Source organism: Orcinus orca, chromosome X (assembly GCF_937001465.1).
Source record: "Orcinus orca chromosome X, mOrcOrc1.1, whole genome shotgun sequence".
In the NCBI taxonomy this organism is placed as follows: Eukaryota; Metazoa; Chordata; class Mammalia; order Artiodactyla; family Delphinidae; genus Orcinus; species Orcinus orca.
The window spans coordinates 33,511,983-33,584,071 of record NC_064580.1 but is presented as its reverse complement, the minus strand read 5'-3'; positions in this window follow the sequence as shown (position 1 = coordinate 33,584,071).

Genomic DNA, 72,089 nt, shown 5'->3' with positions numbered 1-72,089 from the left:
TGTGCGCGGGCTTTCTCTAGTTGTGGCCAGCAGGGCCTACTCTTCGTTGCGGTGCGCGGGCTTCTCCTTGCAGTGGCTTCTCTTGTTGCAGAGCACAGGCTCTAGGCGTGCGGGCTTCAGTAGTTATGGTGCATGGGCTCAGTAGTTGTGGCTCACGGGCTCTGAAGCTCAGGCTCAGTAGTTGTGGCACACGGGGTTAGTTGCTCCGCGGCATGTGGGATCTTCCCGGACCAGGGATCAAACCCGTGTCCCCTGCATCGGCAGGCGGATTCATATCCACTGTGCCACCAGGGAAGTCCCTAGAGTCCCTTATTTGTAAATTATTTTATGATATTTTACCACACTTTAGTCTAAAGCAACCTCTGAAATACATTTTAAAAATTGAGATACAAAGAGGTTGAGAAGACTCACCTAAGGTTATATGCTAGTGTGTGGCAAAACCAGGACTAAGATTTGTATTGAAGCTTCCTTCCTGGTGGAAAAGAAGAGATAAAACTTGGGAGAGATTGAGAGCCTTGAATTGTTTTTACCTCTAATGCTTTCTAATTAACTTAATATTATAGCATAACTGGTTCAGTGAAGAGGGAGGGTTTCAGCCACCAGGTACTTTCAGAAATCTCATTCTGCGACACATGAAATGTTGGATAAATTCTTATTTAGCCCCAGTGGAAGTTTCATCTGTCAATGGAGAGTGAGGGTAACAAGGGAACTGTTACTTTTAATTCTAATCACAAGGAAGAATTGGCTGGTGATGGTGGTGCTATAGAAGTGTTAGAAATCTGAAGAATATTGCCTTGTTGTTTTAGAAATTGTCTGACTTAGATGACCCTGGATATATCTGTCTAGATATTTGGTGAGCAGAGATTTCAAAATTTTAACAGAAGAAAAACAGGAATAAACTCTTTTGACAGTTGTGTTCTATGTGTGGGGGTGAAAGACTAAGAGATTGGGATGGATTTTTTGGCCTGGCATCCCTCTTCCTTTGCTGTGGCATCAACAAACACCCTATCATATATATATATACACACACATAAATACATATTATTTGGTCATACATATGACCAAAGTGTGGACAATCAGATTTGTTCTGGAATGTGACCCAAATCAGGCCAAAACCTTGAGAGAAGCACTTCTTTTTTTGGCTGAGCCACACGGCTTGTGGGATCTTAGTTCCCTGACCAGGGATTGAACCTGGGCCCCCTGCAGTGGAAGCATGGAGTCCTAACCACTGGACTGCCAGGGAAGTCCCCAGGAAGCACGTTTATTAGGGCGTTAATTTGGAGCACTTAAGCCTGTCTCCACCATCTGATGGTGGCTATTTTGTCAGTATAAGAAAAGAGCCTGCTTAAGAAGGGATCCAACATGGGGAGTGGAGAGGGTGAGAGAGGGGGAGGGAGGGGGAGGGAGGGGGAGGGAGGGGGAGGGAGGGGGAGGGAGGGGGAGGGAGGGGGAGGGAGGGGCAGAGAGAGAGGAGATATCTTAACATCATTATTTTAGCACTTGGTTCCAGCCATGCCAGGATATTTTGGTTGTGAGCCTTTTGGCAAGGCCCAGGTAGAAAGGTTGAGCTGAGTTCTGCCTAATTCAGAGGCATCTAAAGAATCCAATGGAGTTGCACAGTGCATTTGCTGAGCAACAAATATTTTAGAAAGACAAAGACACGATGGAGCAACTAACCAAACATGAATACGGAGGAGTAGCCTGAAGGTCTAAGGGAGGCATCAGGAAGACACAGAGAGAGTTTAGGTCATTAAGTAAGTGTGCAAAAATAAGATACAATCCTTTTTTAAAAATTCTTTTCTCAGCAAGAAGATATAGGAAACTACAGGAGTATGTGTTGGGTCATAACAGATGATAGAAGGAAAGTTAAAACTATTCCACTTCTGTTTCTATTGTTTTTCCATTGAGGACAATTATTCTCAAATTGAAAATGTCAGAACAACAAAGATCAGGAGAAAGTGGAAACCAGGAACAGTTACAGAGACTGGAGGTTATTTCAGTCGAAAACAACTTTGGCTGATTTGAACAGAAAAGTGATTTATTAACAGGAAATTGGGTAGCTCATAGAAACTCTGGAAGGGGTGGAAAGCTAGGCTCAGAGACTAAAGGCAGGGACACTCACCTAAATGACCCGACAGAACAGCCTACTGAGGACTCAGCTGTCACAATCTCTGGGCAGTGGATACTACAGTTTGTGCCACAGCTACCACAGTATCGGACATTACATGCTGCCACTAGGATCCTGTCTCTGCTGCCCCGAGAACGCTATCTTGACACAACCATACTTTCCACCCAAGATGAATCTCCACAGCTATGGATTTTGTGCATGGCTGACTTCAATCCAAAGTCTGAATGGACTGACAAATGTATCTGAGTAACAGAATGTAGTTATGTACTTACATCCTAGCTGCAAGGGATGCTGGGAAAAATCTGAGTGTGGTATTGTTTTATTCTTATAAGAGGAGGTAGATTCTGCCTCTCACTAAAGCTCACAAAATGTGAATTCCTCAAGCTTTTCATATATAGCTGTTAATGTGTTGAGGTAAATTCCTTGTATACTTACCTTGTTCAGAGTTTTTAATCACGAAAGGGTGTTGTATTCGGTAAAATGCTTTTTCGGCATATGTTGAGGTAACCATGTGATTTCTATCCTTAAGTCTGTTAATGCTGTATCACATTTACGGATTTGGGTATGTTGAACCATCCTTACATCCCAGGGGTAAATACCACCTGATCAGAGTGTGTGATCCTTTTAATGTGCTGTTGAATTCAGTTTGCTAGTATTTTGTTGAGAATTTTTGAATCTATGTTCATCACGGATATTGACCTGTAGTTTTCTTGAACTGTCTTTTTCCGGTTTTGTTAGCAGGGTAATGCTGGTCTCATAAAAAGAGTTTGGAAGTCTCCCCTCCTCTTCAATTTTCTGGAGGCGTTGGAGAAGGATTGGCATTATTTGTTCTTTAAATTGTTTGGCAGAATTCACTCATGAAGCCGTCTGATCCTGGGCTTTTCTTTATTAGGAAGTTTTTGATTACTCATTTAATCTTCTTATAGATGTAGGTTTATTCAGATTTTTTATTTCTTCATAATTCAGTTTTTTGTAAGTTATATGTTTCTAGGAATTTATCCATTTCTTCCAGGTTATCCAATTTCTTGGTGTATACTTGTTCTCAGTAGTCTCATAACCCATTTTATTTCTGTGGCATTGGTTCTAAGGTCTTCTCTTGAATTTCTGATTTTGAGTCCTCTCTGTTTCTTAGTTTAGCTAAAGGTTTGTCAATTTTGTTGTTCTTTTCAAAAGACCAAACCTTATTTTGTTTTTTCTATTCGTTTTCTATTCTCTGTTTGATTTATTTTTGCTCTAACCTTTATAATTTCCTTCCTTCTGGTATTTTTGGGCTTAGTTTCATAACTAAGCAGGACTCCATGGGGCATTCCTGGGAAAGAACTCCCCATGTCCTCTGCCTGCCTCTTGTTTGTAGAAAAACTTTACCCCCTAGGCCTTCCCCGAATTCCAACAGATAAATTTAATCAGCGGAATAAGAAAGTACAGAAACAAAGGAAAACAAACAAGACAAAATAATAATTTAGCCATTAGACTAAGTCAAGGACCTTTAGTTCCTCCTCAAGGGCTATAGATAATATTCTGAGCCAAATCCTTTGAGCTGTTTTGTTTTTTGTTTTGGGGTTTTTTTTTTTTTGAGGATACGTGGGCCTCTCACTGTTGTGGCCTCTCACTGTGGCACAGACTCCGGACACGCAGGCTCAGCGGCCATGGCTCACGGGCCCAGCCGCTCCGCGGCATGTGGGATCCTCCCGGACCGGGGCACAAACCCGCGTCCCCTGCATCGGCAGGCGGACTCTCAACAACTGTGCCACCACGGAAGCCCTGAGCTGTTTTGAAGATACTGAAACCCCCACCAGGTGGAAGAAGTTTACTATGTGCTGACCACAAGCACATAGACTTTAGACAAGTTGGAACCAGAAGGTTGATGATGTTGACTCCTGATTACCTCACCAACAACCAATCAGAAAAATGTCCACAAACTGATTATACACCCTGAAACTCTCCCCCTTCCTCTTTTTTTAAAACATTATTTCTTTTCGGCTGCATTGGGTCTTCCTTGCTGCACGTGGGCTTTCTGTAGTTGCCGCGAGCAGGGGCTACTCTTTGTTGCGGTGTACGGGCTACTCATTGCAGTGGCTTCTCTTGTTGCAGAGCATGGGCTCTAGGTGTGTGGGCTTCAGTAGTTGTGGCACGTGGGTTCAGTAGTTGTGGCTGGCTGGCTCTAGAGCGCAGGCTCAGTAGTTGTGGCACACAGGCTTAGCTGCTCCGTGGCATGTGGGATCTTCCCCGACCAGGGTTCGAACCCATGTCCCCTACAATTGGCAAGTGGATTCTTAAGCACTGCGCCACCAGGGAAGCCCCTCCACCGTCTTTTAAAACCCCTCCCTGAAGGACTTCAGGGAGTTCAGGCCTTTAAGCATTAGTCACCTTTACTCCTTGCTTGGTGCCCCATAGTAAATGTTGCACTTTCCTTCACCACAACCCGGTGTTAGTAAATTGACTTTACTGCATGTAGGCAAACTGACATTTGTTATTTGTAGACCTTTTGGATGATAGCCATTCTGACAGGTATGAGGTGATACCTCATTGTAGTTTTGATTTGCATTTCTCTAATAATTAGTGATGTTGGGCATCTTTTCAAGTGCCTGTTAGCTGTCTGTATGTCTATTTTGGAAAAATGTTTTTTCTCGTCTTCTGCCCATTTTTTGATTGGGTTGTTTGGTTTTTGATATTGATTTGTATGAGCTATTTATATATTTTGGATATTAACTCCTTGTCAGTTATATCATTTGCAAATATTTTCTCCCATTCCGTGGGTTGTCTTTTCGTTCTGTCAATAGTTCACTGTACAAAAGCTTTGAAGTTTAATTAGGTCCCATTTGTTTATTTTTGCTTTTATTTCTTTTGCCTTAGGAGACAGATCCGAAAAAAAAACTGCTGTGATTTATGTCAAAGAGTGTTCTGCCTATCTTCTCTTCTAGGAGTTTTACAGTTTCAAGTCTTACATTTAGAACTTTAATCCATTTTGAGTTTATTTTTGTATATGATGTGTGGAAATATTCTAATCTCATTATTTTACAGGTAGCTGTCGTTTTTCCCAGCACCACTTGTTGAAAAGACTGTCTTTTCTACATTGTATACTCCTGCCTCCTTTGTCATAGATTAATTGACCATAATGCGCATTTCTGGGCTCTGAATTCTGTTCCATTGATCTATGTGTCTGTTTTTGTGCTAGTACCATAATGTCTTAATTACTGTAGTTTTGTAGTATAGTCTGAAGTCTGGGAGGGACAAATCTAGCTTTGTCCTTTTCTCTCAAGACCGCTTTGGAAATTTGGGGATTTTTGTGGTTCCATATAAATTTGGATTATTTGTTCCAGTTCTGTGAAAAATGTCATCGGTATTTTGATAGGAATTGGATTAAATTCCTATCAAAATAGATTAGATTGCTTTGGGTGGTAATGCCAGTTTAATAATATTAATTCCTCCAATTCAAGAGCTAGAGGTATCTTTCCATTTCTTTTTATCATTGTTAATTTCCTTCAGTAATTTTTTTTTTTTTTTTTTTTGCCATATGCGGGCCTCTCACTGTTGTGGCCTCTCCCGTTGTGGAGCACAGGCTCCAGACGCGCAGGCTCAGCGGCCATGGGTCAAGGGCCCAGCCGCTCCGTGGCATGTGGGATCTTCCCGGACCGGGGCACGAACCCGTGTCCCCTGCATCGGCAGGCAGACTCTCAACCACTGTGCCACCAGGGAAGCCCCTCCTTCAGTAATGTTTTATAGTTTTCAGAGTATAGGTCTTTCACCACTTTGGTTAAGTTTATTCCTAGGGGTTTTTTTTGTTTTTTTGGGGGGGGGCCATGCCACATGGCTTGGGGGATCTTAGTTCCCCAACCAGGGATTGAACCCATGCCCCCTACAGTGGTAGTGCGAGTCCTATCCACTGAACTGCCAGGAAATTCCCCCTAGGTATTTTTCCCCCCTGGGTATTTTAGTTTTACTTTTTGATGTGATTTCAAACAGAATTTTTTTTTTTACTTTCTAATAGTTCATTGTTAGTATACAGAAAAATAACATATTTCTGCATATTAATCTTGTATCCTGCAGCTTTGCTGAATTCATTTATTGATTCTAATAGTTTTTGTGTAAAGACTTTAGGGTTTTCTATGTAATGTATCATGTCATTTGCAAATACTGACAGTTTTACCTCTTCCTTTCCAATTTGGATGCCTTTCATTTCTTTTTCTTGTCTGACTATACAGGGAAGTATAACCATCATTTCTTTAAATTAGCTTTCTGCCTCTTTCTCTCTCCTCCTTCTGGGACTCTCATAATGCATATATTGGTCCTCTTTTTGATGTCCCATAATTTCCTTGGGCTTTTGTCACTATTTTTCCATCTTTTGTCTTTTTGTTCCTTTGAGTAGATAAACTCAAATGGCCTTTTCTTCAACTTTGCTGATTCTTTCTTATGCTTGTTCATGTCTGGTTCCTCTAAGGAATTTTTGAATTCAGTTACTGCATTCTCCAGCACCAAAATTTGTTTTTTTCTTTTTTATATTTTCTCTTTGTTGAAATTCTCATTTTGTTCATGAATATTTTTCCTGAGATCCTTGAGCATCTTTATGATAGTTATCTTGAATTCTTTGCCAGGTAATTCATATACCCCTGCTTCTTCAAGGTTGATTTCTGGAGATTTATTTGTTCCTATGACTGGGCCATTTTCCCTTGTTTGTGTTCTTTGCAATGTTGTGTTGGTATCTGCACAACTGAAAAAACAGTCAACTCTCCCAGGCTTTACGGACCGACATCATACAGGGAAAAACTTTCACCAATCAGCCCAGTTAGAGATTCTGGGGGCCTCTCAAACCTTTTCTGTGGATGTCTCTTCTCTAAACTTGGGCATGTAAACCGCTAATTAGAGGGATTTGCTGGTTTCTTTTTTCAGTAGTTTGTAATCTCTTGCTCCCTCTGTTGTCTGTCTGCTGTACTGCGGGCTCTTTGAAGCAGCAGCATGCTGGCCAGCTCTTTTTTTGTTCTCAGTGGGCCCCCAAGCAGTACAGAATGTCAGTTCCTGTTTATGCTCTGAGACAGGTGAGACAGAAGCTAGTCCTTGCATAGCCCCCTGAAAAGCCAGAATGCTGGATGCACACTCCACTCCTGTCCCCTGAGGGAGAGGCCACCAAGCTGTATCAGTCTTTGTCTACTGTGGTTCCCCTGGAGCTCTAGCATGCCATCCAGCTCAGCAACGCCAGGCATCTAGAGTGTGCTAGTTCACATAAGTGTTCCAAGACAGGTGAAACAGAAACCAGTACTTTGGGCAGCCCCCTAAAAGTCAGAACATCGAAAGTAAGGTCTAGTCTTCTCGTTCACTCCCCAGGGAAAAGCCAGGAGCTAGAAGTTTGATCCAAGATTGCATAGCACCATAGCAGGGAAAGAGACTACAGCAAGAGATTGCCACAAATTTTTCTATGGACTTCAGTGTGACCAGCTGCATGCTTGAATCAGTATTTCCTTGGGAGGAAGGAAGCTCTGGGCCTTCTATTCTGCCATATTGCTGACATTACTCTCTATACCTTTGACTTTTTTTTTTCAACAGGAGAGAGAAATAAACTTCTACTATACTTAGAATTTTCTCAAATATATTTTTTCTTTATAAGCAGCTAAATATTATTTGAATGGATGCAGATAGATGCCTGCTTTGGATGGTAGATAAAACTAGATGAAGTCTTAAAACTTTACAAATCTAGGATGATCCAAATGTAAGATTCAAATTATTCTTCTTCTCCCAAATATTTTATGAAAAAGAGGAAATTTTAAGAAATGATGAAAATGAGAACAAACAAAACCTAAAGTCAACAGAAGGAAGGAAATAGCAAAGATCAGCGAGGAAATCAATAAAAAAAGAGATTAAAAAACAATAGAAAATGTTAATAAAACTAAGATCTGGTTCTTTGAAAAAATAAATAAGATTGACAAGCCTCTGGCCAGGCTCACCAAGAAGAAAAGAGAGAGAACCCAAATAAACAAAATAAGAAATGAAAAAGGAGACATAACAACTGATACTACAGAAATACAAAAAACCATAAGGGAATACTATGAACAATTATATGCCAACAAATTTGACAACCTAGAAGAAATGGACAAGTTTCTAGAAACATACCGCCCACCAAAATTGAATCAAAAAGAAACAGAAAGTTTGAACAGACCAATCGCTAGAACTGAAATAGAATTTGTAATTTAAAAACTCCCTACAAAAAAAAGTCCTGGACCAGATGGCTTCACGGGTGAATTCTACTACACATAACTTATACCAATTCTTCTCAAACTCATCCAAACAACTGAAGAGGAGGGAACACTCTCATGGACATTCTATGAAGCCACCATCACCCTGATACCAAAACCAGACAGACACCACCAAAAAAGAAAATTACAGGCCAATATATTTGATGAATATAGATGTGAAAATTCTCAACAAAATATTAGCAAACTGGATCCAACAACCCATAAGAAAGATCACACACCAAGACCAATGGGATTCATCCCAAGTTCACAAGGATGGTTCAACATATGCAAATCGATCAATGTGATACACCACATAAACAAAAGAAAGGACAAAAACCACATGATCATCTCAATAGACCCAGAAAAAGCATTTGAAAAAATTCAATATCCATTCATGATAAACTCTTACCAGAGTGGGTATAGAGGGAACATATATCAAAATAGTAAAAGCTATTTATGACAAATCCACAGCCAATATAATACTCAATGGTGAAAAGTTGAAAGCCTTCCCGCTAAAATCTGGAACAAGACAAGGATTCCCACTCTCACAACTTCTCTTCAACATGGAATTGGAAGTCCTAGCCACAGCAATCAGACAAGGAAAAGAAATAAAAGGTAACCAAATTGGAAGGGAAGAGGTAAAACTGTCATTATATGCAGATGATAAGATACTATACATAGAAAACCCTAAAGACTCCACACAAAAACTACTAGAACTGATAAACAAATTCTGCATGGCAGAAGGATACAAGGTTTACAGAAATTGGCTGCATTTCTTTACACCAACAATGAAATATCAGAAAGGGAATGTAAAAAAACAATACCTTTTAAAATCGCCATCCCAAAAATAAAATACTTAAGAATAAACCTCACCAAGGAGGTGAAAGACTTATATGCTGAGAACTATAAGATATTAATAAAGGAAACTGAAGGTGATTCAAAGAAATGGAAAGATACCCCATGCTCTTGGATTGGGAAAATTAATATTGTTAAAATGGACATACTACCCAAAGCAGTCTACAGATTTAATGTGATCCCTATCGAATTACCCATGACCTTTTTCACAGAACTAAAACAAATAATCCTCAAATTTATATGGAACCAGAAAAGACCCAGAATTGACAAAGCAATCCTGAAGAAAAAGAACAAAGGAGGAGGCATAACCATCCCAGACTTCAGACAATACTACAAAGCTACAGTAATCAAAGCAGCATGATATTGGCACAAAAACAGACATATGGATCAATGGAACAGAATAGAGAGCCCACAAATAAACCCACACACCCATGGTCAATTAATCTTCAACAAAGGAGACAAGAATATACAATGGGTAAAAGACAGTCTCTTCAGCAAGCGGTGTTGGGAAAATTGGACAGCTGCATGTAAATCAATGAAGTTAGAACACGACCTCTTACCATATAGAAAAATAAACTCAAAATGGCTTAAAGACTTAAACTAAGACATGGCACCATAAAACTCCTAGAAGAGAACATAGGCAAAACATTCTCTGACATAAATCATACCAATATTTTCTTTGGTCAGTCTCCCAAGGCAATAGAAATAAAAACAAAAATAAACAAATTAGACTTAACCAAACTTACAAGATTTGCACAGCAAAGCAAACCATAAAAAACACCAAAAGACTACCTATGAAACGGGAGAAAATATTTGCAAACGATGTGACCGACAAGGGCTTAAGTTCCAAAATGCACAAACAGCTCACACAACTCAACAACAACAAAACAAACAACCCAATCAAAAAATGGGCAGAATACCTAAATAGACATTTCTCCAAAGAAGAAATACAGATGGCTAATAGGCACATGAAAAGATGCTCAACATCACTAACTATTAGAGAAATGCAAATCAAAACTACAATGAGGTACCACCTCACACCAGTCAGAATGGCCATCATTTAAAAATCTACAAACAACAAATGCTAGAGAGGGAGTGGAGAAAAGGGAACCCTCCTACACTGTTGGTGGGAATGTAAGTTAGTGCAGCCACTGTGGAAAACAGTATGGAGGTTCCTCGGAAAACTGAAAAATAGAATTACTATATGTTCCAGCAATCCCATTCTTGGACATATATCCAGAGAAAACTATAAGTCAAAAAGATACATGCACCCCTATGTTCACAGCAGCACTATTCACAATAGCCAAGACATGGAAACAACCTAAATGTCCATCAACAGATGAATGGATAAAGAAGAGGTGGTACATATATACAGTGGAATACTACTCAGCCATAAAAAAGAAGGAAATCATGCCATTTGCAGCACCATGATGCAACTAGAGATTGCACCAATGCAACTAGAGATTATCATACTAAGTGAAGTAAGTCTGGAAGAGAAAGACAAATAGCACATGATATCACTAATATATGTAATCTAAAATATGACACAGATGAACCTATCTATGAAACAGAAACAGGGACATACAGAATAGACTGGTGGTTGCCAAGGGCAAGGGGGGCGAGAGAGGGTTAGATTGGGAGTTTGGGATTAGCAGATGCAAACTGGTATATATAGAATTGATAAACAACAAGGTCCTACTGTATAGCACAGGGAACTATACTCAATATCCTGTGATAAACCATAAGGGAAAAGAATATGAAAAAGAAGTATGACTGAATCACTTTGCTACACAGCAGTAATTAACACAACATTGTAATTCAACTATACTTCAATAAAAAATTTAAACAAAGAAACGATGTAAACGCATAAAAGTGTAGTTCCCAGGGAAGCAATTCCTCCTCTTTGATTTTTTTGTTGTTTTTACCCATAGGAAAATAATGGCTTTCATGCTGTTTTGGTTAATTAGGAAGAACAGGACAGACATCCAGATGTTAATCCCTCCTACTCCACATCTTTCTTTGGTCTGGAAACTAAGTCCGCATCAGAAACCCAAGTCAGCTTGTATTAAAAAAACGGCCTGATTTTATTTATACTTAACCACTTGGTAAATGAAGTAAAGCCATTAGAAGAGATAATAGACCTCAGATTTAAAAATAAATGTTGAGACGAGATAAATATCTCTGCTTTTCCATGACATTTATCTGGCAGCAGGAACCTATTAGACTGTCATGATATTCTATTCCACTGACTTATTGCCAGGCTCCCTTTTACAGGAGGCCAATCTTTCAGGTGCCTTTACACTCCTCATTTATATATACTTACCTATTTATCTCTTTTGCATTTGCTAGTACTCGATATCTGAATTCCAATTTTGTACATCTCATGCGAAACTTAAAGTCCAAATGTACGGTGTTCTTGACAGAAAAAAGGCTAACTGTCCCCATCTGAATAAACACCCATTTTACTGAGTAGTGGTGGCCTGAAGGTTCAGTTACGTGGAGGTTCTAATTGTGAATTTCAAGTGACCATGTAGGAGCCACTCTCACCCGCACGTTCAATAGAAAGAGAATATTGACGGTCTTCTAGAACATTTAATTGAAAGAGAAAATATAATTAAAGACTGAAAATACTGATTTCTTTTCTTAACTAAGTTTGTCTTGTACAACTTCCAGCCAATAATAAAAGCAAATTTCTCTATCAATCTTTCCAGAAGCAGCTCAAATAACCCAAAAAACCAAAGATATCTTGCAGGTTTTCTTTTAAAAGTTGTGAGACAGTGATAAAGTAAGGAGAAATGGTGGAAATCTTCCATTGTATTGAAAAGATCGAAAACCACTGAGTCAAATATCCCCCTCATGTAGTGCCCGCCTACCCCTCTTTGCAGACATGCTCACCAGCATGGCTTTATGTCACATGTTTTTACTTTCCTGCCCACTCGTACCACTGTAGAACCAGAAAACCTCGAAAAAGATTTGTATTCTGTCTTATGCATTAGCAACAAAATTTGTCAACTTGAATCTTTATTACCGGCGATCACATCAAAGCTGAAAAACACGGCATAATCTCTCTTTTCACCTTAGAAGTTGAATTTGTCACACTAAAAAAAAACACATTCTTTAAGCTTGTAAATGGAACATGTTTGATTTAGGAATCATTGAGAAAGAGTAAGCAAACCAACCCCCGACCCCTGCCCCATAACTCTCTTCTAAGGAGAACCAATTTAGAACAAGACAAAGATACAAGAGGTTAGGTGGAAAGCAGGCAGTGGGAATTCACTTTTTGAAGCAACCACATGCAGAATAATGATGACTGTGGACAAATGCTAACATGTATTCAGTGTTCGACAACAAGTTATACCCTTTATAAGCTTTATCCTAACCGTTTTGTGAGGCAGATTCTATTATCACTACCAATTTCTAGATGAGAAAACTGAGGTTTAGGAAGGTTAAATAACTTTCCCAAGGTCACACAGTTAGATTTGGCGGAGCAGGAATTTGACATCAGGTCTGAATGCAACACCTCCACTAATTCATTTCTCAAGAGCTGTTCTCAAAAAGCTCTTATTCTCAATCATCTCCTCCAACATGACTTCTACAACTGTTCCAAACATTTTCCCTTGCTCCTCTCCCTACCTCCCCAGCTTCTCTAAACAAATCACGGCAAACTACTTTAAATGATCAAAAACCCGAATCAGTCCAGACCTCTTTCTTTTGCAAATGACAGTCACCCACTTGAGCAAAAGAAAAAAATGTACTGGGCCTTATAACTGAATAGTCCTTCAGATAAGGCCAGGTACAGGCATGCCAACAATGTCATCAGGTCACACTTTTTGTCCTTTACTCAGTTCTGCTTCCCACTGTGTGGCTTTATCCTCGGCTTGGTAGGATGGCCACCAGAAGCAGCAAGTTTAATCCTTTTACTTTAGCAATCCCAGCTTTCCCAATGTTTCTAGCGGAGAAAGCTCAGAATTACTTCTCCTAGAGCAGGCCTGGGATATATGCTTCCCCTTGGGGACATGGAAATCGTTTAGCTCCACTCAAATCACACGTTATGGTAATGGGGGATGGTTGTCTTTCAAAGGAAACTCAAGATATTATTGATAGAATGTAATGGAAGCTGGGTTGGCGAGCACAACAGACCTCGTTCTGACGTCTAGCTGCACGCCTTTTCCCATATTGTCACTATATTATCCCATTTCCAAAGCTTACCTCCATCAGCCTCCTTTAGTCAGGCTTACTGAATTTTGAGTGCATCTTCAGGACTTAAGTGCTGACATTTTATATCTATATATGTCCCATAATAAGACTATAAAGTCATACTCAACAGTTTCAAAACTGTATTCGCCATTGTCCTTCCCCTCCTGCCCCATACCTATTCTACTACCTGTACCCTTTGGCTTGGTGTAGAGCACCTCCATTGGCCCAATTGTCCAGAGCAGAAAACAGCCATAATCTTTGACTCTTATCCTGCATTACGCCCACATCTAGTTGGTCATCAAACCCTGTAAATCCTATCTGCATAATATCTCTTGACTCCTTCTAAGTCCCTCCATATTTCCTGCTACACACCTAGCTCAGATTTCCTCATTTCTTGACTCTTCTACTTACCATCCCAATACATCTTACTCCTTTCAAATATATTGTCCAATTTTCCAGAAAAATAATCTTTCTAAATCACAGATATGATCCCATCACTCTCCTCTTTACAACCATTCAGTGACTCCCTGTTGTACGACTGCCAGGGATCTCAGTTTCCTTATTGTTAAAGGAAAGGATTCAATTAATGATCTCTTGGATCCTTCCAGCTCCATAATTCTTTTCATCTTTGCCAACCTAAAGCAGTTATTTTTCTTTGGCCATCTGGCAATGGCTTTTTCTGCCTTTTGGATTATGGGCTAAGACTCAGGTTCTTTCTGGGTATCACTCCTTACTGTACCTCATAGGAACGCTGGGTCAAGCTATCTTGAGAAGTCATCTCACATTGAGAACAGCTGGAAAAGTGTAAGCATGGGCATTGCAGACTCAAAATCAATATAAATTATTTGAGACATATCTGATTCTTAACGACCACCACTTACATTCATGAAACTGTCTACAGATTGACTGTCTAAGAGAATAAACTATGTTATATTTCTGACATTGGAACTTCTTCCAACAATGAGAACTATATCGATGCAGAAGTAGAAATATTGGTTTATCATAAGATGAAGAGCAGAAATGTTAATGCATTATTCATTACTACGTTATTATTTGACATCTGTTGAACTATACCACCATAGAGATCTTTAATCACTCCTTTCCTCCTAATATCCTGAATATTGGAGAAAACCTTGGAAATGACTACATGTAGGAAACTGTTATAACTTTCAAGTTAAAAGAATTTATTCTAACCAAATGAACACCTCCATCTCCACTTGCCGATTTAAGGTAACAACACAGATTCATCAATTTAAAATAGAGGCATACAGGGCCTTCCCTCGTGGTCCAATGGTTAAGATTTTGCCTTCCAATGCAGGGGGGGTGGGTTTGATCCCTGGTCGGGGAGCTAAGATCCCACATGCCTCGTGGCCAGAAAACCAAAACATACAATAAAAGCAATATTGCAACAAATTCAATAAAGACTTAAAAAAATAATAGAGGCATAAATTTGCTGTACACCTGAAACCAACAAAACACTGTAAATCAACTATACTCTAACATAAAATAGAAATTAAAAATAAAATAGAGGCATACCTGTCTTAGCACTGCCCCATACAGCAATGATTTACTATAGTACATTCAAATTTTATATACATACACACACATTATAGTACCCATAGAAAAATAGTGAACATATTTTTCTCACGTCCAGTACGGTAGGGTGTGCATTATTACTTGCTCTTGGCCAATGTGACTGATCAAACTGGGCTGCCCCTCCTTCAGATGGAGCAATGAGCGCCAGTCCACGTACTTATTGCACCTGGTTTCTGATTCTGCCATTACAGTGTGTGATTATGTTTGACTTATAATGGCTAAAAACAGCTTCAAATTGATAATACTGGAGCTACAGAAAAAGAGACAAGAATCAAATCCTATGTTAAAAACGCACGTTTTTATGGCCGCCTGTGCAGAGGAGCACAATCAGGAAACTGGTCAAGAAAGCAGACAACAAAGCTCAGCCATCAGTCAGGGATCGGTGGAAGTTTGTGATATTATCAAGGGTACCACAGACATCAATAAATATCTACTGAGCAAATACTCTGTGCCAGGCATTAATCTAGATGCTGGGGATAAAGCAGGGAACAAGAGAGATGAAAATTCCTGCCCTCATGGGGATGACATTCTAGTGCCGGGAGACAGAAAAGAAAAAACATAAATCAGTAAAAATGTTTGGACACTAAGTAAATACCTTTTAGACACTAAAGGTTGGGGGAAGGGTTATAATTTAAAATAAGAAGTCCGGGGACTTCCCTGGTGGCGCAGAGGATAGGAATCTGCCTGCCAATGCAGGAGACACGGGTTTGATCCCTGGTCCGGGAATATTCCACATGTCACAGAGCAACTAAGCCCATGTGCCACAACTACTGAGCCTGCACTCTACAGCCCGTGAGCCACACCTACTGAAGCCCACGCGCCTAGAGCCCATGCTCCGCAACAAGAGAAGCCACTGCAAGGAGAAGCCCATGCACCGCAACAAAGATTAGCTCCCGCTCACCACAACTAGAGAAAGCCTGTGCACAGCAATGAAGACCCAATGCAGCCAAAAATAAATAAAAGTTTTAAGAAAATGTTAATTATCCATTCTGTGTAACAAGTTTTTTTTAAAGAAATAAAATAAAATAGGAAGTCGGGGAATACTTCATTGAGAGAGATTTGAAGGGGCAAGACATGAGTATATCTTTTGAAGAGTATATCAGGAAGAGAAAACTGCAAAGGAAACTCTCTAAGTTAAGGCTATGACTAATACGTTTGAGGAACATCAAGGCAGCCAGTGTGGCTAGAACTGAAAGAGCAAGGGGAAGAGGAAAAAGAGGAGAAGTTGGGGAAGTGATGAGGCCATCCTATGGACTCCTCTGAATTTTACTTTGAGGGACATGTGAAACGTTGATATCATCAGTTACAAGATGATATGGCTTACATCATTCTGGCTGCTACTTTGAAAAGAGCCTAAAGAGGATGAAAGAGCAGAAGCAGGAGAAATCTCCAATTAGGTTGCTGAGCTAAAAGATCAGAGATGTGGCCCCCGGTTTGGGCTGGGAGGCAGCCCCAAGGCCCCAGCTGGGCTGTCCCAGGCGGCAGCTGTCGGTGTGCCATGGGAGAACTGAGAACGGTAAGGTGGCTGCACCACGCTCCATGGCTCTTAGACGCCAGAAGACGCAGATCTGAACAAACCACTTGACCGGAGGGTGGAGACAAGATGTGGAGTGAGCTCATCCCCCATCATGAAAACACCAATATCACTACTAACTGCTGAACAAGCATTGATTAAAAAAAAAGGCTGAAACCTATCGAAAAAGATATCCTACATCCAAAGACAAAGAATGAGACAGTAGGAGGGGTGCAACCTGATAAAATCAAATCTCATACCTGCTGGGTGGGCAACTCACAAACTGGAAAATAATTATAATGCAGAGGTTCTCCCACAGGAGTGAAAGTTCTGAGCCCCAAGTCAGGCTCCCCAGCCTGGGGGTCTGGCATTGGGAGGAGGAGGCCACAGAGCATCTGGCTTTGAAGATAAGTGGGGTTTGATCACACGAATTCCACAGGACTGGGGGAAACAGAAACTCCACTCTTGGAGGGCACATACAAGGTCTCGTGCGCACCAGGACACAGGGGAAAAAACAGCTGCCTCCTAAGAGCCTGGGCCGGACCTACCTGTTGCTATTGAAAGGTCTCCTGCAGAGGCGGGGGTGGCTGTGGCTCACTGCAGGGGCAAGTAAACTGGCAGCAGCACTTCTGGTGAGTACTCATGAGAGTGAGCCCTCTTAGAGGCCGCCATTTTCTCCCCAAGACCTGGCCCTACCAGACAGCCTGTAGGCTCCAGTGCTGGGACACCTCAGGCCAAACAACCAACAGGGTGGGAACACAGCTCCACCCATCAGCAGACAGGCTGTTTAGTCTTCTGAACAAACAGCTGCCCGATAAACACATTCCCTGACATGGCCCTGCCCATCAGAGGGACAAGACCCAGTTCCACCCACCAGTGGGCAGGAACAGGTCCCTCCCACCAGGAAGCCTACACAAGTCTCTTAGACCAGCCTCACCCACCAGGCGGCAGACAGCAAAAGCAAGATGATTACAATCACAGAAAGTTAGACAAGACGGCAGAAGAATACGTACTAGATGAAGGAACAAGATAAAACCCCAGAAGAACAGCTAAGTGAAGTGGAGAGAGGCAATCTACCTCAAAAAGAACTCAGGGGCTTCCCTGGTGGCGCAGTGGTTGAGAGTCCGCCTGCCGATGCAGGGGACACGGGTTCGTGCCCCGGTCCGGGAAGATCCCACGTGCCGCGGAGAGGCTGGGCCCATGAGCCATGGCTGCAGGGCCTGCGCGTCTGGAGCCTGTGCTCCGCAGTGGGAGAGGCCGCAACAGTGGGAGGCCTGTGTACCGCAAAAAAAAAACAAAAAAACAAAAAAAAACAAAAGAAAGAACTCAGAGTAATGATAATAAAGATGATCCAAGATCTCGGAAAAAGAATGGAGACACAGACCGAGAAGATACAAGAAATGCTTAAGAAAGAGCTAGAAGATCTAAAGAACAAACAGAGATGAACAATACAATAACTGAAATGAAAAATACACTAGAGGGAATCAATCGCAGAAAAAATGACGCAGAAGAACGGATAAGTGAGCTGGAAGACAGAATGGTGGAAATCACTGCCACAGAACAGAAGAAAGAAAAAAGAATGAAAAGAAATGAGGACAGTCACAGAGAACTCTGGGACAATATTAAACACACCAACGTTTGCATTATATGGGTCCCAGAAGGAGAAGAGAGAGAGAAAGGACCTGAGAAAATATTTGAAGAGACAATAGCTGAAAAATGCCCTAACCTGGGAAAGGAAACAGTCACTCAAGTCCAGGAAGCCCAGAGAGTCCCATACATGGTAACACCAAGCAGGAACATGCTGAGACACATATTAATCAAACTGACAAAAAGTAAATACAAAGAAAAAATATTAAAAGCAACAAGGGGAAAGCAACAATTAACATACAAGGGAACCGCCATAAAGTTATCAGCTGATTTTTCAGCAGAAATTCTGCAGGCCAGTAGGGAGTGGTATAATATATTTAAAGTGATGAAAGGGAAGAACCTACAAGAATACTCTACCCAGCAACGCTCTCATTCAGATATGATGGAGAAATCAAAAGCTTTACAGACAAGCAAAAGCTAACAGAATTCCGCACCACCAGACCAGCTCGCCAACAAATGCTAAAGGAACTTCTCTAGATGGAAAAGAAAAGACCACAGCTAGAAACAAGAAAATTATGAATTGAAAAGCTCAGCAATAAAGGCAAACATAAAGTAAAGGTAGGAAATCATCCACACACAATTATGATATCAAAACCAGGAATCGTGAGAAGAGGAGAGTACAAATGCAGGATACTGGAAATGCATTTGAAATGAAAAGACCAGCAACTTAAAACAATCTTGTTTATTTATAGACTACTATGTCAAAACCTCATGGTAACCACAAACCAAAAATCTACAATAGATACACACACAAAAAAGAAAAAGGAATCCAAACACAACAGTAAAGTTAGTCGTCAAATCACAAGAGAACAAAAGATGAAGGGAAGAAAACAAGACCTTGAAAAACAAATCCAAAACAATTAACAAAATGGCGGGAATTCCCTGGTAGTCCAGTGGTTAGGACTCTGCACTTTCACTGCTGAGGGCATAGGTTCGATCCCTGGGCCTTTGCACAGCAAAGGAAACCATAAACAAAACGAAAAGACAGCCCACAGAATAGGAGAAAATATGTGCACACGATGTGACCAACAAGGGATTCATCTCCAAAATATACAAACAGCTCATGCAGCTCAATATCAAAAAAATAAACAACCCAATCAAAAAATGGGCAGAAGACGTAAAGAGACATTTCTCCAAAGAAGACACACAGATGGCCAAAAAGCACATGAAAAGATGCTCAACATCACAAATTATCAGAGAAATGCAAATCAAAACTACAGTGAGCTATCACCTCACACCAGTCAGAATGTCCATCAACAAAATGTCTACAAACAATAAATGCTAGAGAGGGTGTGGAGAAAAGAGGACCCTCCTACACTGTTGGTGGGAATGTGAACTGGTGCAGTCACCATGGAGAACAGTACAGAGGTTCCTTAAAAAACTAAAAACAGAACTACAATATGATAAAGCAATCCCACTCTTGGGCATATATCCAGAGAAAACCATGGTTCGAAAGGATACATGCACCCCCAATGTTCACTGCAGTGCTGTTTACAATAGCCAAGACGTGGAAGCAACCTAAATGTCCATCGCCAGATGAATGGAAAAAGCAGATGTGGTACAAATATACCATGGAATAGTACTCAGCCATAAAAATGAATGAAATAATGCCATTTGCAGCAACATGGTTTGACCTGGTGATTATCATACTAAGTGAAGTAAGTCAGACAAATATCATATGATATCCCTTATAAGCGGAATCTAAAAAAATGATACAAATGGACTTATTTATAAAATAGAAACAGACTCATAGACCTAAAACACAAACTTACAGTTACCAAAGGGGAAAGGTGGGGGGAGGGATAAATTGGCAGTTTGAGATTGACATATACACACTCCTATATTTAAAATAAATAACCAACAAAGATCTACTGTATAGCACAGTGAATTCTGCTTGATATTCTGTAATAACCTAAACGGGAAAAGAATTTGAAAAAGAATATATATATATATATATGTAACTGAGTCACTTTGCTGTAAACCTGAAACTAATATAATATTGTAAATCAATTATACTCTAATATAAAGTAAACATTTTTTAAAAGTCAGAGATGCATCTCCAAAGAGAATGTGCTATAAGGACTGGACATAGCACTGATTCAGCTATCCAAACCATTCTGAAAATGCACGCTTTGAGCAAAACTTTGGAAAACTTTCTGAAGGTAATTTTAAGATGGTTTATCCCATAAAATGTACTAAACCTTACATGTTGATGTTTGACAGTTATACAACGACTTTTTTTTCATATTCACCCTTAGATAGCAATGATTTTCGTAAGAGAAGCCCTTTAATTTTAATATGTTTTTCCTGGATAGTTCTGCATAATTTTTACATGATTTCCTTGATGAACCCACTAAAACTATTTTCCACCCATAGTTTTGCAAAATCCGTATACTAAGGAAATACTGAGGAAGAGCTAGGAACTGGGCAATTCAGCAGGATCACAGAAACCACGTGCTGGGAGCTGCCTGTCAGCAAATGCTGCTAGAGATTCTGTAAATATCAGGAAAAATCCTGCAGGTAAGGGCAAAATAAATGGCTTTGGCAAGTTTTGTATAGGCTGCATATTTCTTGTGGGGTCAGTGCTACTTCTAAAGAGTCCAAGTAGACTATTTTGGAACACAACTTTCTGTGTGCCTGCATACTTGCTGTCTCCCTGCCTAGATTCCTCCATAAAAAGCCTCTTGAGTGCACTGTTGATTACAGGGATTTTATGGCATTGGATGATGGGAAGCTAGCAGGATGTTCTAGTTACCACTGCTGAAAAACAAATTATCTTAAAACTTAGTAGCTCAAAACAACTATTTTATTTTGTTCATGATATTGTGGGTCAGGAATTCTGGAAGGGTTTGGGATGGGGTTCTCATGCAGCTGTAGTCATCTGAAGGCTCAACTGGGCTTTATATCCAAGGTGGCTCACTCACATAACTGTCAGTTGATTCTTTCAGCTGGGCTGTTGATCCAAGCACCTACAAATGGCCTCCTCACGTTGTCTGCTCTTCCTCACAAAATGGCAGCCTCTCTTAGATTCTTACAAGGTGGCTCAGTGCTCCAAATATGAGTGTTGCAGCATGTAACCCGGAAGCTGTATCTTTTTTTATGACCTAGCCTTGCATGACATGCAGTGTCATTTTGATCACATTCCATCGGTTACAAGTAAGTCATAAGCCCACTCAGATTCTGGAGTCATAAGCCCACTCAGATTCCCACTCAGATTCTCAGCCCACTCAGGGGGCACATACCTTACCTCCTGATGAGAGGAGTGTCAAGGTCACATTGTAGAGGACCATGTGGCAGAGCAGATATTGTTGGGGCTGTAGTTGGAAAATATAATCTCCCACACAGGGTTAGTTATTAAAAATAGAATGTGTGAAGTCACTGAATTCAAGGTAGAGTATAGAGGTCACCAGACTTCGTGGAGAAACAAAGTAAGGAGGCAGAAACTGCAGAATGTTTACATCCTCACATTCAAAAGAGCAAAAGGATCCAAGAAAACAGTGGGAGTTTAATCAAGTCAGGCTAAAGTTTCAATAAAGGCTTCACTGCATGCTACACCCCAGGTGACCTTGCTAACGGTTCTCTTACGGCAATTCATTCATCATTTCACAGACTTTTAGTGAGTGCCTACTCCATGTGCCAGGGACTATTCCAGGCTCTTGGTACACATCAGTAAATTTACGTGGCAAAAAGCCCTACCTTCACGGAGAGTATATTCCAGTGGAGTCATGATATTAAAATCAACAACACTGCTTGCAAATTAAGTAAATGACGATTAGAGGCGAGGCTTCACGTGGTCTGACTAGCTAACTTTGCCCTGAAGAATGTTCTGCGCCGAGAATTTGCCAGGTAACTGTGCAACAAAGTGGCAAGGTCTTTGGGAAAGAAGTTTACAGGTAAAAGGGTTAATTTCTCCTGTGAGTTTAAGAGGGCTTCTAGATACCACTAATTTCTTGCTTCTCCCACCCCAGGCTGTTTCTCATCCATCTTGTGACCTTTGTTCTACTTGTGGGCATCACTGCAGAAAAGAAACCCCTAGGAACCCTAATACTTCACCCCACCCTGTATACACACCCTTTGTCGTGTAGCTTTGGAGTTACATAAAGACACCTTGTATTTCCTGAGGTAATTTGCCAATAGAATAAGGCAGACAAGAGCGTGTCAGCTCTGAGACCAGACCTAAAGAAGTCTTGCATGTTTCCTCTTGTGCTCTGGCCCCTCTGCCATTGCCATGCAGTCATGCCAGCGTTGAACTGCTGCAGGATGAGACATGTGGACCACAGCCCAGTCAACCCAGTCTCCCCAAGCAACAGCCAGCCCACCCCCAGAGCGCAGCCAAGATCCCAGACGCGTGAGCAATAAACTTATTATGATACGCTACAAGATGTTGTGATTGCTTGTCATGCAGCATTTTTTGGCGGGAGGTGGGAGGGGAACACAACTTGGAAAAAAGCAGAGCTCCTTCTCTCGGACACCTGCTTCCATTTTATTTTGAAGGCAATCAGCCCAAGTCCCTTTCATTGCTGCTGCTGCTACCTTGGTGCTGGGCTGTGTGGAAGGATAATCAGAGCCAGAATGAACAGAGTTGCCTCTAGATTCATGACGAGGGTGAGGTGGGGAGGAATAAAGTAGAATAAGGCTTCATTTCTGCTTATGCAGGTTTGCAGTTGATGACTCCTTGCCCAAAGGGGCAAAAATCACTCCTAATGCCTACTACGACTGAGGGATGAGCAAGAAGCCCCAAGGAGAAACAGAACATTCCAGATGCTCCTTTGATACCGTTAGCCCATCACACTCCCTGCCTAAAAGTGGACTTAGCTTTTTATTATTATAATGAAAAATGAACCTGTTTCGGCACGTTACAGGAGAACGGAGGCCATGCCATCCGCTCTATGGATGTGTCAGTCCTGGCGGTCACCTTGGCAAACTGAACTTCTCCAGAATACATCAAGCAAGGACAGAGGGGCAGCCTATTTAATCTCTGCTTCCAAATCATTGCGACAATTAACACTTTTCAGGAAAACAATTACCTCCAAGCAAAACTGGCCTTTCAAGTAAGTGGAGTTGCTGCTCTCCCAACAAAGTGTCAGAAACTTTTCCAGGAGTCACTCATTCTTTTGGGTCTTGCACCGTCCCTATCAAAATGCAAACACCCCTGCGAAAGGTGAGCTCTTTGGCCTTCACTAGTCAACACTTTGGGAAAGGAAGAATTCTTTCAAAACAGCTGACCAAAAGAAAGGCAATTCATGCGTTTAATTGTTCATTTTCTGTCTTTCCCACTGGACTGTAAGCTCCAAGAGGTCTAGGACCATGTCTATTTTGTTTATCCATCTATTTTCAGGGTCCAGGACCCATACAAGACACTCAATACGCCTGCGGCGGGTGCAGACGGGAAGAAACATGGGAAGGAAGGAAAGGAGGGAAGGAAGTAACTAAGGACACACAGAAAAGGGTCAAAACGCCTAATTGAAATTCTCAGCAGCGTTTACCCTTATATTCACTAGTTAATGGCCTCAAGACATTCATGGGGCGCTCACTACGCATGAATGGGGGTCGGGGGCGGTCTCTAGAGTAGGAGAAAGACCCCCATCCCTTACCTTATCCTGGTGTGGGTCTTTGAACTTTTACTCCTGGATAGTCCAAGAAAAACAACACGACGGCCAAGGCCGAGAACAAATTACCCTATGGGGCATTTCACCGTTTTACTGCACGAAACGTGCGTGATGCATTCAAATCCCTCAGCCTTCGGGATGAAACACTCAGAATGAGAAAGCCAAGTTGACCAAGACGAAAAACAAGTTTCAGGAGGGCGCTCAGTTTTTTCCCAGTAGCCTCTACTAGTTGCGTGGCTTCTCGACCTTTACTGTGCATGAGAATCACCTGGGGATCTTGCTAAACATGCTGATTTTGATTCACTAATCGAAGACTGCTGGGGTGAAGTCTGAGCTGCTGCAGTTTTAACATGCTCCCAGGTGATGCTGATCTGCTGACTCGAGGCGGGCCACCCTGGAGTACACGAGGGATTCGAGGTCTTCACCTCCGCCGCCAGGTGTGCGTATACCCAGCCTCAGCGTTCCGGATCGGTGTCCCGCGCGTTCCTGGCCTTCCGCCGAGAGGGGAGGAGCCGGGGGCGGAGCGAGAGGAGTGGCGCGGCCCCCGCGTGGGTCCTGCCGGAGAGCACCTCGGCCCCTAGGAGAGGCGGCCGAGCTGCGGCGGCGCAGGAGGGGGCGGGTTCGGCAAGGGCGCGGCCTCTGTGAGGGGAGCGCGAGACGCGCATACCCCGCGCTCGCCGGGGCCACTCGGGAGCCTCGCGGCGATCCGGTGCCCCACTTGGCAATCCGCTCCGCGCTCCTTCCTCGCGCCCGCCTCCTCTTGTCACCTCCCGTCTCAGCCTCCTCGCTCCATTCCGGCCGCATCCACCGCCATCCGAGTGCCTCAAAGAGCGAGAGGTGGTGCGCGGGACCGCAGGGCGCGCCCTCCGGCAGACCCCAGCCCGGCCTTGGCGGGCACGGGCGGCAGCATGGACACCAAGCGCTGCTTCGCCAACCGCTTCGATGACTACCAGGGCAGCCTGCTGGCGGGCCAGTGCGAGGAGGCGGTGGCGCCCTTGGTCACCGCCACCATCGAGCGCATCCTCCAGGAGCTGCCCCCGCTGGGGGGCGGCGCTGAGGGCCGGGGGGCGGCGGCCGCGGCCAGCAGTTGCCAGGGAGGGCTGTACGGCGGCGTGGCCGGGGTGGCCTACATGCTCTACCACGTCTCTCAGAGCCCGCTCTTCGCCGGGGCCCGGGAGCGCTACCTGCGCTCGGCCAAGCGCCTCATCGACGCGTGCGCCCGCGCCGAGGAGTGGGGCGAGCCGGACGCCGACACCCGCGCCGCCTTCCTGCTCGGGGGCGCGGGTGTGTACGCCGTGGCCACGCTTGTGTACCACGCCCTGGGCCGGTCCGACTACGTGCAGCCGCTGGGCAAGTTCCGGTCTCTGTGCGCCGTCTGCGCGCCGGTTTCCTTCCTCGAGTGCGGCTCCGACGAGCTGTTCGTGGGCCGCGCGGGCTACCTGTGCGCCGCGCTCGTGCTCAAGCAGAAACTCGCCCAGGAGGTAAGAGGCAGCCCCGGCCGCGAGGCGGCGCTCGCCGCCTGCCCGGCCCTGCCCCGCCTCCCTGCCCCGGACTCGCGGCTCCGGGAACAGCGTCCCTGGCTGTTCTCCACCTCTCTTTGTTACTCTTTGTCTGACATTGTCGTTTCTTGAGTCCCTTCAGGTTTATCTCCTGGCCTTTTCCCTCTCCCTCTTCTCCCCCCACCCACGCTCAGTCTCTCGGTTGGGATTCTGAGCCTTCGCGCTTTGCTCGTGTTTTACGGCGGACGCGGCACCTCCCCAAAAGCCTCTTTGCCCAGTCGTTTTCTGGAGGCCCTTTCAAGTGAGATATTTTTTAATCCCAAATGAAAGAGATTTCCTTTCCTTTGACCCTCCTGTCAAAAGCTGAAGCACCCTCGAATGTTAGAGTAGTAGAAAATAATAGAAGTTTGGGGGGCTGATTATGCTATTATTGTTTCCATCATTAAGGTGAAGGTAAGTGGCTTCTGCGACCCCCAGGTCTGTAACCCAGAATAACTGCCCAGCTATAGGTCTGATGTGCTTCCTGTGTTGCTTTCTATTCAGTTCATTTTATGGCTCTCATAAAATGCATATCTGATGGGGTGTCCTCTTTTAAATAAATGTAGACAGAATTTTACCCCATTGGAATCGAATGTGTTTTTGTTTTTTTCATTTTCAAATGCGTCTTTAGGATTGTCAAGACGACAGCATACTTGACAGGGCAGGTTTTCTTAATGAATAGCTTTCCAGTGGCTCCTTGAAGTGAATTGGATTTCACAACTGCATATGGGGTGTGTTTTTTGTTTGTTTCGGATTCACTTTTAATACAGCCTGTGGATATTAGAAGAGAATGTGCCAGTTCCTATAGAGTAGGAAAAAAAAATCCTCCAAAGGATCATAGTAACTAGAACTGAAAGAGAGGTACTTTCATTCATAACCCACTGGAGCCAAATATTGTTCTAGGGAGGAAGTGACACATTTAACTTGGCTCTGTTTGGACGAGAGCGGCGTTTGAAGAAAAATTAAAGGCACACAGTGTTTTTAAAGTGTAATTAACTTAGACAACTTCTACAGAGGCAGGCTTGATTTTTGTTTTAATTTATAGCAGGTTAATTCAAGTGAGAAAAAAGATTACTAAAGACTGCACTGTGCTAGCAGGGAAGCAAAGGGCTGTGTGACAAAGTTGTCTTGAAATAGTTCACTCTGCTTCTGAGTCATTGTTATCTGCTGGCGGTTTCCCAAGGGCCCTTCCAGTTGTATAAAACCTTTGAGAAGGCCACAGGGCGATTTACATATCATTTACATTATATTTGCATCTGCTTCTCAGACCTTGCTGTCTGGCGGCAGGCAATTTTCAAATTGTGCGGGTTCCCCCCCCCCCAGTTGTTTTCCTTAAACTTGCTGCTTTCCCTTTCTTTGCTTTTCTCTGGAATGGAATGGCAGAGTGGGAGACCCATCAGGCTACGCAGGTGGCAACAGATCAGAAGGACTCCTTGCCCCAAGACTGGTGGCCCAGGGCCAGTCTGCAGTGCTGATCCACAAAGACATTTATTAAGACCTCTCTTTTGCCCTGCTGCCAAACCAGATCTCTCTTCTTATACTAATCAAGTTGAGGTGCTCTGGCCTCTGCTCCCAGGACATAGAACAAGCGCTGAGAGTAAAACAAAAAACAAAACAAAACCCATCTCTTAGCCTGAGCAAATCAGCTAGTCTCAGTGCCAGCCTCAGCTGTGGTAACCCCAAAAGTTCAGGCTTGAAAGGCGCAGGGCAGAGGCTAAGCACGCCAGGCTGGAAGCCCTTTGAGGGGAAAATACAAGTTTTCTGCACCATCCCCACCCCCACGTCCTAGCCTGCATATGGCTTTGCCCTCAGTAGATGATCCATAAGCCTTGAGTAAATTGAATTGTGAACTTCTGTCATTTCTCTATAATGTGTCATTCTGTCCTGGGTTTCTTTTCCTCCAATGTCATTTATATTGACTTTCCTCTGGCTCGGTTACCACCCTAGTCTAGCTCGGCCCTACCGTACTAGGCACATCTTTGCCACCTCATAAGTAGCTGAATGAATGAATCACCCTATAGTGGGATCAGTGCAATGTATGTACTCTGAGCTGGCTTCTCTCACTCAAGCCGTTCCATGTATCTCTGAGACCCTAGGTTTCTTTAAAACACTTTTCATTATGTCACTACCCTGCTCAACATCCTGCAGTGGCTCCCTATTACCTTTTCTCTAGTGGCTGCTCATCTCACTCGCCGTTAGACCTAAGATCCTTAAAATGGCTGACGAAGCCCCATGTGACCCGGCCCCTGCTTACCTATTCTACTTTTTGCTCACTCGGCTTCAAGCAGACCAGCCTTCTTGCTGTTTCAGGTATTTATTGTCTCAGAGTGTTTGTACTCTCTGTTCCCTCTGCTTGGAATACTCTTCCCCTAACTATTTTTATGGTTAGCTCCCTGACCTTGTCCAAGTTAGCTCCTCAATGAGGCCTTCCCTATCCACCCTATTTGAAACTGCCACCTGTCCCCTGACTTATGCCCCTTTCTTACTGCATTTTACTTATTTTGTTTATGTCTTTTTTTAAAATAACAACATACTTTATTTTTTAAATTTATTTATTTTTGGCTGTGTTGGGTCTTCGTTGTGGTGTGTGGGCTTCTCACTGCGGTGGCTTCTCTTGTTGCAGAGCACAGGCTGTAGGCGCCCAGGCTGCAGTAGTTGTGGCACGTGGACTCAGTAGTTGTGGCTCGCAGAGTCTAGAGTGCAGGCTCAGTAGTTGTGGCACACGGGCTTAATTGCTCTGTGGCATGTAGGATCTTCAGGACCAGGGCTCGAACCCGTGTCCCCTGCATTGGCAGGTGGATTTTTAAGCACTGCACCACCAGGGAAGTCCCTGTTTATGTCTTCTTAATTAGAATGTAAGTTCCATAAGAGTAGAGAGTTTTTGTTTGATTTCTGTACTTAAGCATTAAGACAGTGCCTGGTATATATCTGGGTACTCAACTTGCCTTGTTTTGGTGGTGCAAATATTATCTACTCTGTGGCTTGCTACATCACTCAGTTTTAATGGCGTCCCATTTATCAATATCTTCCTTTATGGTGGTGCTTTTGGTGTTAATGTTTAAACAAATCCTTTCCTATTTCAATAAAAACTTTAAAAAAATCCTTTCCTACTGCCATGATATCAGTAAATATTGGTTGAATGCGTGAATAAATGAATACTAGTTTCGTACAATCTTGACCTCAAATCAAACTTAACCACTAGACCAGTGTTTGTTCAACTTTAACATTATAGGCCTCACCTGCAGATCTTGTTAATAAAATACAGATTCTGATTGAGCAGGGCTGGGATCGGGCCTGAGATGCCGCATTTCTGACAAGTTCCCGGGTGATGCTGATGCTGCTGGTCCAGGGACCACACTTTGACCAGCAAGGCAATACAGTGCTGCATAGATTTCGGCATTATACCAGCCACGTCTATTAAGACACCGTTTTGTGAAGCTTGATATATTTATTTATAAGGTTTTAGTTTAGAATACTGATCACTATATCCTACCATGCTTTCATTATAAGGATCCGCAAGAGGAATTTCTGTCAGGGCTTCGAAACAGGAAGAGTTGAGCTCCTCCTGGAAATGGATTGAATTCTTTAAATCTCCAGGATAAACTGTGTAACTGATTGTGTTTCTCACTTTATGGTGGCTACTAGGAAGCATATGGCAGAATCGTGGTCCAGGTAGCTTATGTACAATACCTTATCACGTGTATTTTTGCATACTAGACTTTGCCCTGGGTTTATCTCATTTTTTTTCGTCTTTCATTTACAGTTTTCTGAATTTTCTTCCTTACATTTGATTTTATTATTTTTGTTTATAAGATTCATACATTAAAGAAAGTGTGTGTATGTAGAGAGAGACAGACAGAACGAACCACTCTCTCCAGGTAATATACTTTTGGTTAATTTGGCCCTCCTGGAAATACTCAAGGGAAATAGCTTAGAGGGTTTGTTGGGCAGATAGCCTTGAGCAACACAGCACTAAAGTCTTAAGAAATCACACCATAAATACTTGCATTGGGTCTATTCTGCTTTCCAGATTGGTGGAAATGTTGCAGGGAAAAGGAAGTTAGAAAGTATGCTGGAGGGATTATGGGGGAGGCCTAGGGACCACAGTTAAAATAATAACTTTTGCCCCCTGCTGACCTTGGACAAATAATTTAACATCTTGGAGCCTTAATTTCCTCGCTTGTAAAATGGATTAATAATAGCTTCCTCCTTCGCTTAGTCTGTCATTCATTCATTCAGTGAATGTCAGGTTTCCACGTGTGCCAGGCACCTTGCTAGATGCCAGGATTGAGCAGTGAACAAAAATCAATATATAGTTATGTTGTCAGAAGGGCTTGGAAGGAGGTAAACAGGAAATAAGTCCAGGTGGGGCGGGAGAGGGGAGGGCTGCTGCCTGGCATACATTAGCGGGGAAGCGTTCTCTGCGGAGGTGATGTCCTAGCTCATCACTGAAGCATGAGAATGAAGTGGCTGCCTTAAGGGCAGGCATTCCAGGCCTTGCTGTTCCTAGGGGACAGCAAGGACAAAGCCCCCGAGGTGGGAAAGTGCTTAGACATTTCGAAGAAAAGGAAGGTGGCCTGCCCAGCTGGAGCAGAGTGCGCAAGGGCTAGAGGGCTGGAGACCAGGCAGGAGCTGTGAGCAGGGGAAAAGCAGATCCTGCAGGGCCGGGGCAGTCCAAGTTAGGAGTTCGCACTTGTTTCAGGTTGAAACGGGAATGTCTTCATCTTATTCACCTTTCAAAAGAAGATTTCCCTGGTTTTCTGTGTAGATAATGGGTTGACCAGTATTAAGAAGGGTCACAAGGGGGGCTGATTAGAGGGGGTCTAAACCCTTTTGTGCCAAGGACCCCTTTGTAAATCTTGTGAAACCTACAGTACCTCTTTTTCAAGGACATTTTTAGATGCATAAAATACACAGGATTACAAAGGAAGCTAATTATATTAACATTCGGTTACCAAAACATTTAAAAAATGTGTGATGCAGTAGCATACGTGCTGCTTGATTAACACATTCAATAAGGTTTTGCAGCGGGGTCTAAGGATGATTGTACACTTGTATCATGAGGGTCAATGATATTTCAAGATATCTTCAACAACTGCAGCGTGACATGAATATATCTGTGATTTCTATAGGTGGCAAAGTCACAAGTACTCCTGGGTGGTTCGTGGTCTGCATTCATAATGAAAGGAAATGTCAAGTTGTTTAAATAAGATTGGAGAAAATATAGATGTGATTTTCTTTTCCCAAAGGGGACTGTTCTGGAAGTTGCTGCAATGACTCACCCTAGATAAAGTGCCTAGTGTAGTGCTTGACACAAAGTACCTGCTTAATGAGATCAATGGTATTTCCCTTTGCACTACTAACAAAAAATCAAAAGTGATTCTGAACATCACATAGAAAATTATACCCAATACAAGGAATCTATCTTACTGCCATGATTAAAGGAAAACACCTTTTGCCAGATTGTTAGTTGTGTCCTTAGCTCATTGCTAAGGCAGGTGGTTGGCAGCTGTCTAAGCGGGGATGCCTTTAGCTGCAAATAATGGAATGTCCAGTGGAAAATGATTTAAATCAGGTAACGGGGCCACACAGCAGGGGTTGAGCGGTGGGCAGATGAGAGAGCGAAGCTTCATCTGCTGCTCTCCATCGCTCACATTACCACCTGAACCATCCCCCCCCCCCCCCCCCCCCCCGTCCATGGAGAAATCGTCTTCCACGAAACTGGTCCCTGGCGCTTCAAAATAATATACCTTCAAAATATAACGATATAACTTTTCTAGGATAGTCACTGCAAAGAGCTATGGAAATAAATAAATAAATAAATAAATGAACGAATGAATGAATGAATGAGCAGGCCTAAAGGAGCTCCATCTCTGCATCAGCTTTGGTGGTTTATGGAATGGAATGTGGACAACAAAGAAAGGCGATCTGAATACTGCTGTTGTAGGCACACACTTTGTAATCATTATGAGCAACCGCCATGTATTAAATACTTATGAAAGGCCCTAGAGATACAAAAATGTTACTAGACACTTGCCCTGTCCTCAAGAGCAAAGCAGTCTAGATGTGGAAACAAAACACACACATACACACATAATAGCTTCCATGAGCAGTGCAGAGCTAGTGGAACTTAAGCTACTACAAGAGTGTTGTCATGAACAGCAATGGAACTGGCTTTCATTCATCTCCATGTAACATTTGAACAGAATATAAGGGAATATGTCCATCTATTTTTCCTCATTTCCTCTTTATTATACATCTATAAGGTAGTCTTAGCCCTATTTGATAGAAGGAATTGAGATTCAGAGACATTAAGTAATTGATCATGGACACTTAAACAAAAATGGAAGAGCTGAAATACGAAATCTGATCTACACTATAATGGATGTCGTATATGTTAACAACAAGAATGAAACTGATGGCTGAATTGTCCTGGGCAAAGTTATCTGTAGGATGCATGATAGATGCATTACAAACCTATACACTTCTCTTAGGGTCATAAGACTATAGCATCGCTGATTTATTTCCCAGTGAAAACAATTGCACACATGCACACATTGAGTAAAAAACACTGCTGCCATCCCCTAGTAAGACAGTAACGGGAATGACGTGACACTAAAATGACTTACAGATTCATTCCACATATGATATACTTCCTCTACACTGACCTTCCCTTTTTTGAACACGGGAGGTTGTAATCATTGAGTTTTACGTACCTGCAGGTCCAATGTGCAGTGTTTATGAATTAGCTGAATACAACATGCCTCTGAATGTGAGCTATTCAGCCTTTGCCTGTTCTCTGTTCCCTTACTAACCTATCCTTTCACACTCAGTTGTATGTGTTCACTGCCAGATGATTAACCGTTAATCGGATTAACCCTTGAACAGCTCCAAGTACAGAGGGTCTTCCCTACCATTCTGGCATCAGGAGACAGTAGTAGTTTACCTCAAGTAGTGAAAAGGACACATGGAACTGGAATAAAGAAGACATGAGTTGGAATCTCAGCTATACTCTGAACTAGCTGTATAACCATAGACAGGTTACTCAACTTCTCTGAGCTTCAGTTTTCACATCCGTAAATCAGGAATAATGATATTTGCCTCCTGAACATTGAACAGAATGCTGTATATTGAATACCTCTCTATGCACCTAGTACTCGAAAAGAGCTGATTTACTTTCTCATCTTCTTTATGGTTAGATAATGTGACAGCAATGATTTTAATCACATGAAGTTGTATTTCAAGAGCATGACTTCACCAGAAATATATAGATTAAAATGCCATGGTATGTTGCTGTGTTAATGAATGGCACATTGAACATAAGAAGCAAATCACATCTTATAAATGGACAAAAGTTCAAATGATTTCTTGGATAACAAAAAGCTTCACCACCAAATACACAAATATTTGTTCTTATGATCACTGTCATGTTTTTGTTCAGTTCTGAATATCCAGTTTCTCTGCAAGAAATTTACAAGTTGTCCTATTGATTGTTTTCAGAAGGGACATAATGCAATTGTTGATCAGAATACATAAGAATTGAAGATAAATTAATTGGGAAACTTGGGATCATTGTTAAAATGAACTTCTGTGGTAATGTCTTTCTGACTTTTAAGCAGGAAATTTTTGTCACTGATACTTTTTACTTATGGGCTAGTATTTGCTCTGAAAACAAAGTACTTGCCTGTAAAAAGAAACTACTTAATGACACAGAATTGTGTATGAAAATATCAGATTTAACAGACATGTGCTAGTTATCATATTGGGTTTTTTTGCAACATATGATATCTTATTATTTTATCCTCACAAAAGTGAATGAAGCAAAAATTATTCCTATTTTACAAAAGAAGAGACTGAATTCAGAGAAGCTAAGCTATTTGCTCATAGACACTTAGTGAGTTTCTGGCAGTGCCAGAGTTTAACCCCAGAGATTCAAACGTCAAGCACAGCATCTTTTACATTCTACGACTACTGCTATGAAAATCAGAAATGCTGTACTGGGTCAGATCAGTGATTTATTCAGCTCTCAATGCTAAGAGTTACAGTATAACATGGAGTTACTGTAACTCGGTGCTGCGAGTTACAGTATAACATGGAGGCCAGGGTAAAAAGCTGGCACCCCAGGACAGAGATCAGTCCCGGGATCAAAAGTCAGAAGGCATACCTGATTGAGCATTTGAGAAAAGTTAGTGAATTAAACCAGGCAAGCACACACATGTCTGAAAACACACAGGACAAAGCATGACAGGCCAGACCAAGCAAAGATATGGGAACTAGAAAGGCCTAAATCCTAGAGGCTAAGGCAAATATGCAGGAATCTGGAAATTCACAGAAACCAAAGGGCCAGGCTCAGTATTTAGGAGAACAGACAGATGGTACCAATAACAAGGCAGGTTCAAAACCAATGCAGCCCATTTCCTGGCCAGGTAGCTTCTTACACACTTTAACCAGGACGACAGATAGTTGTTGAAAGAGCCTCTCTCTCTAATACTGATCTCAAAGAACAGTTTGAAAGCTTTAAAGCGTATTCTATCTTTCCTATCTAATACCAATCAAACTCTTTTTTTAATCTAAAAAACATAGGGGGAAAAAAACAATCACACATTTAGACTTCTACCGGATACACAAAGACCACTTGAGGAAAGAATTAAAAAGCACACATTTATAGGATATTCTGAAGCATTTTTGAAAAATCACAAAGCTTGCATTTATGCTCAGAGATGATTAGGCAAAAGGCATTTCAGGATGCTGGGAAAAACCGGCCCTTAACAAAAGGTAATGGATGTCTCTAAAGGACAAGGTCCTTGTCTCTAAAGGAATAACAGCTAAAACGCCTTCAGCTTACTGTAGTGAGAGCACAGACAATGACATCATAGAAACAGCATAAATCACAAAGCACTTACTGCTTAATGTCATCATATGGAAGCACATTTTGCTGAGGTACATATAATGGATGGGAACACTTTCTCCTTAATTACATGTGTCACAGGGACAACACGCACTATGAGAGATGCTGATCAGTGAATCTCAATGGAGCTCAATCTGCCCATTTCTCAGAGCCACGTCTTTGAAGTATACTTGATAAAATAAAAGTACCTTGTCTTTTGTCCATGTCATAATCAGAGATGCCTCGTACCCTCCCCTGATATAAAAAATACGGCTACGTTAGGTGGGGCAACCTAGCCAAATGCATTTATATCTCAAAATTCACATTTCTTGGGTCTTTGTTTAGAATAGCACACCCTAAATGCCAACTCCTTGCCCAGGCTTTCCTTCCACTAAGGCTTGGGCTCTGAGCATACTCAAACTGCCTTTTCCATGTCCAAGTCAGCATGGCTCTTGAGCTTACAACAAAAACAACAAGCATAACAGCTACTAATTACTGAGCAGTTACTATATGTCAAGCATTGTGCTATGCGCTTTATCTCATAGAAATAAAGGCAGTGTTCTTGCCGCTGTCAAAGGCCAACCCCTCCATTTATGCTTTGGATTCTATCTCCTCCTGTTTTCTCTTCCTTGATCGCTCCTTCTCTAACAGATCACCTCTGCTGACATATGAACATGTGCTAGAATTTTCGATATTTTAAAAAAGAGATCCTTCCTTGATGACACATCCAGCTATCATCCTCATTAGTCTATGCTTCTTCATAACCAAACTTCTCAAAAGGGTCCAATTCAATGGATATTTCTGCCCTCATTTTATACAGTTGACAATGCCCTCCTTCTTGAAACCTACTTAAAAGGTAGGTTTCCTTCTTTTATTTTTGCCATACCTCTTCATCTCCTTCACTGGTTCTTCATTATCCATACCCCCAGAGACTGATCCTGGACACCCTCATTCCTTCTCTTTCTAAATTCTCTCTCTAGGTTATGTCATCCAGTGTCATAATCTTGAAAATACAGGATATTGACTACTCTCAAAAGTATATCCCTGGTCCATAATTCTGTGAACCCCAGACCTGTGGAAAAACTGCCTAATTTGAAACTTTTATATTCCTATTCCACAGGCACCTCACATTCACATCAAAAACTAAACTTTGCCATTCCCCAAACTTATGCCCAAGTCTACTCCTCTCCCGGTTTTCTCCATCTCAATAAATGGTACCACTACAGAACCAGTTGCTGAAGCTAGAGACCAAGGTATCATCCTTTATCTCAATCTCTACATCTATCATCTTTACTTATTTATTTATTAGTAGTAGTGTTAACAACACTTGTATCAATAATAAGAGGAGATAGCCCTTCTTGAACACCTAGTATGTGCCAGGCACTGTGCTAGGTGTTATAGCTGTATTAATTCATTTAATCCTCACACCAAGCTTTTGAGGTACGTACTATCATTATTCCCACTTTATAAATGAGAAGACTGGAGCCACAAGATGAAATAAGTTGCCTGAAGCCACACATCTGTTAAATGATAAAGCTTGGATTTGAATCCGAGGCATCAGGCTCCAGAATCCATCCTTTTAGCCACTACACTAGGCTGCCCTATTTCAGTTTGATGTACAATGTGCCTCTGTATTTATTAGATGTTTTGGATGGGCAGCTGCCCACTTGCTTAGGGAAAACAGCCTTCAATGACAATCTCCCTGTGATTCAGTTAACCTTCGAAGATATACATTACTACATATGTAGAAAGTTAAGCTCAAAAAGGTAAAGTAACTTGTTTAACAACATAAAGCTAGTAAGTGTTGGACTTAGAACTTAATCCAACTCTTCATGGGACCAGAGACCAAAAATTTAACCACCAGGCTATACTCAACCTTGCTGAGTTTGCCACGTGGACAGATGTAAACAGCCATCATCCATTTCCTCATCACCACACCGCAGACAATCAAATCGCAGCCAAGCTCTTATGGTACGAAGACAACTTTGCCTTAGGATCATAAAGTTATTAGCAGCTATGCTCAGTTTTAAAGCCATATTTCATTGTTAGCCATTCTGAGAGACATGAGGCCATCCTGGGAAAGAAGGACTAGTAGAGAATAAGATGAACAATGAAAACACTCTTTGTCTACAGGGCTGGCTGTGAGGCTTCCTGCATGTACAAAGATGAGAGTATTGACCCACCATCAGTAGGGCGGAAACTCAGGAATTCTTTCTCTAATAGCAGACATGGAAAGCTAGTATACATCTAGTCACTTTTTTGGGGGTTCCTCTGAACAACTTCTGTAAAATAACCTCCAGGGTAAGAGCACTGACTGGAGTAATGAATTAGAGTTACACTACAGTCCATGGGAAAATCAAATCCATAGCTCTGGCCTAAGTATGTCAGAGAAAAGTCATACAAGTTATATAATATCCTCAAAAAAAGCTATTTTTTTCCAAGCTGGTCACATGTCAAAGCACAGAAAGAGTAAAAACATAGAGGGGCTCTAGGAGATTGGCTACAGGGAACCATGAAAATTTTATCTATAAACATGAAATCTAACTAGCATGGGATTAAATTTGAAGGGGTTTCCCAAAACAGAAATTCTGCCTCCAAAATGTATATATGCTGGACTTGACTCTATTTATTCTATTAATTGCTCAGTTAAAAACTTATATGATGTCAGTAGAAGGACAAAATGAAAAGCATAGGAACCAAAAACAATAGGAAAAAATAGGAAAGGGGGAGGGAGGGATGGAGGGAGGGAGGGAGGCAAGTGGCCCAGAATGAAACAGAAGGACATGAAGCAGAGGACAGAGGAGATATTAAACAATTAGCTTTGGCATTAGAAAGCTAAATGTAAAAACATTTACAGAATTGCTTACACGGACTTTATCTTATACTACATCTTAAGTCACAGAACTCTAATGCAAACACACTGCATGTGCAAAGCAAGATGTATTCATATGCACTATAAATCATAATGAGATTATTTTAAATAGCATGACTCGGCTCTTAAGCTGTTTCTGATAATATTTACATAACAGTTTTTACATCTTTAGAAGGGCATTGGCTCTCGTTCAGTGTTTCCTGGCCCATGTCTCCTATGTCATCTACCGACTTAGCACCCAAGTTTGTCCACATATGGTTACTCGGTGCTTTGTAGATGGAAGGGCACCACAAGCCGAGGAATGCAGACAGCCTCAAGAAGCTGGAAAAAGCAAAGATATAGATTTTCTCCTAGTGCCTCCAGAAAGGAATGCAGACCTATACACACCTTGTTTTCTCCCAGTGAGACTCATTTTGGACTTCTGGCTTCAAGAACTGTAAGGTAATAAATGGGTGTTTTTTTAAGCCGCCACGTTTGTTGTAATTTGTTACAACAGCCATAGGAAACAAATACATTTCCTTTCCCATTTCTTTGATTTCTAAGCCCTTTCTCTTTCTCCATTACTAATCTCATGCAATTTTTTCAATGGGAATATCAGCACCTCAATCTCTTATCTTGGTTTACCAAGCACAGGCTGCCAAAACCAAGGGATGTCTTCATCTTCACACACAGCTCCTCTCTCAGCTCTTGCCATTTAGTTACAACAATCCAAAGACCTGATGGATTAATTTGTAGCCTCAAATGACATCTGTCCCCTTCATTTATACCATATTCCAACTTTCTCATGTTATTGTCCTCCTACATTATTGTCCTCTCTTCCTCCTGGGCTGCTTCAGAGGGTAAAAGAACAAAAAAGGGATACAACCACTCATGTTGGTTATGTGGCTTTCACTTGCCCTGATGTAGAGACAAGGCAAAGGCATACTTGCATAATGGAAACTGCCACACGAAGGGACAGAATTGGACATGAAGAAATGGATGTTTCATCTAAATCTATGCCTCCTTACTGGTGCACAAAGAGAAAGACAAATGAGGGAGGGTGACGATGGAAGAATTATTATCAAAACTTCTATTACCCTCTAACAATCAAAGAAAGGCAGGTAGGAATCCAAAGGTCTTCCTCTATGTACAATAATATGACAGGTCTCATTAATTCAATCAAGTACCATTGAATGGCTAAACTGTATGCCTGCCATTTTGCTCAGTTCTAAGGGTGACAGAAATTAAGTAGGGTCATAGTCCCTTCCCTGTGGGAGTTTACAGTCCTATCCTGTTAGGGTAACAAAATCATCATCTATTAAAGAATTAGAAACTATCCCAATACAATATATTATCAAGAACTAAATCTTATGATTCTTATTCAATGAACTATACACTACAGAAAAAGGTGAGATCAATGAAGGCCAGAGTATGTGGAGAAAGCTTCTTAAGTTGGCGTCCAGATGAGAAAGCCACTTTTTTGCCACTGACTTAATTTCTTCAGCATAAGTGCTCTTTGTGAATGAGGATGAAGATGAAGATATCTGTAAAGGTTCATTCCTAGGTCAGGGCTAGCCCACATGAGTCACTCTGCTTTCCCTACTACTGAGAGCAGAGTCTTTACTCCTGGTACTCATTCTCAGAGAGACAGCTAGGATAATGGATTAAAAGAGATGGAAAAAAATGGAAAGAGGCAGTAGGTGAAAAAAAAAAAACAGAGTCTAAATAAAGCAAAGCTAGAAAGAGAGAGAAAGAAAAAAGTGGCATCCATCAGTCTTCAAAATGACAATTACAGGCTCCTCGTCAAAGCTCATAGCACTGAGGATAAGAGTCGTGAGAACTAAGCCTAACATCTCCCCAAATGCTGCTTCAGTGGCACAAAGACACAGCTCTAGTTTTTTTTTCTCTCTTGCTCTTGCCCACCAGGAGCTTAAGGACACCCTTGGAAGATGTATTCCAGATTGCTGGCAGCAGAACTCACTGACATTGGGCCCTGTTCTCCAAACCGTCAATACTATACCCAAGATAATAATAATGAAAAGAAGCTAAATCTGACTCTCTCGTGACGGGACAGACAAAGTGACCACATTGTAAGTGGCAGCCTGTAATTTACAAAAGTCTGGGAGGTATACAACTCTGGCCCAAAGAACATGGCATACAGTAGACACTCAATATATGCTTGTCGAATGAATGCTCAAACGAGTGACTGTACAGTACAACATAAGCTCGAGAATATGGAGACTTTCTAGTATAATACCGCTAGTAATATGAACTTGCTTTCAGTGAACGTTCGTGCGACTCAGGACACTGTGTCCCACAAAGGATATTCTTAGGCTTCCAGTTCTTGCCTATCTCTTCAGTCTCCACCATCCTCCCACTTGCTCACCAGGCTCCACTGACCTTCTTTCAAATCCCCAGATGTCTGCTGCTTTCTGCCATCTCAGGGCAGTTGCATATGCTTTTGTCTCTGTGCAGAATACAACCTCTTCTCCTCACCCCACCATCACTGACTAGCTCCTACTCATCCTTGAGGTCCCTGGATTTTTCAATCTCCTACTTGAACCAGTATATAGTTTATAATATTCATGTAATTAAGAAAAACAGTTGATGTCAGGAAAGGTCTGTAATAGCATGTCCTTAGTGTCATTGTCATAGTTGGAAGAATAAGCTGATCAGACCATGAGTCTTGCCCATTGTACTAATTCTTAAATTTTGTGCCTAGTGTAGCCTAGTGACAAAGAAAGATACAACAAAGGTAAATTAAACAGAGTTGAGAACGACTCATTCTCTTTGATTTTTATTCTACCGTCCAAGAATCGGTCCCACTCCTCCCTGCACATTCCCTCCTGCAGCACATTTCCCACCACCACACTATCAATCCCCACTCTATATTCTGACCCCATTCAAAACTCAGAAAATGAACCTGCTGAAGTAATGGAAAAGTAACTGAAACCCCAGAAGAATGGGGCAATGAGTGTCATTTTGTTTCTATGCTCCAGTCTCTTCCAAGGCAAATAAACCTATGGGCCACCTACTATCATAATCTATCCCAAGGACCCTCCCCATCAACGTGCCTTCACAAAACAGAGTTTACCAGCTATAGCAGCATAAATACTGATGCTTTTGTTAAGGCAGGAAAAAAACCCACTATCTTATTTGCTTTCATTCTCCACTAAGACTCCACTAGAAATTCATTCCTTGGCAACACTCTCATTGTGGTTGTAGTGGGAATGACAGCGTGGCCTCCACGAACACCATGATGCACAGTGGTTTCTCTCTATGCTGTGTGACAGGAAAGATCTATAGGTCACTTGTTGTGTTTTGGTCCAAACCCAAGCATGATAATGAGATGCTAATGTAGCATAAGGAAATCCCTATTTTATGTCATTAATAGAAATATAGACACTGACATATTGTAAACACTAATAGTATAAGGGCCTGGTATGCAGACCACCAAGAGGGTCTCCTGGGGATCTAGGAGCACAGGCTGAAAATTACTGAAGTTAGCATATTTTGTCATTCTATGTTCCTTCTTCAGAGGGTGCGATTTGAGGAGTGGTACGGTTGCCTCTTGAAATGAAGTTCAAAGCCCTTAGTTGCATTTCAAGTTTCTCAGTTGCCATTTGCATTGCCCTTCCTCCCATCATAATAAACTGTATTTTTTTCCTTCTCAAACTCATTAACCTATGTTAGATAAGAGACATTTCTTATTAGTGCAATTGCAGAACTGACAGAAAAGGGGGCCGGAAAGGCACCAAGATTCTATCTGGGCACATGGCTCGGGTTCCTGCCGCAAACGGCTTTCAGTCTCTCAGTCATCAGATCCTTCACTGCCTGTCTGCTGCTCCTTCGAGACTGTAACCAGAGAGAAGAGACCTTCTCTGAACCACTAGACAAGGTCATCATTCTTCCATTACCCCACCCCCACCATGGGACCCAGATACTGCTTTCTTCTGAGTTACTACTGATGATTCATTAGGACCCCATATTGCACACTAACAGACTTAGATGAAGGTCTATTATCCTTTATTTCCAAAACTAGCTGCTTCACCCATGTTCTCTATCCATTGCTCTTAGCCACCTCCCAAACTTTGTTCCCTCAACAACCTGGTTCCTTTTTACTGGCTCTTCTGCCAATGCTTTTCAAACATGTGTCGCCCCTTGCCCTTGTCCCCCAGAACAAGAAGTGGGGAAAAAACACATTTGGTTTGATTCCGCTGCCACTTTAGAAATCAATTATTTTTCTCCTTCCATTCAATACCAAACTTGTGAACATTTTTATCTCAACACCTCCATTTTCTCAGCAGCTCCTTAAGCTCCTATCTTCTGTCTTCCATGATCATCAAAACACGGCAATTATTCTCTCAAAGGTCACGTATGACCTGCTCTCATCACTGTCTTTATTGTTGAACTCTGTAGTTTTCCCTGAGGTTGACCAGCCCCCCTTCTTGACTCCTCTCTTCCTTGTGTTTTGTTTGTTTTGGTAACTGTCCAATTCTGGTTTTCTTCTCCCTTTTCTAATCAGTTATTAAATCGCTCCCCACTGATTCTTTATCTCATCCAGGCAGGTGGGTATTAACTAAAGTTCTGTCTTCAGTCCTCTGTTCTTTTTGCCTCTAGCATTTTCTTGCTGAGGGGTGGGAAAATTTGATATAAAGCCAGAGTGGCAAACTCAAGTGCTTACTAGGGCCAGACAGGTAATGTAGATAACTGAAGAAAACGATGGATGGGTGTAAGATACAAACAGGGAGTATAGGATGCTGGGGGTAAACTATAGCATTAGCTTCTATTTCTAAGGGGTAGATGCTATACAGCTCCAGCCAATGTGTGCCGGGTTGGCCAAATGTGTCACCCCTGCCGATTTTTCATCAGAAATCTGAAGTCTGGATCTTTCTGCTAATTCTCAAAATTTCCAAATGTTAGTCACTGGTTCATTTTTTTTAATGATGTAGATTGTAGCAGTTAGGACTGACTAGGTTATACTGTATTTACACATGACCCCAGATTCTTAGCTTACAGTAAAAGGTTGTTCCTTACCCACATTACAATCCCATCGCAGGTTAGCTGTGTATCTGCTGCACATCATGTTTAGTCTAGGACTCAGGCTGACACAGCTACTTCTATATTCTACTTCTATCTAGAATATTGATAAACAAACTCGTAGCAGAAGAAAAAGAAAACCTGGTGAATCATGCACTGAAACTATGTACTTAAATCATGCTTTATAGTTCCTCTCCGGAATACTGCACATCACCTCTGCACACATTTCATTTGCCAAAACAAGTCACGTGGCCAAGGCTGACTTCAATGGGAAGGAGGAGTTTCATCCTCTCCCAGAGAGAGGCGGCAAGTATTTGTGATCAATAATACAATCTACTCTACTGGCCAAACACAACTATCAGTGGTCCATTACCAGTTTGCAACCTCTAAAGTTCAGTAAAGAGCAAGGAACAGAGACTCAGGAAATATGATTTGTCATTGCCACTCAGGACACTGGGCAAGTTACTTCACCAATGGGTCTCATCCGTAAAAGGAGGGACTCCGAATAGATGATATTTAAAGTCTCCTTACAGACCTACTATACTGAGTGTGTGAACAGCTCTGTACAGATAGAAAACTATTGAGCCTGAACCTGCAAAACTGCTTTCATCCAAGTCCCAGTACCACATTTTCTAAAAATAGCTGCACATTTTTACTTACATATCCAACCACCAGCATCCAGCAAGTCTTTTTTTTTTAATGAGAAAGCACCAATGCAGTTTATTTTAATTCTTCTAATTTATGAGAATAACTTCTTAATGCTACATCAGAAGTCAATTCATCAATACTGAATTCGGAAAGCACAATCAAGAAAGACCCAAATTTTTATTGGGACTACACAACTTAGCAGATACTAGATACCATGATTCTAGAACAAAATCAAAAGCAAACATCTGAAATATGCATGACAAAAGTTCTTAAACTCCAGGGGATCCATGAACCACCCCAAACTGTATACAAAAGATTGTGTAGTGCATGCATAGATTTTTCTGGGTAAAGGTCCTGTAACTTTAATCAGCTTCTAGAGGGGCCCAAACAGTACACGGGAGAATTCTGATTTCCTCTGTATTTTCAATAATGGAAGCCGTGGACCTTGGGAAGTTTACTTTTGCACGTTTAAGACTCAATTTTCATGGCAAGAGGGTAGAAAAGAAAAATAAAAGCAACTTGCGAGGACCGGGCAGGGAAAAACTCCAAAGTGTTCTTTACTTCATAAGATTTAGTAACATGTTCTGGTTTAGAGAGGGGAAATGGGGACATCAGTGGTAACATCATAAGCTGAAGCAAGGAGACTCCTACAGGGATTTTTCAGGTCCTTAGAAAAACCAAACTTTAGTATGAATAAAGCAATAGCAAGAATGAAAAATGCAATTTAACTCAGGTCTAATTTTCTGTTTCTGCATATTAACAACTTATTTTTGATTTCTGAATATCAAAAACTTCAATCAGAATACTTTAAAAAATATTATTCTGCATGCACTTAACAAATATGACAAAAGACAAGAATCCAGTTGTCTTGTTCACATATATTTAAAATCGGCCAGGACAGATAATCACGAACACTTCACTGCATTGATCTGAGGGCATCCTACCTCTATGCACACGTTCATGTAACACTACTAGTAATTACCCTGGAGCAAAAATTAAAGGCAAAGCGGAATCACCCTACAAAGCAAGTTTAAGGGATTAAACGTCATCATCACTACGGAGGACAAAGTTGCTGCCTGTGGACAGGGGCCCTTCCTCCTTAACATTCCCTGAATCACCCACAGTCCCATTCTCATCGGAATCTTCTTCCTTCTCATCTGACTCTTCGTTAAACCCCTTCTCAGAGCCTTCTTCATCAAACATTTTCCCAGAGCTTTCACCTTCGAATTCTGATTTTTCAGAGTTATTTTCTTCTACCTCTTTTTCAAGAATGTTTGCATTAAGTTCCTTCGCCGAACTCTCTTCCTCAAAATATTTCTCAAGGCCGTTCTCATCAGGATCTGTTTTGAGTCTCTTCTTTTTGGGCTCCCCTTCTGCACCATTCTCTTTCGACTCTTTTTTAGGACTACCCTCTTCATGCTCTTTCTCCGGGCTGCGTTCTCCAGACTCTCTGTCGGGGAAGTCTTCTTCACGCGCCCTTTTGCAACAGCCTTCCTCAAACACTCTTTCGAGGCAGCTCTCTTCAGATTCCTTTTGGGGACAGCCTTCTTCAGCCTCTTTTTCAGGGCCACTTTCTTTAGCATCTTTTTCAGAAGCATCGTCTCCAAGTTCTCCCCCATCTTCTGTTTTTTCAAACTTCTTTTCATCTGTAGGTTCTTCAAATTCCATTTCAGTTGCGGCTTCTTGAACATTCGTTTGAGATGTGCAAGGGTGAAACATATTTCTGGTGACGACAAACTCGTCGTCGTTCTCATCCGAGTTGTTGCCGCTCATGTTGCCGACTTAGCCCAGGTGCAGCGTCCGGGAGAGTGAAGAGGCCGAAGTGACGCTGGCTCGCCCCGCTGGGTCTCGACACCGCCGCTCGATACACAACGCGGCGGGAGCGGGCACAGGAGTTCTGTCCTCCCCGCCGGCGGATTCTAAGATGACTGCGGGTCCCGCTGCAACGTCTGGAAACCGCTTGACAACGGAGGCCCGCTCACGCTGACGCAGTCGCCATTGTTGACGGCAGCCGCCATTGTCGACGCAGCCGCCACTGTGGACGCGTCGTGACATCGCCATCCAGCGAGTCTTAATCCAAGCTGCTCTTCACTCCAACATTGATTTTCTTATTTGTAAACGGTTCCACTAACAATCCAACTAATATGTTTGGAATCATCCTTATCTCTTTTATTTCTCTAGTCCCCCATCTCCAGCTAGTCATGAAGCTCTAGAAATATTGTCCTCCTGATATTTCTTCCATCCATCCCTTCCTTTTCAGTCTGATTGCTATCAATAGTATCCATGCTTCTTATCTATTCATATCTGAATACCTGACCTGGCTTACTATCTTGGCTCTTGCCACTCCTATTGCTGAAGTGTCAGTGCTGTCGTACAATCATCTCCTTACTCCATCCACGTAACTCCCACAACCTCAACCCTATTCAAAACCCTCAGTAACTCCTTGCTGCCTTCAGGTCAAAACTCCTTCACCTGACATTCAGGTTGCCTTCAGTAACTGACTATATAACTTTAAGCCATTTAATAAACAGATGCTCAACATCACTAATTATTAGAGAAATGCAAATCAAAACTAGAGTGAGGTATCACCTCACACCAGTCAGAATGACCACCATCAAAAAGTCTACAAATAACAAACGCTGGGGAGGATGTGGAGAAAAAGGAACACTTTTCACTGGTTTCATCCCCACTATTGGTGGGAATGAAAATTGGTGCAGCCACTGTGGAAAACAGTATGGATGTTCCTCAAGAAACTAAAAATAGAACTACCATATGATCCAGCAATTCCACTCCTGGGTATATATCCAGAAAAAAAACGAAAACACTAATTTGAAAAGATACATGCACCACAATGTTCATAGCAGCACTATTTATAATAAAAGAAGCAACCCAAGTGCCCATCAACAGACTACTGGAGTAAGATGTAGTATATATACAATGGACTATTAGTCATAAAAAGAATGAAATACTGTCACTTGCAGCAACATAGATGGACCTAGAGAATATTACGCTTAGTGAAGTAAGTCAGAGAAAGACAAATACTGTATAACACCACTTAAATATGGAATCTACAAAGTAATGCAAATGGAAATACATGCAAGACAGAAACACACTCACAGATACAGAAAACAACTAGTGGTTGGTTACCAAAGGTGAGAGGGAATGGGGGAGGGGCAAGATAGGGGTACAGAATTATCAGATACAAACTACTATATATAAAATAGACAAGCAACAAAGATATACTGCATAGCACAAGGAATTATATCCATTATCTTGTAATGACCTATCCTGGAGTATAATCTACAAAATACAGAATCACTATGCTATACAACTGAACCTAAGATAATGTAAATCACCTATACTTCAATAAAAAATTTAAGCTGTTTAATTTCCCTGAGCCTAAATGTCCCCACTTGTGAAATGGACTTAATAATACTAGACAAGGTCATCATTCTTGCATTACCCCACCCCCACCATGGGACCCAGATACTGCTTTCTTCTGAGTTACTACTGATGATTCATTAGGACCCCATATTGCACACTAACAGACTTAGATGAAGGTCTATTATCCTTTATTTCCAAAACTAGCTGCTTCACCCATGTTCTCTATCCATTGCTCTTAGCCACCTCCCAAACTTTGTTCCCTCAACAACCTGGTTCCTTTTTACTGGCTCTTCTGCCAATGCTTTTCAAACATGTGTCTCCCCTTGCCCTTGTCCCCCAAAACAAGAAGTGGGAAAAAAACACATTTGGTGTGATTCTGCTGCCATTTCAGAAATCAATTATTTTTCTCCTTCCATTCAATACCAAACTTGTGAACATTTTTATCTCAACACCTCCATTTTCTCAGCAGTCCTCTGCTCCTTAAGCTCCTATCTTCTGTCTTCCATGATCATCAAAACACGGCAATTATTCTCTCAAAGGTCACGTATGACCTGCTCTCATCACTGTCTTTATTGTTGAACTCTGTAGTTTTCCCTGAGGTTGACCAGCCCCCCTTCTTGACTCCTCTCTTCCTTGTGTTTTGTTTGTTTTGGTAACTGTCCAATTCTGGTTTTCTTCTCCCTTTTCTAATCAGTTATTAAATCGCTCCCCACTGATTCTTTATCTCATCCAGGCAGGTGGGTATTAACTAAAGTTCTGTCTTCAGTCCTCTGTTCTTTTTGCCTCTAGCATTTTCTTGCTGAGGGGTGGGAAAATTTGATATAAAGCCAGAGTGGCAAACTCAAGTGCTTACTAGGGCCAGACAGGTAATGTAGATAACTGAAGAAAACGATGGATGGGTGTAAGATACAAACAGGGAGTATAGGATGCTGGGGGTAAACTATAGCATTAGCTTCTATTTCTAAGGGGTAGATGCTATACAGCTCCAGCCAATGTGTGCCGGGTTGGCCAAATGTGTCACCCCTGCCGATTTTTCATCAGAAATCTGAAGTCTGGATCTTTCTGCTAATTCTCAAAATTTCCAAATGTTAGTCACTGGTTCATTTTTTTTAATGATGTAGATTGTAGCAGTTAGGACTGACTAGGTTATACTGTATTTACACATGACCCCAGATTCTTAGCTTACAGCAAAAGGTTGTTCCTTACCCACATTACAATCCCATCGCAGGTTAGCTGTATATCTGCTGCACATCATGTTTAGTCTAGGACTCAGGCTGACACAGCTACTTCTATATTCTACTTCTATCTAGAAGATGTTTAGACAGTTTTCTATTTACTACTTACTTGGCTATTTCTCCCTCTCATTTTAATACCAATCAGAATTCATGGTGAGTGTCCTTCCCACCATGTATGTACAACTTTGATTCTACATCTCTTCATTTAACACCTAATCCTTATAAATATTTCTCAGTGACCTTCTGCTTGGGTTCATCAATATTATATAAATTTTATCAGTTATGAAATCAATATTCACATATACTCTTCTCACATTTTATAATGTGAATACGACATTGTTGTATCAATTATTTGTAAAAATAAGACCATTAAAAAAATTACTTTTTAAAAGTATGATCTAGTTAGGTCAGCTACAAAATGGGATACATTTCAAAATAACTGTGCTGAGAAAAAGGAGTCAGAGTTCTACTTGTATTAAAATTATAATGAATTAATTATGACATTTACTTTCTTAAGCAAAACTTGAAATCGGTAGCCAAAATAATGTGTAGCCCCATTTAATAATGAAATGGTTATCCCCCTTATTAGCATCGCATCAAGCCCCCAAAACAGATTGAAAACTATTTACCAAAATTATAGGTGAAACTTTACTTATGCTCTTTTGTCATGCTTCCCAACTGAACATACTTAAAATTTTTTACCATATTCATAAAAATTCACTGTGAAAGAGTCTTTCCGTATCATATAACACAGGTGCAGAATAGCAGGGAGCTTCAAGTTCTTGGCAAATCTAGTGTGCAGAATAGGTCTGCGCGAGCAAAACTACACAGCACCATCAAATCTCCACACATATCTATTCAAGTAAGATTAATCTTTGCATTCCATGAATAGCGACTTAAAACGCACTCATAAAAGTAAAATAAGAAATCAAGCAACTTCTTTACATTTCCAAAAGAACAGGTAAAATTGTCTGGGACAGGAAAGTTGTAGCTAGAAAGATTTGCAGCACACTTCTGTTTCCAGTAATGAAGGAATTTATCTGTAAATGGAAGTATGTGTATATACTTCACCCTCGTGAGAAGGGAACACAGCCATCAGGTTGTAGTATTCACCAACATCCTCACTGCAATCAACTACTCCCTTTTCACTCACTTCCGCACTTTCACTGAGGTTACTTAGTGTCTGAATCCCTGACTTGCTCCCTGTGACTACTCTCATCCACGTTCTTGATTTAAATATTCACAAAGACGATCCATTCAAATCCTGGCACTAGCTCCATTCGTCTGGTCCTCATCTCACTAGAGACACCAATCCCTACAGTCAGACTCTAGACTTTGTTCTGGGCAATAATTACACCAACTTCAAATCTCAATTTCAATTATTCCACCTTCCGATCCCTGCTTTTTACCTACTTGATCACCCCTTTTCATATTCCCAAACCTCCAATCCTTCAATTCCAACACGTTTCCAATCCAGTGACCCTTACCACTCTTTCAGCATTCATCGTGCCTTGCTTTCAGTTCCTTACTTTCCCAGCTTAGACTCCACCGTCCTCTCCTATTCCTTCTTTGAGTCTACTTTTAACTCCTTTGCCTCTCTCTCCCGCTCTTATATTCTTCTGAGAAAACCCCAGTCCTGGTTAAATCTTAATCTCTGCCATTCTTGTACTTGCACCCAAACAGTTAAATATGGCTACAGAAAAACACACACCACACTGACTGCTTACATATGGCATGAATCCTAAAAGAGCCTTCAACACTAGCTGAAAGTTCTGCCCCATTTCCCTCATCAATATATTTTCCCATTTTCCAATGATCATCTTATTTCTGTCATCGATTGTCCAACACCCTGTTTCCATTTCTCCTTCTCAAAGCATTGCTTTGTACTTCACGGATAAAATTTTAAAAATTATAAGAGAACCGTCTTTTCCTCCCATCACCACATCTACCAGGCCAGTGACATCTGTACCCATATTCTCTATTCCCTCGGAGACAAAAGGATGAACTCTTTCTTCTACTGAGGCAAAGCCTTTCCTTTGTGCACTGGATCCCAACACTTTGCCATATTAAATATTTGTGAACACAGCCTGAAGGGGTTAGTGCGCCACGGCTAGCAGGGAGGGAGTCCGGGAGAAGTCTGGAGCTGCCGAAGAGGCAAGAGACCTTTTCTTGCCTCTTTGTTTCCTGGTGCGCTAGGAGAGGGGATTAAGAGCGCTGCTTAAAGGAGCTCCAGAGACGGGCGCAAGCCGCGGCTAACAGCGCAGACCCCAGAGATGGGCATGAGACGCTAAGGCTGCTGCTGCCACCACCAAGAAGCCTGTGTGCGAGTACAGCTCACTCTCCACACCTCCCCTCCCGGGAGCCTGTGCAGCCCGCCACTGCCAGGGTCCCGGGATCCAGGGACAACTCCCCCGGGAGAACGCACGGCGCACCTCAGGCTGGTGCAACGTCACGCTGGCCTCTGCCGCCGCAGGCTCGCCCCGCACTCCGTACCCCTCCCTGCCCCCCGCCTGAGTGAGCCAGAGCCCCCGAATCAACGGCTCCTTTAACCCCGTCCTCCCTGAGCGAAGGACAGACGCCCTCAGGCGACCTACACGCAGAGGGGGGGCCAAATCCGAAGCTGAACCCCGGGAGCTGTGCGAACAAAGAAGAGAAAGGGAAATCTCTCCCAGCAGCCTCAGGAGCAGCGGATTAAATCTCCACAATCAACTCGATATACCCTGCATCTGTGGAATACCTGAATAGACAACGAATCATCCCAAATTGAGGAGGTGGACTTTGGGAGCAAGATTTATGATTTTTTCCCCTTCTCCTCTTTTTCTGAGTGTGTTTGTGGATGCTTCTGTGGGAGATTTTGTGTGCATAGCTTTGCTTTCACCATTTGTCCTAGGGTTCTATCTGTCCGTTTTTTTCTTTTTTTACTTTAAAAAATTTTTTCTTAATTATTTTTTATTTTAATAACTTTATTTTACCTTACTTTATTTTATTTTAGTTTATCCTCTTTCTTTTCTTTCTTGCTCCTTCTTTCCTTCCTTCCTTTCTTCCTCCCTCCCTCCCTCTCTCCCTCCCTCTCTCGCTCGCTCTCTCTCTCTCTCTTCTTTTTCTCCCTTTTATTCTGAGCCGTGTGGATGAAAGGCTCTTGGTGTTGCAGCCAGGTGTCAGTGCTGTGCCTCTGAGGTGGGAGAGCCAACTTCAGGACACTGGTCCACGAGAGACCTCCCAGCTCCACATAATATCAAATGGCAAAAATCTCCCAGAGATCTCCATCTCAACACCACCACCCAGCTTCACTCAACGACCAGCAAGCTACAGTGCTGGACACCCTATGCCAAACAACTAGCAAGACAGGAACACAACCCCACCCATTAGCAGAGAGGCTGCCTAAAATCATAATAAGCCCACAGACACCCCCAAAACACACCACCGGATGTGAACCTGCCCACCAGAAAGATCCAGCCTCATCCACCACAACACAGGCACTAGTCCCCTCCACCAGGAAGCCTACACAACCCACTGAACCAACTTTAGCCACTGGGGACAGACACCAAAAACAGCGGAAACTACAAACCTGCAGCCTGCAAAAAGGAGACCACAAACACAGTAAGATAAGCAAAATGAGAAGACAGCAAAACACACAGCAGATGAAGGAGCAAGATAAAAACCCACCAGACCTAACAAATGAAGAGGAAACAGGCAGTCTACCTGAAAAAGAATTCAGAATAATGATCGTAAAGATGATCCAAAATCTTGGAAATAGAGAAAATACAAGAAACATTTAACAAGGACCTAGAAGAAGTAAAGATGAAACAAGCAACGATGAACAACACAATAAATGAACTGAAAAATACTCTAGAACGGATCAATAGCAGAAAAACTGAGGCAGAAGAACGGATAAGTGACCTGGAAGATAAAATAGTGGAAATAACTACTGCAGAGCAGAAGAAAGAAAAATGAATGAAAAGAACTGAGGACAGTCTCAGAGACCTCTGGGACAACATTAAACGCACCAACATTTGAATTATAGGGGCTCCAGAAGAAGAGAAAAAGAAAGGGACTGAGAAAATATTAGAAGAGATTATAGTTGAAAACTTCCCTAATATAGGAACGGAAATAGTTAAGTCCAGGAAGGACAAAGAGTCCCATACAGGATAAATCCAAGGAGAAACACGCCAAGACACATATTAATCAAACTGTCAAGAATCAAATACAAAGAAAACATATTAAAAGCAGCAAGGGAAAAACAACAAATAACACACAAGGGAATCCCCATAAGGTTAACAGTAGATCTTTCAGCAGAAATGCTGTAAGCAGAAGGTACTGGTAGGACATATTTAAAGTGATAAAGGAGAAGAAACCTACAACCAAGATTACTCTACCCAGCAAGGATCTCATTCAGAGTTGATGGAGAAATTAAAACCTTTACAGACAAGCAAAAGCTGACAGAGTTCAGCACCACCAAACCAGCTTTACGTCAAATGCTAAAGGAACTTCTCTAGGCAAGAAACACAAGACAAGGAAAAGACCTACAATAACAAACCCAAAACAATTAAGAAAATGGGAATAGGAACATACATATCGAGAATTACCTTAAATGTAAATGGATTAAATGCTCCCACCAAAAGACACAGACTGGCCGAATGGATACAAAACCAAGACCCATATATACGCTGTCTACAAGAGCCCCACTTCAGACCTAGAGACACATACAGACTGAAAGTAAGGGGATGGAAAAAGATATTCCATGCAAATGGAAACCAAAAGAAAGCTGGAGTAGCAATTCTCGTATCAGACAAAATAGACTTTAAAATAAAAACTATTAGAAGAGACAAAGAAGGACACTACATAATGATCAAGGGATCAATCCAAGAAGAAGATATAACAATTGTAAATATTTATGCACCTCAATACATAAGGCAAATACTAACAGCCATAAAAGGGGAAATTGACAGTAACACATTCATAGTAGGGGACTTTAACACCCCACTTTCACCACTGGACAGATCATCCAAAATTCCAAAAATAAATAAGGAAACACAAGCTTTAAATGATACATTAAACATGATGGACTTAATTGATATTAATAGGACATTCCATCCAAAAACAACAGAATACATATTTTTCTCAAGTGCTCATGGAACATTCTCCAGGATAGATCATATCTTGGGTCACAAATCAAGGCTTGGTAAATTTAAGAAAATTGAAATTGTATCAAGTATCTTTTCCGACCACAACGCTATGAGACTAGATATCTATTACAGGAAAGTATCTGTAAAAAACTACAAACACATGGAGGCTAAACAATACACTACTTAATAACGAAGTGATCACTGAAGAAATCAAAGAGGACATCAAAAAATACCTAGAAACAAATGACAATGGAGACACGACGACCCAAAACCTGTGGGCTGCAGCAAAAGCAGTTCTAAGAGAGAAGTTTAGAGCAATGCAATGCCAACTTAAGAAACAGGAAACATCTTGAATAAACAACCTAACCTTGCACCTAAAGCAATTAGAGAAAGAAGAAGAAAAAAACCCCAAAGTTAGCAGAAGGAAAGAAATCATAAAGATCAGATCAGAAATAAATGAAAAAGAAATGAAGGAAACGATAGCAAAGATCAATAAAACTAAAAGCTGTTTCTTTGAGAAGATCAACAAAATTGATAAACCATTAGCGAGACTCAGTAAGAAAGAAAAGGAGAAGACTCAAATCAACAGAAGTAGAAATGAAAAAGGAGAAGTAACAACTGACACTGCAGAAATACAAAAAATCATGAGAGATTACTGCAAGCAACTCTATGCCAATATACTGGATAACATGGAAGAAATGGACATATTCTTAGAAATGCACAACCTGCCAAGACTGAATCAGGAAGAAATAGAAAATATGAACAAACCAATGACAATCACAAGCCCTGGAATTGAAACTGTGATTAAAAATCTCCCAGGAAACAAAAGACCAGGACCAGAGGGCTTCACAGGTGAATTCTATCAAACATTTAGAGAAGAGCTAACACCTATCCTTCTCAAACTCTTGCAAATATAGCAGAGGGAGGAACACTCCCAAACTCCTTCTACGAGGCCACCGTCACCCTGACACCAAAACCAGACAAGGATGTCACAAAGAAAGAAAACTACAGGCCAATATCACTGATGAACATACATGCAAAAATCCTCAACAAAATACTAGCAAACAGAATCCAACAGCACATTAAAAGGATCATACACCATGATCAAGTGGGGTTTATTCCAGGAATGCAAGGATTCTTCTATATATGCAAATCAATCAACATAATACACCATATTAACAAACTGAAGGAGAAAAACCATATGATCACCTCAATAGATGCAGAGAAAGCTTTTGACAAAATTCAACACCCATTTATGATTAAAAAAACCCTGCAGAAACTATGCACAGAGGGAACTTTCCTCAACGTAATAAAGGCCATGTATAACAAACCCACAGCCAACATCATCCTCAATACTGAAAAACTTAAAGCATTTCCACTAAGATCAGGAACAAGACAAGGTTGCCCACTCTCACCACTCTTATTTAACATAGTTTTGGAATTTTCAGCCACAGCAATCAGAGAAGAAAAGGAAATAAAAGGAATCCTAATCACAAAAGAAGAAGTAAAGCTGTCCCTGTTTGCAGATGACATGATACTATACATAGAGAATCCTAAAGATGTTACCAGAAAACTACTAGAGCTAATCAATGAATTTGGTAAAGTAGCAGGATACAAAATTAATGCACAGAAATCTCTGGCATTCCTATACACTAATGACGAAAAATCTGAAAGTGAAATCAAGAAAACACTCCCATTTACCACTGCAACAAAAAGAATAAAATATCTAGGAATAAATCTACCTAAGCAGACAAAAGACCTGTATGCAGAAAATTATAAGACACTAAAGAAAGAAATTAAAGATGATACAAACAGATGCAGAGATATACCACGTTCTTGGATTGGAAGAATCAACAGTGTGAAAATGACTCTACCACCCAAAGCAATCTACAGATTCAATGCAATCCCTATCAAACTACCAGTGGCATTTTTCACAGAACTAGAACAAAAAATTTCACAATTTGTATGGAAACAAAAAAGACCCCAAATAGCCAAAGCAATCTTCAGAACGAAAAACGGACCTGGAGGAATCACGCTCCCTGACTTTGGAGTATACTACGAAGCTACAGTAATCAAGACAGTATGGTACTGCCACAAAAACAGAACTATAGATCAATGGAACACGATAGAAAGCCCAGAGATAAACCCACACACATATGGTCACCTTATCTTTGATATAGGAGGCAGGAATGTACAGTGGAGAAAGGACAGCCTCTTCAATAAGTGGTGCTGGGAAAACGCGACAGGTATATGTAAAAGTATGAGATTAGAACACTCCCTGACACCATACACAAAAATAAATTCAAGATGGATTAAAGACCTAAATGTAAGGCCAGAAACTATCAAACTCTTAGAGGAAAACAGAGGCAGAACACTATGACATACATCACAACGACATCCTTTGGACCCACCTCCTAGAGAAATGGAAATAAAAACAAAAACAAACAAATGGGACCTAATGAAACTTAAAAGCTTTTGCACAGCAAAGGAAACCATAAACAAGACCAAAAGACAATCCTCAGAATGGGAGAAAATATTTGCAAATGAAGCAACTGACCAAGGATTAATCTCCAAAATTTATAAGCAGCTCATGCAGCTCAATATCAAAAAAACAAACAATCCAATCCAAAAATGGGAAGAAGACCTAAATAGACATTTCTCCAAAGAAGATATACAGATTGCCAAGAAACACATGAAAGAATGCTCAACATCGCTAATCATTAGAGAAATGCAAATCAAAACTACAATGAGGTATCACCTCACACCGGTCAGAATGGCCATCATCAAAAAATCTACAAACAATAAATGCTGGAGCGGGGGTGGAGCAAAGGGAACCCTCCTGCACTGTTGGCGGGAATGTAAATTGATACAGCCACTATGGAGAACAGTATGGAGGTTCCTTAAAAAGCTAAAAATAGAACTACCATATGACCCAGCAATCCCACTACTGGGCATATACCCTGAGAAAACCATAATTCAAAAAGAGTCATGTACCAAAATGTTCACTGCAGCTCTATTTACAATACCCAGGAGATGGAAACAATCTAAGTGTCCATCATCAGATGAATGGATAAAAAAGATGAGGCACATATATACAATGGTATATTACCCATAAAAAGAAACGAAATTGAGCTATTTGTAATGAGGTGAATGGACCTAGAGTTTGTCATACAGAGTGAAGTAAGTCAGAAAGAGAAAGACAAATACCGTATGCTAACACATATATATGGAATTTAAGGAAAAAAATGTCATGAAGATCCTTGGGGTAAGACAGGAATAAAGACACAGACCTACTAAAGAATGGACTTGAGGATATGGAGAGTGGGAAGGGTAAGCTGTGACAAAGCGAGAGAGAGGCATGGACATATATACACTACAAAACCTAAGGTAGATAGCTAGTGGGACGCAGCCGCATAGCACAGGGAGATCAGCTCCGTTCTTTGTGACTGCCTGGAGGGGTGGGATAGGGAGGGTGGCAGGGAGGGAGACGCAAGAGAGAAGAGATATGGGAATATATGTATATGTAGAACTGATTCACATTGTTATAAAGCAGAAACCAACACACCATTATAAAGCAATTATACTCCAATAAAGATGTAAAAAAAAAAGAAGCATTCAGATTTATTAAAACTAATTTAGAATAATAATAAAAAAGATGTGGCATATATATACAATGGAATATTACTCAGCCATAAAAAGAAACGAAATTGAGTTATTTGTAGTGAGGTGGATGGACCTAGAGTCGGTCATACAGAGTGAAGTCAGTCAGAAAGAGAAAGACAAATACCGTATGCTAACACATATATATGGAATCTAAGAAAAAAAAATTTCATCAAGAACCTAGGGGTAAGACGGGAATAAAGACACAGACCTACTAGAGAATGGACTCGAGGATATGGGGAGGGGGAAGGGCAAGTTATGAGAAAGTGAGAGAGTGGCATGGACATATATACACTACTACATGTAAGACAGCTAGGTAATGGGAAGCAGCTGCATAGCACAGGGAGATCAGCTTGGTGCTTTGTGACCACCTAGAGGGGTGAGATAGGGAGGGTGGGAGGGAGGGAGACGCAAGAGGGAAGAGATATGTGGATATATGTATATGCATAACTGATTCACCTTGTTATAAAGGAGAAACTAACACACCATTGTACAGTAATTATACTCCAATAAACATGTAAAAAAAAAAAGTGAATCAGCTATATGTATACATATATTCCCATATCCCCTCCCTCTTGCATCTCCCTCCCACCCTCCCTATCCCACCCCTCTAGCTGTGACCCCCCCAATTTTTATCTTCAGTGGTGAACTCCAGATCTGTATAATCAGTTTCCCATATGACTCCTCTACTAGCATGTATAATAGGAATTTAAAATAAAGCATTATCTTCCACATATAAGCAATATCATATATTTCTCTTTCTGTTTGAGTTACATCACTTAGTATGATAATCTCTACTTCCATCCATGTTGCTGAAAATGGCATTATTTCATTCTTTTTTACGGCAGAGTAATATTCCATTGTGTGTGTGTGTGTGTGTGTGTGTGTGTGTGTATGTGTGTGTGTGTATATTCATTCCACATCTTTTTACCACTTACATGTGAAATCTAAAATATGACACAAATTAACTTATTTACAAAACGAAGTAGATTGACAGGCATAGAAAGCAAATTTATGGCTACCAAAGGGGATAGGTGGGGGTAGGGATTAATTAGGAGTTAGGGATGAACAGATATACACTACTAAAAGTAAAAAATACATAAACAACAAGGACCTACGGTATAGCACAGGCAACTATATTCAATATCTTGTAGTAACCTATAATGGAAAAGAATCTGAAAAAGAATATATGTATGTATAACTGAGTCACTTTGCTGTACACCTAAAACTAACACAACATTGTACATCAACTACACTTCAATGAAAGAAAGAAAGAAAAGGCATTATCACAAGAACACATAAATTCCTACTTCTAAATTTGCTCTTCTTGCCATATTCCCCATTTTGGTAAATGGCGTCACCGCTCGGCCAATTGCTCAGGCTAGCCTTGACTTCTCTAATTCCATGCTGAAGTTGGATATAACTTCACGATATATTCCCAAAGGGAGCGCTTCTCACCATCTCTACCCTTACTGCTCTTCTCTGAGCCACCATATCTTGCCACACAATAGCAAGGGCCTCTTACCTTGCTTTCCGACTGCAATTCTTTTCACACTCTACAATATTTTCCACACAGTAAACCAGAGTCACCTTTTAAACATCAACATCAGGTCCCATTCCTCCCCAATTACAATGCTCAGAAGGCTCCCCATTACACTTGGAAGAAAATCTAAAGTCTCCATTGAGAATGAGAAATACCCCATTTCAGAGCTTTTTGAATCTGCTCGTCCTTCTGTCTGCAATGTTCTTTTCCTAGATGTTCATACGGTTCGCTTTATTCAGGTATCGCTCAAATGTCGCAACTCTGGAGAGTCCTTCTCAGACTACCACACCCCAATTATCACCGTCTATCACTCTCTACCACCTTCCCCTGCTTTATCTTTAAATGTATCTCTACGAGATGTGGTATGTATATCTATGTTTATGTCTGTATCTCCTCTCTTCTCTAGGCTTAACCCTCTGTGAAAACAGAGACATTTTAAATTAGCCTCTAAGTTCTCACTACATAGAAAATGCAGAGCACAAAGTAGATGCTCAATAACTATTTGCTGAATGAATTAATAGAGGAGACGCTTTTCTAAATGATAGGATTGATTAAGAGTCTACAATTTTTCCCTCACATTTTAACAATGAAAACCCGTTCTACCCTCATCTTCTGTTCCCATAACGTGAAACAATCCCTACCAGAAGTGGTCTCTTCCTCTTCAAAAGATCTCATTCGTTTTCCTTCTTTTTACTGATCAAATACAATTTATCAGAGTTTCTTGTATTATAATACATGCCTTTCTCAGAGTTTCCACTGCAGTCACATCCACAACAAGGGCTACGTGTCATTTCCTTTGTATGTAAGGTTAATACTATATGTCCCAGTCAATGTGCTCATTATCTACTTTACCCCATTGGATTCTAACACAAATCACCCCCTCTTAAATAACAGGCCCTCAAATACTCAACTGCATGAATGAATGAGTTTATCTCTGAAATAAATAAATCAGGTACATCAAACTGTAGTGTGAAATGACTCCATGGGCAGTAGTTCAGTAGAAGAGCTGTGATGTGCACGACAGGTAAGAAAGGAGATTTCAGTCTCCCATTTAACCCAAAGTAGAATCAATTATCTACAGTTTCCTCAATTCTAAAAGTGCATTCAAGAATATGTACAAGTCATAGAAATAGCAACCCATTTATAGTCAGAAGACACACACTAGAATATCTTCTTTTCCATATTTTGGTTATGTGACCTTGTACTTCAAGAAGCATGTCTCCTCATCTATACAATGGAGGCTATATTAGCAAACTCAGACTTTGCTGATAATTAAACGATTACTTTATATAAGTGCCTAATACCGCCAACATCACAGAACAGATACTCAGCATACATTTGGGAAAGAGGAGGGAGTAAGGAAGAAGGGTCCTAAAAAGGTACCCAGGAAAGAAGCCAAGAAGAAAAAAAAACAACACTTTTTGATGGTGTTTATCCAGGGTGATAGCCTTCAACTAAACCTCACTCAATCCTAGCTTTTGCTTAAGATGAAAATGTGCACTTGCAAAATAAGAGTCACTAATAAGGCCTCCTATCGCTTATCGGTGAAAATAAAAGTTTCCTTGGAGAAATTATATGGGTTCCTTCACTGCAGCAATTACCCACATTGGTATTAGTTGTCATACAGGTATAAACAGACGCAAACAGATTTTAGCCTTCTTAACACCAGGGAGACTTCAAAATCCATAGTTTTTCGAAGAAGAAGAAATTAGGGAGAGCCTGATGTGTAACTGTGTTAGTGTAGCTACTTAAAGTTTTCAAAATGCCCATCCACAATCCTTGGGGGGCTTTTTGTTTGTTTTGAGGTTTATAACACAGAGAAACCCCAAAGACTTATTATCTCCATTTTATAACTGAGAAAACTCCAGGTAACTGAATTATCTAAGGTCAAGTGTGAGGTCAAAGTCTTCTAGTTGTGTGTATTATTTCCACACTGACACTCAACAGTACCATGGACAATGAAATACTCATCTTGAAACCTCGGACCCCAACCACTGAAAGTAGAGGAAGAACATTCCCAGCACCAGGGCCTCTAGGAAAGGAAACATAAAGATGGAGTTGCATTTTCTGGAACCAGTTGTACCCTGCTCTTCCATCTCGCCTGGTACAGCCACCACAGCTGTGTCAGTTGTGTGGCAGGAGCAGGGATATATTAGATTCAACTCCGGAAGGATGCAAAAATCACAAACCCAGTAGAATTGGATATCATGGCCAGCGATACCCATGTCATGCTCTCCTGACCTCTTACCATTTAAGCAGAGGATAAGGATGTTGTTCTCTTTTCAATCTATCCTTAGAGCAACTAAAGAATCTTCAGTATGTATGATAAAAACCAGGCCTTTGAGTAAGGAAAATATTTATAGCACCATTTGTAATATTTATAGCATACCCAACAAATCTTTGCATTGTGAGGAAGAAACTGATAGCACATGGAAGAACTGAAAGATAATGAAATAGCTACTCTTATAGTTCACTAGCTTACATAATGGGAAATCTGCTCAGCCATCCAGGGGGCTGTATGCTGGGCTCCTAAGCCAGGCGAGTCTGTGCACGGGGTTCCAAGATTTTGCAGAGTCACTGTTTGGGTTCCTGGCTGGGCAAGCCTAGAGGCTGCGCTCTGCAGTTGGATGGGGCTGCTGGCTTGCGACCCTGCCTAAGCAGGGATAGAGGACGAGTTCCATGGCTGGGCCTGACTGCTGGCTGGGGACCCGATCTGGCTAGAGCTGCCCACGTGCTCCCTGGCCAGATGAGATTACTGGCTCCACACCACAGGTGGAAGGAACTGCTGGCTGTGCTCTCTGATTGGGCACCACTGCCGTCAGGTACACAGTCCATCACAATCTCCATGCTGGAAGCCGGAAGCCCTGCCCCGCCATCTTTATTTCAAGCTGATACCAGGTGGTTGAGCTCTCCCTTTTCTCCCAGTGTTCCTCGAGAAGGATGGATGTGGACCTCATGGGAAGCTCCCCAGGATGGAACCCGGATGCTCACGCTGGGGTCTCTTTGCTCCACTGGAGAAACCTCTTGGTGCGGCTGCGTGCTGGCCTGCAGGAAGGGCTACGTGGTCAAAGTGAAGCTGCCTTGTGGTCCACAGGGGGGTGCTTCGGCCTCACTTCTGGCTCCTGGGATTTTTTTTTTTTTTTCTTTTTCCCCACAGAGGCCTTCTTGTCTGTGGAGAGTTGCTAGTTTGTATTTCCTTGAGGAACACTAAAGCCGGGAACCTCTGATTCCACCATCTTGCTGATTTCACACCCCTCTTCCCCAATCAGACCTTCTTTCTAGCATGTGGGGAAAGTAACTAACTTCTAAAAATCACTCAACGGACTTCCCTGGTGGTCCAGTGGTTAAGACTCTACGCTTCCACTGCAGGGGATGCGGGTTCGATCACTGGTCAGGGAAGTGAGATCCCACACGTGCCGTGTGGTGTGGCCAAAAAAAAAAAAAAAAAAAAGACTATAAAATTTAAAAAAACCCTCAAATCTACTATACATTGCATATTTGCATTCTTTCCTTCATATCCTTAAATAAAAACATATTCAGCTTTGTGAGCTATCATATTTTTCATAATACACTACAGAATACCAGTACCAGTATTTAATGGATCTGGATTCAATAGACTAAAGGTCTATACTCTTGAAGTAATTTTAAATGATATCTATTACTTTACTACTACACTAAAATAATTTAAAATAAAAGCATTAAAATTAAGATCTACTACTCTTTGCACCATTATTATTATTACACCCCAAGTAGAGAAAGCTCTGCAATAGAAATAAATAGACATGATCTAATGTCCCTGACCTTAGGAAGTTTGCAATTTCCTTAGAATGAAAAGACAGATACACTTGAAATTAAACACCAGCTCAGGGCTATAATATTACAAATGTCTAAAGGCTATATAAATTTATATTTTTCATAAGCTACTTTTTGAAGATTAATTCCTCTTTCTCACACTCATCTTTGGGATTTATTAATTCCAAAAGCTATTCATAGTTTGGAACTGCATTACCTGCTAACCTTTCCACCAGAAATAACCTAAAGCAGATTTCAGTGACTAGCTAAGAAAGAAAAAGAACCAAATAAGAGGGAAGGAGAAAAGCATTATATTAGCCTTCTGGGATTTTAACAGAAGAGTCTAAAATTTAACAATTAAGGTGAGCTTTTTTTTTATGTTGGGGGTAGGAGTTTATTAATTAATTCATTTATTTTTGCTGTGTTGGGTCTTCGTTTCTGTGCGAGGGCTTTCTCTAACTGTGGCGAGCGGGGGCCACTCTTCATCGCCGTGCACGGGCCTCTCACCATCGCGGCCTCTCTTGTTGCGGAGCACGGGCTCCAGACGCGCAGGCACACTAGTTGTGGCTCACGGGCCTAGTTGCTCCGCGGCCTGTGGGATCCTCCCAGACCAGGGCTCGAACCCGTGTCCCCTGCATTAGCAGGCAGATTCTCAAGCACTGAGCCACCAGGGAAGCCCCAAGGTGAGCTTGTATAGAGTGAGTAGACTACTTTCGCAGGGTCAGTCTAGTTCCGATATGCTTACTGAAATAAGTTAGAGGGAGGCACATACTGTATGCTAGTACTTATAAATGGTATCCAAAAAACAAAAATCACATATACAGAGAAGAGATTGGTGGTTGCCAGAGGTGGGGATGGGCAGTGGGGGAAATGGGTGAAGGTGGTCAAAAGGTAAAAATGTCCAATTATAAGTTCCAGGAATGTAATGTACAGCAATGGTGACTATATAGTTAACAATACTGTATCGCATTGTTGAAAGTTGCTAAGAGAGCAGATCTTAAAAATTCTCATCACAAGAGAAAAAATTTTATAACTATGTGAGGTAATTAATGTTAACTAAATTTATTGTAGCAATCATTTTGTAATATATACACATATGAAATTATACACCTTGGACTAATACAATGTGATATGCTAATTATCACTCAATAAAACTTAAAAAGAATCTTGCCTTAAATAAACTTCAGGGCTTCCCTGGTGGCACAGTGGTTGAGAGTCCGCCTGCCGATGCAGGGCACAGGGGTTCGTGCCCTGGTCCAGGAGGATCCCACATGCCCCGGAGCGGCTGGGCCCGTGAGCCATGGCCGCTGAGCCTGCGCATCCGGAGCCTGTGCTCCGCAACGGGAGAGGCCACAACAGTAGCAGGCCCTCGTACCGCAAGGGGAAAAAAAAAAAAAAAAAACTTGAATTGGTAGACTGAGTAAAGCAGATTGCCCTCCTTAGTGTGGATAAGCTGAAGGCCTCAAAAGAACAAAAAGGCTGACCCTCCTTTGAGCAATAGGGAACGCCTCCTGTCCGACTGCCTTCGATCTGGGACATCAGTTTTTTTCTTGCCTTCAGACTTAAACTGACCCATCAGCTCCTCTGGCTTCTCTTTCTACTCAGGCTCTCCTGCGTCTCCAGCTTGTTGACTGCAGATCTTGGGTCTTGTCAGCCTCCTTAATTGCGTCAGCCAATTCTTACAATCAATCAATCAATCCTATTGGTTCTGTTTCTCTGCAGAACACTGACTAATACAAATACTGACCACAAACATTTCATTTTATGGTCCTATAATCACATTAAAAAAATACAATCTATCTGCTCTGAAGGTTTCTCACTCTGTCTTTCTACTTAGTTTACATTCTTCGTTAACAGAACACTGGATGAAAGGCTTTTGTTTATACATATGCATATTTCCTTTGTGGAAATTTGAGGTCCCAGTCCATGCTTGTTTGTTGATTTTCCCTTAGAAAAGGTAGTTTTTAAGTTTTAGGTTTCTCTTAGCGATAACATATATTCTACTGTTACCTACTTACCTAGGAAGTAATGCTGAGGTATAAAATATCTGAGAAACACCATCCATTATCACCCCTTAGTACGAATATAACCATTCAAGAGTATTATTATTTTAAGAACAGTTTAAGGAAAGAATCACACTAGGGCACTATTCAAATAAGAAATCACGCAAGTGATTAACTCAAAACGCTTGCACTTACATTCGTGAATAACATTTAAAAAGATTGGGCCAGAAGCTCAGTGCAGTCTCCCTGCCTCACTTGTTGCAGAGGGGGCTGGGTGCTGAAGCTCAGGCTTCAGAGGTCAGGCCCAGAGACAGGACTGGGGTTGGCTAGGCGGAGACAGCCTGAAGAGGCTGGACTGTGGCAACTGAGGGTGTACTCCGAAGAAGCCAGGGCCTGCCAGAGAGGCAAGGTGCCATTACTGGGGGGCACACGAGAAGAGGGGTGGGACCACTATAAGAGCTTCTTTCCCTGTGAGCACTCCCAGGCAACGAGACACCAACTACAGGAGCTCCCAGGGCAGGAGCGAGTCACCAACGCTATTGTGGGCTCCAGAAGCGGGCACAGGATATCACCACAAGACCCACAGGCAGGTACCAAGCGCTGCTCCTGCTGCCCTGGGACAGCGCAGAGAGCAGCTGCCCCTAGGAGACCCACAGGCAGGCGCCAAGCCCTACGCCTGATGTCCCGGGAGTGCATGGACCGCAGCCGACCCTAGGAGACCTGTGAGCAGGTGCCGAGCCCTGCCCCCGCCATCCTGGGAGCACACAAGGGCTGCTGCACCTGCACACCCCATATCAAGGGGAGAACTGCCAGCACACACGGAGGAAAGAGGCAGCAAGCATGCAAACTGAAAGCAGCCCCTCGATTCTGGAAAAGACGGCAGAGCAGAAGGACTTGAGCTCACCTCCTCTCATGCAAACACCACGACCACAGCTAACTGCTGAACAACCATTGACAAAAAGGACTGGAACCTATCAACAAAGATACCTTACAGTCAAAGACAAAGAAGAAGCCACAACAAGACAGTAGGAGGGGCACTTTCATGACATAATCAAATCCCATGCCCACCAGGTATGGGTGACCCACAAACGGGAAAATAATTATATCACAGATGTTCTCCCACAAGAGTGAGAGTCCTGAGCCCCACGTCAGGCTCCCCAGCCTGAGGGTCTGGCATCGGGAGGAGGAACTCCCACAGCGTTTGCCTTCGAAGGCCAGCTGAGCTTGGGTGCAGGACTGGGGGAAACAGAGATGCCACTGCAGAAGGGTGCACACAAGGTTTCATATGCACTAGGACCCAGCACAAGGCAGTAACTCCATAAGAGCCTGGGCTGGACATACCTATGAGTCTTGGAGGATCACCTAGGGAGGTGGGGGTCAGCTGTGGCTCACTTGGAGGGGGGGCAAGGACACAGGTGGCAAAGGACCCACAGGATATTGATTGGTGTGAACTCTCACAGAGATCACCATTTTGGCATCAAGACCTGGCCCCACCCAACAGCCTACAGGCTCCAGTGCTGGAACACCTCAGGCCAAGCAACCAGCAGCACAGGAACACAACCCTGCCCATCAGCAGACAGGCTGCCTAAAGTTGTCCTGAGTTCACAGCCCCCTCAAAACACACCCCTTGACACGGCCCTGCCCACCAGAGGGACAAGCTCCACCTACCAATGGGGAGGCACCAGTCCCTCCCAACCGGGAAGCCTGCACAAGCCTCAGGACCAACCTGACCCACTGGGGGGCAGACACCAGATGCAAGAGGAGCCATGATCCTGCAGCAGCAGAGAGGAGACCATGAATACACAAAGTCAGACAAAATGAGACAGCAGAGAAATATGTGGAAGATGAAGGCACAAGATAAAAACCCACAATAGCAACTAAATGAAGTGGAGATAGGCGACCTACCTGAAAAAGAATTTAGAGTAATGACAGCAAAGACGATGCAAGGTCTCGGAAAAAGAATGGAGGCACAGATCGAGAAGATACAAGAGATGTTTAACAAAGAACTAGAAGATTTAAAGAACAAACCAACAGAGATGAAGAACACAATAACTAAAAAGGAAACCACATCAGAAGAAATCAGTAGGAGAATAATTGAGGCAGAAGAACGAATAAGTGAGCTTGAAGACAGAATGGTGGAAATCACTGCCATGGAACAGAATAAAGAAAACAGAATGAAGAGAAATGAGGACACTCTCAGAGACCTCTGGGACAACACTAAACGCACCAACATTTCCATTACAGGGGTCCCAGAAGGAGGATAGAGAGACAAAAGGGCTGAGAAAATATTTGAAGAGAATATAGCCCAAAACGTCCCTAACATGAGAAAGGAAACACACTCAAGCCCAGGAAGCGCAGGGAGTCCCGTGCAAGATAAGCACAAGGAGGAGCATGCTGAGACACGTGTTCATCAAACTGACAAAAAGTAAATACAAAGAAAAAATATCAAAAGCAACAAGAGAAGAGCAACAAATAACACTCAAGGGGATCCCCGTAAAGTTATCTGCTAATTTTTCAGCAGAAACCCTGCAGGCCAGAAAGGAGTGGCACAATACATTTAACGTGATACAAGGGGGAAACCTACAGCCAAGAATACTCTACCCAGCAAGGCTCTCGTTCATACTCGACAGAGAAATCAAAAGCTTTACAGACAAGCAAATGCTAAGAGAATTCAGCACCACAAAACCAGCTTTACAAGAAATCCTAAAGGAACGTCTCTAGGAGGAGAAGAAAAGGCCACAACTAGAATCAAGACAATTACGAATCGGAAAGCTCACCGGTAAAGGCAAACATAAAGTAAAGGTATGAAATCATCCACACACAAACGTGATATCAAAACCGGCAATCGTGAGAACAGGAGAGTACAAATGCAGGATACTGGAAATGCATTTGAAATTCAAAGACCGGCAACTGAAAACAACCTTATTTGTATATAGACTGCTATGTCAAAACCTCATGGTAACCACAAACTGAAAATCTGCAATAGATACAAACACAAAAAAGAATAAGGAACCCAAACACAACAGTAAAGTTAGTCATGCTTCAAAAGGATACATGCACCCCCATGTTCACTGCGGCACTATTTACAATAGCCAAGACATGGAAACAACCTAAATGTACATCAGCAGATGACTGGACAAGGAAGATGTGGTACATATATCTATGATGGAATACTACTCAGCCATTAAAAAGAATGAAATAATGCCACTTGCAGCAACATGGGTGACCCTGGGGATTATCATACTTCCTGCTTACTTCATAAGTGAAGTAAGTCACACAGAGAAAGACAAATATCAGATGATATCGCTTATATGCGGAATCTACAAAAAAGATACAAATGAACTTATGCATAAAGCAGAAACAGACTCACAGACCTAGAACACAAGCTTGTCGTTACCAAAGGGGAAAGGTGAGGATCACGGATAAACTGGGAGTTTGGCGGTCACAGACATACACACTACTATATTTTAAAAAGATAAGCGACAAGGACCTACTGTATAGCACAGGGAACTCCACTCAATATTCTGCAATAACCTAAATGGGAAAAGAATTTGAAAAAGAATACGTGTCTGTACATGTATAACTGAATCACTTTGCTGTACACCTGAAACACAACATTGTAAATCAACTATACTCCAATAAAATTTTTAAAAATAAAAAAGAAATAAAAATAAACAATTAACGCCAATACTTCCCAAACTCTTCCAAAAAAAATCAAAGAGGAGGGAACACTCGCAAACTCATTTTACGAGGCCAACATTACCCTGGTACAAAAGCCAGGAAAGGACACCACCAATAAAGAAAATTACAGGCCAATATACCTGATAGATACAGATTCAAAATTCTCAATAAAATACTATCAAACTCAACTCAGCAGCACATTAAAAAGGCCATTCACCATGATCCAGTGGGATTTATCTTGAGATGCAGGGATGTTTCAACACATCCACATTAATCAGTGTGATACCTCACATTAATAGAATGAAAAATAAAAATCATATGATCAACTCAATAGACACAGAAAAAGCATTTGATGAAATTCAACATCTGTTCATGATTTAAAACAAAACTCTTAACACATTAGGTATTGAAAGAATTTACCTCAACTTAATAACATAACATGGTCATAATGTTGACAAGCCAACAGCTAATATAATAATAAAGGTGGAAAGGTTGAAAGCTTTCCTCTAAAATTAGAAATAAGACAAGAGTGTCCACTCTCACCACTTCTATTCAACATAGTACTGGATGGTTAAGCCAGAGCAATCAGGCAAGGAAAACAAATAAAATGCATCAGAATTTTAAAGGAAAAAGTAAAATTGTCTCTATTTGCAGAAGACATGATTTTATATCTAAAAAAATTCCTAAAGACTCCACCAAAAACTTACCATCTAATCAATAAATTCCATAAAGTTGTAGGATTCAAATTTAACATGCAAAAATCAGTAGCGTTTCTATACACTAACAAAGAATTATCTGAAAATGAAGCAAAGAAAATGATCCCACTTACAATAGCATCAAAAACAATAAATTACTTAGGAAAAAATACAGCCAAGCAGGCAAAAGATCTCTACACTGAAAACTATGAGACATTGATGAACAAAATCAAAGATGACATAAATAAAGGGAAAGAGACTCCTCGTTCATAGATTGGAAGAATTAATGTTGTTAAAATTGCCACACTACCCAAAGCCATCCATAGATTTAATGCAATCCATACCAAGAGTCCAATGGCATTTTTTACAGAAATAGAAGCAACAATCCTATAATTTAGATGGACCCAAAAAGGACCCTGAATAGTCAAAGCAATCCTGAAAAACAACCAACCGGGAGGCGTCACACTTCCTGAATTCAAGCTATGTTGTAAAGCTACTTTCTTCAAAATAGTACGGTGCTGGCATAAAAAGAGACACCTCAACCACTGAAACAGAATCAAGAACCCAGAAATAAACCCAAATGTATATGGTCAAGTCATATTTGACAAGGGAGGCAACAATACTCAGTGGAGAAAAGACGGTCTCGTCAATAACTGTGGCTGGGAAAAGTGCATCTTCACATGTAAAAGAATGAAATGAGACCCCTATCTTACACCACTCACAAAAATTTACTGGAAATAGATTAAAGACTTTAATGTAAACCCAGAAACCATAAAACTACTGGAAGTAAACATAGGTAAAAAGCTCCTTAACATGGGTATTGGCAATGAATTTTTTGTACATGACACTAAAGCACAAGCAAACAAAATTTAAAAAATAAATAAGTGGGATTACATCAAACTAAAAAGCTGCTTAGCAACAGAAACGACCAACAAAATGAAAAGACAACCTATGGAATGGGAAAAAATTCTTGCAAACCAAATATCTGATATGGGGTTAATATCCAAAATATGTAAAGAACCCATACAACTCAATAGCAAACAAACAATCCAACTAAAAAATGGGCAAGGGACTGGAATAGACATTTTTCCAAAGAAGATACATGAATGACCAACAGCTATGTGAAGAGATGTTCAACAGCACGAGCAATGCAAATCAAAACCACATGCGATATCACCTCACACCAGTTAGAATGGCTAGCATCAAAAAGACAAGAGATAACGAATGCCACCATGCACATGGAGAAAAAGGAACCCTTATGCACTGATGGCGAAATTACGAACTGGCACAGCCACTATGGAAAACAGTATGGAGATTATTCAAAAAACTTAACAACCATATGATCCAGCAATTCCACTTCTGGGAATACATCAGAAGGAAGTGAAAACACTATGTTGAAGAGATACCTGTCCCTACCCCACGCCCCATGCTCAGAGCAGCATTATTTGCAATAGACAAGACATGGAAACAACCTAAATGTTATCCTTTCACCTGTAGACGGACAAAGACATGGGATACGTATATACAACGGAATATTACTCAGCCATAAAGAAGGAGGAAATCCTGCCATTTGTGACAACATGAATAGACCTTGAGGGCATTGTGCTAAGTGAAATCAGTCCGAGAAGGACAAATACTGTATCATCTTACCTGTATATGGAATCAAAGCAAAATAACTCACAGAAAAAGAGATTCGATTTGTGGTTACCAGAGGTGGGGCATGTGGGGAGAGGAAATTGGATGAAGAGGGTCACAAAGTGAAAACTTCCAGCTTTAAGATAAATAAGTACTGGGGATGTAATATACAACATGATGAATATAATTAACACTGCTCTATAGTATACATGCAAGTTGTTAAGAGTAAATCCTAAGCGTTCTCATCACGAGGAAAAACATGTTTTTTTCCTTGTATCTATATGTGATGATTGATGCTAACTCATACTGGCAATCACTCCATGATCTATGTAAGTCAAACCATTCTGCTGTACATCTTAACCTTATCAGTGCTACATGTCAATTATATCTCAGTAAAACTGGAAGAAAAACCATATGGCAGACTTACGCATTTGAAGGACACTCTTGCTCCCTCAGCCATTTTTGTAACCAATCCCTGCCCTAGAGGATGTACAATAAGATTAGGGCATCTTTATGTAAATATAGTGTAAGCACCGGACAGTTGGGTTTTGTTTTGTTTTGTTTCTGTAATGCAAGTGCCTGACCTGAAGCTTCGGATTGCCTAGGCACCCACTTCAAAGACAGCTATCTTGAATAAACACACTGCAGGCTACAGGACTAGAGGAAGAGCCAGGCAGCCCGGCCCCAGAAGTTTCCTTTGTTTCGGAGATCTCTGGTCGACTTAGATAACTCACCATTTGACCACTTGTTTTTCCCTTCCCGAGTTTTAATTCCCACCCTTATGTTTTAAATTCGCCAACAAAGAGTGAACCTGTGAAACCCCAGGCACCCCATCCTAGACTCCAATAAAGACACAACCCCAGGCCCACTACCTTTCTGCCGCAACCTCGCTGAGTGGCCCCAGCTGTACCATGTATCCTTCAGGATTTGTGAGTAATAATCCTTGGTTTTCTTTTCTTTTCTTTCAAAGTTCACTGATGGTTGTTGCCATCATAAGAACCACCAGGGCGGGTCCAATCACACCACTGGCTCTGAAAGGGGAAATGTCTGTGAGGGCTCACCTCAGGCCCAGGTGAGTGCCCCTAGGCATTTCTAGCCAATAGATCACTACTGATAGGTTGAGACCAGCACAAAACAATTGGCCTTGTTGGCAGGATTGCATGATTGCCTGTGCAGTTAATCACGAGGAATACCCGTTAGCTGCGACTGGCTTACTAGCTGACCAGCCCAGGGGGGGAACACCACCTGGGAACGGAACACCGCTTGCTGGAGGTCTGCCATGCTGCTACGTGCTTTTGCATATCGCCTCTGTCGTGTGTTGCCTGCGGTACCCACGCCAAAATGTCACTGCTGCCATAATAATTCAATGATCTCCCCAGAGCAGCCGTGATCAAGGCCATACGGTCGAATGAGACAGTCACACCACTAATTTAAAAGGCCTTCATTGACCATTCATGCACGTGAGGGTCCTCCGTGCCTCCTGCTGTGCAAAATTGGCATGATCCAATGGCTTTGTCATTTCCATCACCACAGTGACCCAAACGACTCCCTGAATTTCCAACCCTGAATAGGCCCCATCTGACCCTAAGCCCAGAGAATTCCTTTTTACAAGGCGCCCCCCTAATCACAGGGCAGCGCTACTACATTTCGGGGGGACTCCTGAAACCATCCATCAGGCAACTGGAGGGCACTGACATGGCTGCTAGACACAGAGGAGATTGCTGCCCAGATGCCCCAATACGTCACACTCAAGGCCCTCCGTCACCACCGCTCCAGGAAGGTCTCCCTCGAACAAATGTCCCTCAATGGGAAGGGTTCCCCACTCCCTTCCTAATAAACCTCTGATTTAATTTTGTCCCTTATGGGAATACACAGGCAAAACCTCTACTGGGAGTTAGGAAAACCTGGGGTTCCTGGCTACTTAACCTCTGGACAGCCACTCTCTAAACTCCAGGCCCCAAAACTCACATTCTCCCAGCTACGGCCCTCTTCTGCCGGCCATCTTCTAGCCCCAAGCCCGTCCCCGCTACCCCCTCTGCCCGCTTCCCTAACCTCCAGGACTGGCAGCCACTTAAGCTCCTACCCTAGGAAATCAGCCGCTCCCAGGGGCTTGTCCCACCACCTGGGGACAATTACCCCTGTACCACTCTGGTGGTCCATTAGGACAATAAAAATGCACAGTCCTTTTTGGCCCTACTAGACATGGGGACCCAAGTCACTGTCATTCTAGGCAATCCCTCTGTATCCCCAAAAGGGAAGCCCTTCCACCTACAGGGCACTGCTGGTAAAACAATCAAAGCTTCACAAAGCTATTCGGATATCACTATTGGGACCCTTCACCTCAAATGGCTTCCTCTGGTGGTGGCCCCCCAGCTCGTTCTTTCCTATTATAGGCATGGAGGCACTGACACAACACCGTGCCACATGGAATAAGCCCAAGTTCTTGGCCTTGTTGGTGGGACTCTCCAAATGGACGCCAGGGACTCTTCGTCCCCTGGTCAAGACGGTAAACCTTCCCCAGTAGGGACTTAAACAGGCCGCTGGAGGCCTACGCCTACGTCATTAAAGAGGTGCTTCAGACTGGAGTCACGAAGCCACCATC